At 39.0% G+C, this 50,684-nt stretch overlaps 2 protein-coding genes across 4 annotated transcripts; both read left to right on the forward strand.

Annotated features, from left to right (window-relative positions):
* The first annotated feature begins 10,625 nt into the window (after nucleotides 1–10,625).
* Nucleotides 10,626–20,064, forward strand: pskh1 (protein serine kinase H1). The gene is made up of 4 exons (XM_086163200.1): nucleotides 10,626–10,980; nucleotides 11,859–12,595; nucleotides 14,083–15,006; nucleotides 19,606–20,064. Exons 2-4 carry the CDS (start codon nucleotides 12,527–12,529, stop codon nucleotides 19,921–19,923), a joined length of 1,311 nt encoding a protein of 436 aa, XP_086019326.1. The 5' UTR covers nucleotides 10,626–10,980; nucleotides 11,859–12,526; the 3' UTR covers nucleotides 19,924–20,064.
* Nucleotides 20,065–25,407: 5,343 nt separating this feature from the next.
* On the forward strand, nucleotides 25,408–47,821 carry mbtps1 (membrane-bound transcription factor peptidase, site 1). 3 transcript variants are annotated; one of them, XM_086163511.1, is made up of 25 exons: nucleotides 25,408–25,545; nucleotides 28,683–28,770; nucleotides 29,988–30,575; nucleotides 31,818–32,081; nucleotides 33,214–33,429; nucleotides 33,565–33,675; nucleotides 33,811–33,920; nucleotides 35,004–35,120; nucleotides 35,931–35,998; nucleotides 36,747–36,849; nucleotides 38,035–38,186; nucleotides 39,146–39,232; nucleotides 39,290–39,307; nucleotides 40,857–41,001; nucleotides 41,163–41,351; nucleotides 41,459–41,631; nucleotides 41,732–41,847; nucleotides 41,941–42,097; nucleotides 43,139–43,263; nucleotides 43,385–43,462; nucleotides 43,578–43,718; nucleotides 43,829–43,960; nucleotides 44,396–44,522; nucleotides 45,475–45,605; nucleotides 46,869–47,821. In XM_086163511.1, the coding sequence occupies exons 3-25, from the start codon at nucleotides 30,344–30,346 to the stop codon at nucleotides 47,072–47,074; spliced, it is 3,198 nt and encodes a 1,065-aa protein (XP_086019637.1). In that variant the 5' UTR covers nucleotides 25,408–25,545; nucleotides 28,683–28,770; nucleotides 29,988–30,343; the 3' UTR covers nucleotides 47,075–47,821. The 3 variants fall into 3 exon arrangements, with proteins under 3 accessions (XP_086019637.1, XP_086019636.1, XP_086019635.1); XM_086163510.1 differs by having other exon boundaries at nucleotides 28,683–28,778; nucleotides 39,146–39,307; XM_086163509.1 differs by having other exon boundaries at nucleotides 39,146–39,307.
* Nucleotides 47,822–50,684: the final 2,863 nt, after the last annotated feature.

Here is a 50,684-nt window from a genome sequence, read left to right on the forward strand (position 1 = left end):
AACCATAAGATAGAGTTGTAGACAAACAGTATTTTACATTTTTGGGCCGGAATGTAATCATGTATAATATGGAGTCTTGCTTTATCTCAACTACATCTCCACACGACTCATTTAATGAGCCACCGACATTTCACTGAAAATTCAAAGATACTCGCCATGATTTCTCCAAGCGTGTTACTGCTTTTTGATTGGAGCAAAGTTGAGGGGGGTACATGTTTTAAAGTCTGATCATTATGTGCGCTATAATAACTTCTAAAAATATCATTTGGTTTCTGTAGCTATATACATTTATGTGCAGGATAACTGTAAATATCGTTTTCGAGTTGATTCTCTTGCCCGAAATGGGTGGACACTGCATGCATGCAAGATTAAGGATAGGTAAAACAATAAAAACATGTTTATATGCACATGTCCGTGTATGTGTGTGTGTGCGTGCGTGTGTGCGTGTGTGTGTGTGTGTGTGTGTGTCTGTGTGTGTATGTGTGTGTGTATGTGTGTCTGTGTGTGTGTGTGTGTGTTTGTGTGTGTGTGTGTGTGTGTGTGTGTGAATGTCTGAAGATTAGAGTGTTAAAAAGCAGGAGCACATGTGTGGAAAAGGAAAGAGCAAAGCATGCGTGTGTGTGTGTGTGTTGGGGGGAGATTGGGGGGGAGCCTTGGGGTGCGGTGGGGGTAATGTAAGGTGACTCTGATTAATTTCCCTCAGTAGCTGTGGCTCTAATTCCCTGTTGAGGTGGGAATGGTCCCTGAAAGAGTCCCAATGGAAATCACAGTAGGCAGGCAGGCAGCTTCTATGAGAAACACTGATGAATTATCCATACAGAGAGATGGGGGGGGTGAAGAGAAAGAGTGGGTTGGGGTGAGGGGCGGGGGATAGAGGGGCACTGGGTTATTCCAAAGCAGAGGGGATAAAAAAAAGAAAGAAAATAAGAGGGGGAAAAAAGATGGAAGGTAAGTCTGACGGGGGGGTATTGGGAAAAGAGTGACGAGAGCAACGTGGAGGAAGTGAGGACTACAACATGATTTTTCCCTCCAGGGAAAGTCACCCTTCCCGAAGTCCCCTTAGGCTTTTTGGTTGAGCTGATTTTGTTTGACAAACACAAGTACTCAATTCTATGTGTTTCCTTTTTCGACATTAAGAATTTCAAATTGCTGGATGACTACAAAATATTTTGTGTCAATTGGACTCCCCCATCGCTAACAACTAAGAACCAACAAAATGGGCAGTCATTGATAAAATAACTTTTTAACTATTGCACGAAAATCAAAATAATAGGAATTTTTGAAGCTGGTAGTTTTTTGTGTCATGGCTTATGATCCTACTCACAAGTGATGCTTGGAGTTAGACTGTCAGACGCAGGGCCTTGGGTTGCAAATACGGCAAGACTTTTATTACAATAATCGAGGAAAGTGAAATTTTCTCTGGAGTGAAACGCATTACTATAAAACATTATTGGATGGTTTAGACCTGTATCCTGCCACAATGAGATTTAACAGAATTACAACAACCACCAGTTCACACACCCAGACCCAAGTACAGGGACCAAATTATTAGTTTTAGGGTGCATTCCCATCTAAAAGTCCTGAGATCTGCCCAAATACCCAATTATTTAAATCCACAAGGAGTAAAGTATATTTCCTCTGGACTATCAGAGATCGCCTTGATTCCAATTTCTCCAGACTTCACTGATTTAATTAACCACAATTCATTACAATATGAAAGTAATGTTGTAGTTCTTCAGAGTGCCAATTAAAAACCCCAAAAGAGCCGATTATGAATAAGTAAAACAAATATTTCATTAAAGTGGTACTTAAATTATATAGATGAGAAAAATATTTAACCACGTTTAGATACAAAAATCTGAAGAAACGCACACTATGGACTCAATAAGACTGGACATAATGTGCAATTATTCTGATCTATATTAGCTACTGGTTAAAATGCCAGTGATGAATAACCCAAAGGTGTACTTTTCTATTAGTTTTCCGCTTTCCGCTTATTATTATTATTATATATATTATGCTTAAATTATTATATATTTAATTTATCATTATCATCTTTTTGTCCAATTGTTCATTCACATAAAATTAAAAAAGCTCCATAGATTCAGTTTTAAACATGGACATTCAGTGTTACCTTTTTGGTTGTAATACAACATTTTACTTATGAACGTTATTCTTCTCGACTGAATTGCCTCTGAAAGCCACTTGACTGGTAGGTGAAGCAAGAAACCAAACAAAACCATTTACCACAAGATCATTTATTGATTTTCCAGGACTTCAGTGTTATGTTTCTACATTATTTCCTCCGACACCAAAGTCGGGAATTTTAATAATCTGTCCATTAACCTCCACCTGTTTTAGAACCTGTCTCAGAATAAGAATGCAGTGTTGTTCTGTGTGTCTACAAATTCCAGAGTTCACCAACAAACATAGACCATCTGCTGTATATTTCATTAAAGCACAAGGTCCAATGCATGTATTTTTCAGACTCTTTCAAATGCAACCCACACTTAACACACAGGATGTTTGTCTGTATCAAATGTGAATATTTCCAGGTGACTCATTTAGCTGGTGGATGAAATCTGAGAAATTTTTTGATAATTGTCTCGGTCATTTAACAGCAATTAAGCACGTTTCACAGACCCGCCGAGTGAATCATTTCCACCGAAATGTATTTGACTGAATGAGAGCTGTTTGTGGTTTACGATCTTTCCACGTGACCTACAGGCCCCTGGTTTACATCGAAGCACACTTTTTCTTCACTGCACTTGCAAGTTACATTGGCTATAACCCATCATGACAGGACACATTATGGATGTGTGATGGCTATATTATGGGAGTGTTAACCGCACAGCTCCTTCAGAAGGTAGTCACTGCCTAGAGGTTTCACACATTATGCAAATTACACCCCAGATTATTATATCACGATCATTTGGCCTGTAATGAACACATGAGGTGCTATTAATGTCTAAGGACCAGTAGTTATTAAAGGAGGGTACAGATCTTTACCAAAATAGGACCTGGGGTATATTACCCAAAAGTATATTTGCCAGTCCTCTTTTATAAAAAGAAGCTTGTAATTCTTGTCATTTAAGTGTGTGAGGGTTCATCTCTGTACATCTGGGAGAAATACTTCACCAACAAATGAGTACACACTAATTTATTGTGCATGGTGGCCATGTCAGTGGATTTCTTTGCGGTCAAATCCTCGACCGCGAAGAAATCCTTCTCTCCAGAACTGTGGATGAGGGTATGTCTCCAAAGCCATGTTATTTCTTTTCTTCCTCCTTGTTCAGCCTCAGCCACTCGACTGGTCTTCCAAGGAATCTTCATTATTTCACATCCCATATATCTTACTACGCGAGGAAGAGCCTGCGATAAAAACAGTCTGTGGAGAATCATGTTGGATACTGGGTCAAATGTTAAACTGGTACAGGATTTTGCTATCAGGAATACACAGACTTCATTTCACCAGTATTTGCCGATCCCTGGTTTGCCATAATAAACCTCTGAGCCAGTGTTTCGCGCAAGCTGTTTTAAAGGCAGAGCAATTTATTTGTATTTATGTCTTGTCATGTGCTCCAGTCAGAAGCCTCACAACTCTATCAGCAAAGATTAGTATTTGCATTTTCACTGCGTATGTTTTGATGCACTGCTGCTGTAGAATGTTGTGCGTAACCTTGACAACTCTGGTAAGCATCTGTCTTGAAATAAGTTTTTAAAACCTACATATTCCACAAACCCTATATATTTTTTTTTTCATTTTATTTATTTTTTTCCATTTCTGGGCTTGTCCTCTGAGTCTGTCTACAGGTTTATACATAACTGGATTCCCAGAGACCATCTTCTTTATATCAGATTTAAGAATAAATTCAAGTTCCTGCTTTGACTTGCTTTTTATACATGCTGTATTCCAGTTGCTGAATTATTTGGTACAATTATAATCAAGAAATGTGAAAATCTGCATGAGCATCCATGTACAGTTTGAGAATGCAGAATACTGTCCTGGGTGTGTTTTAGGAGGCATCACACATCAGAGAATCCAAGTGTTTACACACTTGTTCACAGAGTACCAAACATTTGCAGTTAGTACAACACCAAGGAGACAAGTCTGAAGGGAAAGCAGTCAGGGTGCTGACTCAACCACAGTTATTGCAATCTGTCACACTGCCCCCACTCCCTGAACACCCCTGCAGGAAGTATTTACGCTTCTGGCACAGGGGCAACCTCCAGGTTCGCTGCACCGTACCGTGACACCCCACCCACACCTCGGGCCAAACCCTCTCAAATCACCCTCAAGGGGTCCCAGACATACCTTCAATGCCTCCATCCCATTCTTTTGCAAAGACAGAGGGGAGTAGCTTCAGTAGTTATAAATCCGCATGTGCTGATGTATCTCACCAATTATCATTTCCAATCATAAATATATTTTCAAATCTCAAAGCAATTTCTATTTTGCTCAGTCTTAACTTATTTGTGTGTGGTGTCTAGCTCATTTGTCACTTTGCAATTTTGAGCTGATGCCTTTTTGTAATTTTGGAAACGTCATGATGATTTTCCACGTAATTGCCACGGTAGTTTATGGAAACACGTGATTACAAAGTGATGACTTGAGGAAACGGTTTAATTCCTTAATACAATACAGAACCAATCAAGAATTCCACTTAACAAGGTTTTACCATAAAGAATTAGCCAAAGAGTAAGAATGACAGAAAAGCGAGGGGGCCGTGCTCGAGGGGGCCCTCGATCTGTGCTCGACCAAATTAACAGCTTTCTGCCACAGCATCTGTCCCCTAAAAAGGAAGCCAATTAATTGCCTTCCACTGAGAGAGCACTGCCAAAAGTTCTTTGCTTTTACAGGCCGTAGTCTGGATCTTCGAAATCCTTGTTATATGTCCCTCCGTGCCCCTTCCCACCCTCCCTCCCTCGCTCGCCTACTCGCAAGGCCATAATCGCATGGTCACGTCCCTCGTCATCTTTTCGCATATTTGCCGCTATAATACAAGCTCTCCATACATCAGAAGACTGAAAAGATTTGGAAATGACTCATGGAAACTATTATCTTACACCTGCTCACATCTAAAGACAGGTTTTTAAAGTTTTTATTTGCTGCCTAGTCTCAAACTTAGATTTTACAGACTGAATTTTACAGGGTCGGTATTTACAAGTCTACAACTAATATTTTTCAGCAATTTTTTCCCACCATGCAATGTTTTCACAGATGATTTGCAGAGCCTCTGCTATTTCAGTCCATCACTTTTTCCTTCTCCTTTCAGTCGTCATACATCGGAAAGTTGACATCGTACAAGCTGGGCTGTTCTGCCCACATTTGTTCCTCTTCCTTGACACTCCACTTTGTTTTGGACAGCCTTCACCATTCCCATTCATCCATACCGGCAACAAATGGGGTCTCTGCCGCCGGTACCGACTTTGGTAATTGTTTGTCTTCCAGGTTTATAGTTTTGTTAGAGCTCATGGTTGTTGATTGTGTTATGTCACCGTAAAGACTAAAAGACTGGAAAATAATATCAAACATTTTTCATATTATCTTAAGTCCAAGACTACGAAAAGACTGATCTAAAACCGCTCCGATTACCACCTTATTCTCAACGATCGTGATGACTGGAGCGCGCTGCAACTCTAGTAAAACTCCTGAAATTTCCTTCCGATTTTCATGTTTTCAGTCTGCGACCATGAAAATCTTTCGGTGTGAGTCATTTCTGCATTAGAAACCAATGCATTGGACACATATCAGTTGAGGTGAAATTAAACCTCTGCTTTCTGTGTGACACTTGTAAATCCTGTGTCTTTTTACCAAAATTGAAAGATTCCTTGTAATATTATCTTGATATCCCTGTGGAAAAAAACAAACAAAAAGAAAATGAAATTGTTAACATTCTCCTTTCAATGAGGCAAATATGTTTTGTGATATTTTTATCTCCCGCGGTGTCAGTGTAGTATTCACACAATATTCCTTCAGGGAATTTAGCTCAGGTGGTGATCAATAGTGAGTTTTCTATGACCTAAATGTAATGATCTCATGCAGCACGCTCTTCTGCCTCTCGCTCCTTCTGTGTCTCTGTTTCAGTCGACCAGGGGGAGTCCCCAGCGAGAGACGGGGAGGGAGGGGGGCACAAAAACAGCAATATCCTCTGACAAGGATCATATTTGAGACAGGATGTCATTTTCTAGAGTTCCCCCACTGTAGTACAGCTGCACCGGAGTACCTGTCAACAGTGCACCGGCACACACACACTCAGACACGGACACAAACTGGAAACTTACCAACGTGCACAGTGCAACGTGCACAAAAGCGTGCACACACATACACGCACGTACACAAATGAGGTGGAACCATTGCAGGGATATTAATGGAGCTGCAGACAGACAGTCAATTGGGCTTTTAATAGAGCAGCCCCTCTTCCTCTGTTTGGATAAATAATACAGCAGTCAGCAAATCCAGATCTAATAGATGATATTGACCTTTGAGGGTGAGAAAGGGCAGATAGCGAGTGAGCAACGGGTGAACAAAAGCGGGAGCCGGGGAAAGAAGTGGCGGCACAGAGGAGGGGAAAAATACGAGCCCAGAGTCTTGTGAGTGCATTGCGACACAGAGGGATACACACAAATGTCAATAGGAGCCGAGAGCTCAGACAAAGCATCTTAATCAGAGAGCTCCAAAGCAGTGATCAATCACAAAGATGATGATGTAGCTGCGAGAAGAGGAGGCCCTGACCTCGGCTGCACTGCAGATGGAGCTGGCCAGGACTGGCCTTCAAACTCTATCTCAATCAGTTCTATCCATCTGAATATTCGTCAAATACCCTCCGTACCGTATATTTGGTCCTTTTCTCCCGTACCTCTCTGTGTCTCCCTACATTTCTGTCTGGTACCCACCATCAGCCATCCCTTGTCAGCCTCTATTTGCACTAATTCTTACAAAAAACAATCGGAAAGATCATTATTGTCATTATAAAATGACAATAAATAAAATGTGGTTTCTCTATCACTCTTAAACATTACTTCCCTCAATTCCTCACTTTGAATTTATTTATTCATTCATTATCTTGACCACCTATCCTGCACACAGAGGTGCAAGAGCCTAACCCCGTCGTTGGACGTGAGCCGGGGGGTTCAACCTGGACCAGCCGCTAGCCGATCGCAGGGCCACAGAGACAAACAACCATTCATTCACTCATTCACACATCTGGGCAAGTCAGGGTTTAATGTTGGCCTACTTCATGTTTTTTTTTTTTGGACTGTGGGAGGAAAACCACGCAGCCACGAGCAGAACTTGCAGGCACTGCAAAGAAAGGCCCCCCTGTCGGGATCGAACTAGAATACCTGGAAACACTAACCGCTGCTCCACGTTGCTGCTCCACGATGCTGCTCCACTTTGAATGTTTTGCTTCAAAAATTGTCTTGTGTAAGCAAGACTTGATTGAAGTGTGTCCTTTACACTTCAACACTTCATTCAAGGCCATATATTCTTTATTGAATTTTCTTTATCCACTAAAAAGTTGAATGTGAAGTGTTTACTGTCATATGTACAGTCTGGAAACATGTTTCCTTGTACAAAGAAATTCTTATTTTGCTGTCCACAGGGAAGCCAGATAGGTAGCACAAAAAAAAAAACAATAAATAAAATAGTATTGGAACGAGATGTAAACAGAGAAATGTAAACAGTATTAACAAGATGTACAAGTTCAATTCAAGATTCAAAGTGTTTATTTTCTTGTCCACTGTCAAGAAACATGTTTCCCTGTACAAAGATATTCTTATTTTGCTGTTGAGAGTGAAGCCAAACAGGTAGTAATAAATAATATTAAACACGCTGTTGCAGCCGCATGTAAACATTGCACAGAAATGCAAACAGTATGAACAAATGCATTTTTTTACGAGTTTATACCGGACATGAAGATTGGGATTTTAAGTAAGAGTGAGACAAATATAACTATTTACATTTCTGTGTGAACAGCGCCCCCCCGTGGACAGATGCATATTACACCATTGCTGCGCGCCAACGTGCTGGAGATGAACTTTTTGAACATTGACAGAAATAGATCCCGATGTGTGAAACCGCACGCAAACGTGCGTGTTTCATAAATCGTGTCTGATAAAAAGAAGTCAACGAGCGGTGGAGAGTAATTTAAAGACTTTAGAGAATGTAAAAAGGCTTTGCAGTATTTGGGTTGCATAAAATGTAATGTTGCAGAATTATGTAGTTTAGTCGATCCCAAGCGGTGTGGTATTACAGCTCTGAATGAGAGAATAAATTGAACTTCGGTTTGGGTTTTTTTTAAAGCTTTAGATCATTTATATTTCACTCGGATGGATGCAGAGAGCTGAGGGGGTGAACGATGTAACATCAGTGATTCTCTCAGATGTTGTTACTTGGGGCCCTAATCAAATCAAACGGGGGGGTCAGATGGGAGTCATCCGAAACTACCCTAACCTGCTTTTTTAAAGAGAGCTGGAAGCTTCGCCTCCCAGACTCGCTAGTACTTTTCCAGGAGAGAAGTCAGCACTTTGGCGGAGGGACTTCGTTCGGTATCCAGGAAGTGACGGCGACGACTTAACGGGGTCGAAACAACCCGAGGGAGGTCGTCACGTCTTTACAAAAGAAGTTGGGTGGAAGAGAAGCGCAGTCAAGTTCACGTCAGGCACCACGATACATACCGGAAGTTACGGGATGAGCCTTCAAAATAAGACTGAACAGGGAACATCTATCTATCTGGTAAATACAATGTGAAATTACCATGATTATATGGAAGGTATAAAACGTGTCAAACAGTATTGTTCAGTGAATTTAGAGTTGAAGAGTCCTCTGGATAGAAAAGTCAGGGCACTTGGGTCAAAAATGTCTTCCTCCTTCCTCATTTGCCTTTTCCCCCAATATGTACAAATGTATTGTAGGGAGTCATGAATGTTGGGATTTATGTTGATGCTTGTTTTCTGTGTGATTTTTGGGTTACTGGGAATTTTGTGGGTGTGGTTTGGGGTGCAATGGATTTTTTTTTTTTTTTATCTGGAATTGAGTGGGAACAGTTAGTTGTACTGCAGGCTTGTGTGGCGTGACTGTGGCAAACAACAGCTATTGCTCATTAAACAGACTTTTTACCTCCACCTGGGTGTTTCCCTCACTACAATGCTACAGTATTTGGACATAATATTTATCCAAATCGAGGATGTATAGATGAACATGAAGTGAATTGATGGGAGAAACTATGATACAGAAAATAGGGTGAGATGGAAGAGGTTAATTCACTGTGGTGACCCCAGAGGGGTACAGCAGAAAGGAAAATAAGAACATTTCTAGAATACAATGGAGTTCCATATGGAACAAATGAAGATTCAACAGATATCCATAATGCACAATTTTGGCCTACATATCGATGAATTGCTATTTTGTGCTGTACGGATAGCTGTTCCATCTGGCTCCATTCCAGTGCCCACCACCTTTGGATACAGGCCAGGTTTATTAAAATCTATTTGTGTGGCTTCCCCTCTCCCCCAAAAAATCCACAAATAAGGAATTGTTATTTCAATCAATAGATATGCTCATGTCAGACATAGGACAGCATGAAAAAAAAATAGAAAAGCTGGAGGGCAATATGAAGCATGTAAACTGACAAGCTGCTTTGGACATTGATAACATATGGAATAAAACATTTTAAATAAAAAGGCATTGTGCATATGTATTTTGAAGTTATTTAATTATTTTATTAATGCATGCTATTACAAAATGGTACAGTGTAAATATTCTTGTGCGAACTTCAACTTAAATGGAAGTTAAAATTCGATCATACCCAAAACCTAAGCCTGTCATCGATCTCCAAAGTTTTCTGCTGTTTCCTCATTGTGTGAGGGAACTGCACAACATCTGGTTGTAAACCCTGTTGCAGAGGATGGCAAAAAGTTAAATATATTTTATTGGCAACGCTGTCTATCATTACGGGTGATGGTATTCTTTTCCTGCCTCTCTCACTTTTGCCATCCAGCTCCCATGCACTCAAATGACAGCCTGTTTATCAGCCATCTGTGGGATTGCGTGTGAATGATTGTTTCATAGGGGAGGAGCCCGGACACACTGCTCAGTTTCTTTAGTCTTTTATGGAGAGCAGGTAACTGTCAGCAAGTTCCTATTTGAGGATCTCATGTACTGTTTTCGGGATATTGAGTGAAAAACAAATTATTTTAAAATAAAGGCAGAGTATGGTAAATAATGGAGTACCGTGTTCTATGTTTCATTTTGTCATTTTCTGTCTGATTTAATACCATCATCTTTTTATTTTTTTTTATTTCAACTTTATTACGAAAAAAAAACCCTGTTGTAAGCACGGCAGGCAGGTAAGTCAAGAAAAGCTTTAATTCAGTATTTTATTTTTCCATGTAAAATTACAATAAACGTCATAACACTTGTTTAGATGGGGAATATCAATGTAAGTTATTCTGTATTATTACATTTTTTCTCGAGCTGTATGATGACTGTTTTGCACAGTCGTGAGAAAAGAGGACAACGAGCTTTTTCAATTAAAAAATAAATACATAATTCCCAAGTATGTTTTATTTTGAAATTATCAAGCGGAAGTTCTGTGTTGCTCTCGACATTCTGCGCCTCCTTCTGACTGTGTGAAGGAAGGTGGTCCCGGTCGAAAAACACCGTCCAGAAAAACAACCAACGGGGCAACCGTGCACGATTTGGCACAGAACCTTTCAAACTCCATAACGTCCACAAAGACAACCACGACTCGTCGTATTTGACTCGATTTTTTTTTTTATTGAAAGAAGAAGAGATGTGTTTGACGTGCTCGGGCTTGGGAATAAAGTTAGGAAACTCCGCGGTGAAAATGGAGAGCCCAGCTGAGTGAGTGTGGGGTGAGGAGGCTGGATTTGGCAGTGCTGGGAGTCCTGCCCTGCTGCTAGCAAGAATGTTAGCAAGCTCAAACACTTTGCTTTTTACGGATAAATAACAATGAGGTGAGAGTCAAAGTCATTTTTACTTTTCTATCGGGATTCAAACTTTTTATTATCATTATCTGTAGCGACACTGTAAGAGAGACATTTGTTGTGTGTGTGTTTTTTTTTTACCTGAGGAACTAACAGGCAGATGAAGGGCCTGCCCATTTTTTTTTAAACCTATACTTTTTCTTATTCAAGATCCGCAGGGGTCTCAATTTCTCTGCGTCATGCTAAATAGTTTGAATGTTTGAATTAAAACGACGAAATCACTGTCTGAAGTTAGTTGTACAATTTGCTGTGCTTGCTGAAGCAGATATGTCTAAAAGTGGCTGTATGTTCTAAAATCAAATTCCTACAAGCATCAATAATAAACCTTTTCCATAATATGCTTACCATCCAGTGAGTGTGTAGGAAAGATGTACAATTTCTGCACAAAATATCTTTCTTATGTCACCTGTACATTTCTACTTACAAATCATGTTCATTGTTCCTGTTTATAGTCGATTACACCTTAAGCACATATTCATCTGTAGAATATCTCCGTAGTACCTTAGCTGTAAATTGCCTGTAAATTATTGACATTATATACTATGCATTTACTGTAAATTCATTTATTATATCTGCATCTGCTGCTATTTTGCACTTCTGGTTAGATGCTGAACCGTGTTTCGTTGTATTTGTATAATATCAACACAGCTGAATCTATCTATTATCCATATATTTCAGAATATCACTGTCATGGGGCTTACATTGTGGATAAACATATTAAAACTATGGTGGTCTGTCGCTGTCACTTTCCCAAAAGCCAGTGTCAGTGTTTACTGGAATGCCTGTCAGTCTACAGTCAGTCACGGGGCTGTGTTTGGTCAACCTAACCATTGTGTTCTATATTTCAGGGCTCCTGTCTGTGATTCTCCGGCATGTCTTCTCCAGGGGAGCTGCTTCATCTTTTGCAAGACTACAACTGCCTTTGCTGCTTTCCCAGATGGATCAAAGCATAGTTGATGAACTTTTTTGCTGAAAACTCCGCTTGAATCTTGAAGTTAACTTTGACTTTCCCCATCACTACAGATCGATTTTATCAAGGCTGGATGCCCTTGTTTCTTCCCCCAGTCGATCATTTTAGCCTCCATGATAACTCCACAAGTGATTTTTGTCTTGGAACATTGGGATGGGCTCATATATAATCCTCAAGGGCCATAAAATGCCCCCTGGCTTCAGACAAGGATATTTGGCTTTGGCAAGACCTACTTGAATAGTTCCATAAAAGTTTATACGAACGCCCTGTGATACCATACTCCTGAGTGGAACTGAAACACACAACAACAAATGGCTGTCATAAACTCCTGGACATTCCAAAGTGGACATAAGTGAACGTGAATGTTTATTCCAGGTGATTGGGACGTGAGTGGGTTCAACTAGCTCCATTCATGAGCCCTGCGTCTGCGTGGGAACACGGCCTGGATGTTGGTTTCCCCGAGCGTGTTGAGTCAGCTGTTGAGGTGATGAGGCAGGGCTCCTGGTGGCCGGTGAGGCTGGCTGGGCAGTGGCCTAACGTGATGTGATGGGGTGCAGGAACAGCAAGGTCCTCCCTGAGCCTCCAGGGGATGTTCAGTTAGACTTGGTCAAAAAGGTCAGTAAAAACAATGTTAGAACTACTATACTGTAGTATTGGTAAAGTGTAACTCAGAGTAAAATCATCATTTTTGTTATCATTATTGCTATTATTATTGACCCAATCAGTTCTTAAACATGACAGCAACATTTATTTCACTATCAAGATTGCCGGTAAGTTGTGCAATGGGACAAGAAGTAACTTCAAAAATCATCAAACCTAGTGTGTGTGCATGTGTGCACATAGGAGGCATTGAACTTGTGATCTTAATGTCCCGTGGTCTTGTAATGACAATCCAACATCTCATTGATAAATCTGGCCATAGAAACTGATTTAGAAATGACAATGCTATCATAAATGTAATGAGCTGCCTCATAGCCAGTCAGATCTGCTTTCTTGGTGCAAACTTTTTATGTTCAGCATTTAAACTGTTACTTTGGATTGCCTAACAGCTTACATTAGACCCAATTCACAGTGAAAATATCACTTCAAGGCCAGCATATCATTTTTGTTATTTTTGGTATTTCTAATCCCTTTTGGCAAGTTTATCACTTGCAAATGACAGTGGTGAATGCGCAAAAGTTTACTTTGTGCATCTCAGAGGTTGTTCCCACTTAGTACAATGTAATGCTATGAGGCAATAGAAAATTGTCAATAGTTTTTATTTCCCTATATTGTTTCTGTCTATATTCTCCACCATACAAAGACCAGTCATGTTACAAACATGATGGATCTACTGAGACAAGTTGAAGATCTGCTCTTAAAGGGGGCCACCCCTGTTGTTTGGCCATTATACAGTTATGTGTAAAATATGCTGTTTTTTCATTGATCTGACATAAAATAAGCCATATTGTATAATTTAACTTTCTAGGGTCAAGCAATTGCCCTTAATCATGATATATTCTGTCAATATAGAATAGACATAATTAAGACATAATGGCTTGTATCATTGTTGAACTGCAGTTAATAGAAAATTGGCATTCATAAAATGTAATAAATAGTGTTCACTCTGAGTTTTGTTAGGCACGAGGCCAGAACATCACACAACCTAAGATTCTGGCAGGCAACACGAGAGAGGCAAAGTGTAAACTGCTGACATCAATCTCAAAGATGAGATTGCTGCGCTCGCTCTTGCATAGTAAACACATACAATGCCAATATCTGGCTACGTGTGGTAGGGGTAGGTTTTGTAATAACCTGCCCTAAAAAAAGTTTTTGTCTATAACATCACATAAACCTATGTGAGCTTCTACATATAAATCAATAGATATGGTTATTTCATTGTTATTTTTAATTTTTTTTTTACACATTGTCATGTGATGCGCTGACCAGGTACTGACATCAAGCTAAGCCTAATAATCAACTTGATTTAACTATTATTATAGACATAAAGTCAACCTTGAAAATATTTTTTTTCAGCTCATTTCACTTTGTGTTTCTCCTGTACATTTCTGTAGCTTGCTGGGGAACAAATGCGTAACCAACTGTGTTTATGTATTTTTCAGGTCGATCCCCCCCAGCCCCCTCAAACAGATGTGTATAAACACTTCATTCGAGGGGATGGCAGTGGGAACAAGACAAGTGGGGCAGGTGGAGGAAGAGGGGACAAAACAGGCTCTACCTCCCCATGTCAGGCCCAGGCACAAGCTGCCACTCCCACTGCCTCTGCCCAGAGCCCCAAGGACCCCTCTGAACTGTCAGACCCCCAGCGAAAGAAAGTTGCAAAATATCGAGCCAAATTTGACCCTCGGGTCACAGCTAAGTATGATATCAAAGCCCTGATTGGCCGTGGAAGTTTTAGCAGAGTTGTTCGCGTGGAACACAAGAGTACTCGGCAACCGTACGCCATCAAAATGATCGAGACCCGGTATCGGGAAGGGAGGGAGGTGTGCGAGTCGGAGTTGTGTGTCCTGCGACGTGTTCGTCATACCAATATAATCCAGCTGATGGAGGTTTTTGAGACCGCAGAACGTGTCTACATGGTGATGGAGCTGGCCACCGGAGGTGAGCTCTTTGATCGGATCATAGCTCGTGGTTCCTTCACGGAGCGGGATGCCACACGTGTCCTGCAGATGGTGCTTGATGGTGTCAAATATCTCCACACTTTGGGGATCACTCACCGAGACCTCAAGCCAGAAAACCTGCTGTACTATCACCCCGGCGCGGATTCCAAGATCATCATCACTGACTTTGGATTGGCCAGCAGCAGGAAAAAAGGAGATGAGTGTCTGATGAAGACCACCTGTGGCACACCAGAATATATCGCTCCTGAGATTCTTGTGAGGAAGCCCTATACAAATGCTGTTGATATGTGGGCACTGGGGGTGATTTCATACATCCTGCTGAGTGGAACCATGCCCTTCGAGGATGACAATCGCATGAGGCTATACCGGCAGATCCTCAAAGGGAAGTACAGCTTCTCTGGAGAGGTAAGAAGCTTCATCTGTTTCAACTAGGCTCTGGCTCCAAGTCTCTCTCTCACTCTGTCTCTCTTTCTCATAGACACACACACACACACACACACACACACACACACACACACACACACACACACACACACACACACACACACAATTGCTCCCCAGCAGACTTAACCCAAATTTAAAATAAATTCCTCACTCTGCATGAGACATTATAAACACATTTCCAAGACTTTAAGCTTCTGAGGCAAAATGTCTCACCAATGGTGAACACATACTTTGGAACATGTTTGCAAAATTCCTCATCTTTAACTTTGTACATATACTTTAACTACGACATATACGTCAATATCAATATGTTAGCATTTATTTGATCTTTCCAAGTCAGTATACTCTCCTTAACTGAGTGTTTGTGTGCACAAGAATGTATTCCCTATCTGTGAAACTTGCTGAGTCTTTTGTTTCATTGTTTCAAAGTGTGGGATGTTTAGGTTGCCAGCAAGCTTTACAAAGGGGCCCTTGGTCAATGTTTGCCCCACATGGAGCCAGTCCAGTGTAAATAATAGCTGAGTACTTGTTTCATATTTAGTGAGATGTAGTTCAATGATCATATTTATCTGGGGAAGCAATAAGATTTCATCTTTAAAATGTGTAGCAGGTAAGATATGAATAGCTGTGAAACAATTACATGAGTAAATCACTTCCTAAAAACAGTGTTTTAGGTGAAGTCTGAATGTAGTGTACTGTAGCAGAACTGCTGTGTGAATAGTCGGTATGCAAAGCCATTCCAAGAAATTAGTCAAGCTTTTCAGTAAGAATTAACCATTTTGTCTTTATTGTGTTGTAAAAACTGGGCGAGTAAACATTGTTGTGTTCTTCTGTATCAGTCTGGGTCTTCCTGCACCTCACGAAAACTAATAAAATCTCCTTTTTACGAATTGCTCAGTTTCAACTAGTGCCGCTTGTGCCAATGGAGACCCAGCTTTTTAAATGATCTCCTCTCATTAATTTAGCCAAATAGCATTGAATTGCTCTGTACAAAGTTTGCATCACAGCAAAAAGGTCTGCACTGAATAACTGGAGAAATGTGTAATTGGAACCATTTCAGAGATGAAAAGACCTAAAGCTTTTTTTCTGTGTTCAAATGTTTTTCTGGTCTCTTATCCCCTCTCAAGATCCCATCTTACCATCTTACCCAAACTGATACCCTTTCCCAGATCGCTCTGCCCAAATAAGTGTGCAAGACAGGAGTGCAAGATATTAGAAAATTCCATGTTTATTGTAATCTGCAGTTAAGACTGGTATATTTGTACAGGAAAATTCATACTTTTCACACTACTCTGGATGCCTGAGTATGGTGAATATCAGGATTCCACTAATCATTTTAAAGAGCTGGGTTTAGACCTTCTCTACATGTTAAGTGCCATGAAACAACTCTTTTGGGAATTTGCGCTATATAAAGAAATCTGACTTGACTGACTTTGACTTGATAGCAATAATATAGACAGGACAACAAAAAAACTATCCAGACATTCAGGAAACACCCAATAATACACACACACACACCCACACACACACACACACACACACAGAAAATCGACCACTGTAAAGTGCCCCTGTCATGTAAAGAGCTTTCATGTGAGTCTATATGAGTCAGTGGGGCCAGGATGGCTGTAGCAGAGACTGTGAGATGGTGGTCATTTAAAAATGTATACAACAATGTAACTTATATCAGCTTCGTGCCTTACAAAAAGGAATCTGTGTGTGTGTGTGTGTGTGTGTGCGTGCGTGCGTGCGCAGTATATGTATGCACGTGTGCATATATACCATATATATAAAATCAGTTGCCAAACTGAGCCCCCTACTGCTGCTGTCTTTGGTTTCATGTTGCGATTCTGACTTTTAGCAACCAAGACAGGCAGATCATTTTCAGGTTGTGGTGCAACTATTGGCCCGCTTTGTTTGTTTGATAAGTTGATGAAGGTCAAACTTTCACCAGAGCACATAATCCAGTTCAGTCTCTCCAAGAACCCCTTTAATCAGATTAAAATATGAAATGACAGACATTTTTATTAGATTACTAATGGAAAATGAGAACCTTCTGATTTTTTTTCTATCAGACACTTGTGCTCATTTTGACTTTACGATGTCTAGCCTAAAACTTTCTATACAGCAATGCTTGTAGTAGCCACACACTAATCATGCTACCTGAAATAACATGCTATTGCTAGCTGAGCAGTACCGCCATCAACAATTGGCTGTCCTATAAGTAGGAAATGCAATAATTGGACTTTGGTAACTAACATCAAAATGTGTTTACTTGTATTCATTTTTTTAAAGTATATCGCCAAACATTTCAGACACCTTAAAAATGATTTCTCAAACATTACTGTTTGCCATTGTGTTTTTTCTTGATTAACTGTAGTGATGTGCTTTGTATTCATGTTTTCATGAGAGCTGCTGATTATTCAAGCCAACTTGATTATAATGCATCTAAAGTTGGACCTTAACCCAGCACATTCAAGCATAAATTTCCTCTGGCATTTGAGCTTTTAGATTGTGTAAACTGTCACTTGGCATAGCTTGATGTGCATCTCTGTTAAAATGTTAATACATATTGCACTTACAGTGCAATATGTAGGGCCCATGTGCACTAGTGGTCCCTTAATTGCATGTCCTGTTAAGTTCAGTTTTCTCATTTTGTATTTCACACTGTGATCTCACTGTGATCTTTGGCAACTTCTTCTCTTGACTGAACTCTTTGTCAGAGTCGCAGTTATTTCAGTAAATGTGAAGTTTACTATTTCTTAGCCTCATCTACAAAAATTGTCTGACAGTTTTTGAAGTACATAGAAAACCTTAACTTAATGAAATGAATGTTACATTGACAGCTAGCTTTTAGTTTATTAAGCTGAAGCATAACAGGGTCAAGGCTTCACACTAATATAAAAGCCCAGACCATTTGCATTAGCTAAACTGTTAAATATCCTGGGAGCATACTTGGAATTATAAGCAAAAAACATAAAGAAGCAAATGCATCATGTAACAGAAAATATTTTTTAAGCATATTTCAACGTAAGCTCATTTGATCATTCCGGTTAGCAGCAACACCACACACAACATTTTGTTAGAGACCAATTGCCTCTGGAGTTATTTCCTATCTCATAGAACCATGACAAATGTGCTGGTTGACCGTTGGCTGGAGTCTTTGCAGTATGTTCATATGAAGTATTTGTGCTAGATACAGATGATGTAAGGCAAACACACTGTCAGCTTTTATTTGATTGAGCAAAATGGATCTCAACATAGGTGATACTAACAGAAAAAATATATATATTCATGTTTCTGACAACATCTAAAGAAATTAATAATTATACTGTAGAATAATCGAAATATCTGTCATTTTTTTCGTAACTGGAGTAATACTTAAAAGTGCAAGTTTAACAATGCGTTATCCTTTTTGTCATACTGCTGCCCTCTTGTGTTAAGTGTACAAAAGTGTTCTGATGAAAGAATGTTTTGAAAATTTAAGAACTAAAAGTATATGGCCAACATTCTTTAATTTCTTATACTTTGTGCATGCATACACTGTTACATTAACCACACACTTAAATTTGGTTTTATATTCAATTAGTTAACTGTTTCCATATTTTTAAGGTCATTTGACGGCTAAAATAAAATTTAGAGTATTCAATATCTCATCAAACCACTTTGAAGGGCATCTGTCAGGATATATCATTTATGTTGTCAGTGGCCTACATGACTCTTATCTTTTTGTCTCATCAATTTTGTGAAGAAACGCTATGTTGGTTGCTTCCTCTGTCAAGTCAGACAAGAAGCTATTTGGCTGGTGTGACTGCCTTGATATAATTTTTTTATACTTGATTAATCCCTCGTGGGGAAATTTGTTCTTTGCAATTGATCAGTCATGGATGAACCATGAGCAGTAGGCTGCTGCCCATCAGCGCCAGGGGAGCGATTAGGGGTTCAGTGTCTTGCTCAACAACACTTTGACACACTTGGAGGAGCCGGGAATCGAACCAGTAATATTTGGCTCCAAAGATGATTACTCTTCCTCCTGCACCATAAGATGATGCACATATAGTTTGTAGTTCAAATAGCAGTGTCTTTAATAAAAAAAAATCAAAAAAGGACCAGCTATTAACAATTTATAAGAGATGTCTTTTCACAGACATTATAACAAAAAGCTTACCAGTCATGTTAAAAGAGCTTGAAAAAAGACGTGAAGCAGCTTATAATTCTTTCTGGTTATGCTTATTCATTTTGTGATGATGGGCTTAAAATCGTAAAACCACTTGAGAGCTCAAAAAAGAGGAAAAAAATAAGTTGCAGGAATTAGCAGTCAAAGGATTATCCTTGAAATCATAACATCTTAAAATCTTAACGAAAAGAAATTGACAATAATACTGCAATACTATGTATTAGTTATATTGTATTAGTGCTAGAGTAAGTCAATAGATCTGTATGAGAAACACAAGTATCTGGAAACTGAAGGAACAGCATGAAATCTTGTAAGACATACATATTTTAATTTTCCCAACTAATGTGTTTGCATGTCTTTTGTCTCACATCTGGTCTTCTCTGCAGCCGTGGCCCAGTGTATCCAATCTTGCCAAAGACTTTGTGGAGCGAATTCTTACCGTGGATCCTAGTGAGCGCCTGACAGCTGGCCAGGCTCTCAAGCACCCCTGGATTGTTAGTATGGCTGCTTCGTCCTCCATGAAGAACTTGCAACGCTGTATATCTCAGAACCTGCTGAAACGGGCATCATCTCGGTGTCACAGCACTAAGTCGGCCCAGTCCACTCGCTCCAGCCGCTCGACCAAGTCCAACAAGGCCCGGCGTGTGCGAGAGAAGGAGCTACGCGAGTTGAACCGCCGCTATCAGCAGCAGTATAATGGCTGAGACAGGGACAGCAGCAATTATAGTGCTCTTTAGACTTTGGGAGAAAAAGTGCCACAACAACTACGACCATTTGAAGCTGCCACTTGTGTGACAAGCCAAAAAGGACATAATGTCTTTAAAAAAAAAAGAAAGAAACAGGAACATATCTGGGCAACCTGTTTCATTAGAACTTAAAAAAAAAAAAAAAAAAACTACCAACAGGAATGACTAAAGTATAACTTGGTAATGATCCCTGACCTATAAGGACCATGAAAACTATGAAGTTGTCTTCTGATGAGCACAGACAGTAAAGGTGTTGTACTGAAATGACATCATCTCCATCCGTTCCTTCACTTTCTCTTTGGCAGGATGGGGTCTTCCACTCATTTCCTTTTGTTCTTTCAATCCCTGTGTCGCTACATGTTTATTTATTATTGTTGACATGATTATTAGTCTCCATTCAAGTGGTCACTGGATACTGACCTTCCATGAGGACCTGTTGAACAGAGTTCTGGGTACTGAAGTTTCTCACTCATTCCTGATTGAAAATTGCTGTGAATTTATTATTGTAGTAATAGCACAGACTTTTTTTTAAATGGTCATGATGGAAACACACTGCAACATCACCACACCCTTTAAGGCCAAAATGAAGGGTTTTATAATCATCAAGTCTAAGCTTACCTAATCTTGCCATAATTGCTCTGTTAATATTGTTCTAACACTGCCAAAAATTGTGAACTTGTTTGTGTCAATGTTAGATCTCAAATGTAGAAGACCAGGAGATTTTAAAGTCTGAGACTGTGGGCTTCCCCTAGACAGAACTTGGAATAAAGTTTATTATCAAGATTGTTATTTGATCCCAGAGAAACATAATATTTTAGCCAAGGTAGTCTAATATTATTGTTTTACTTCAGACTATAATAATTAGGTAAAAAGATCTGTCCTGAGGCATTTATAATTTTTTTAACTCTAGGAATCTGGGAAAAACTAAAAATTTTCCCATGTCATTGTCTCTGGATCGTATCTTTAAACCACATCACATTCATTTAGGCATCTGTATTTGTTTTTTTTTTGTTTGTTTTTTTTGGAAATTTCATATAAACCTCTCACTTCTATTCACTAACCCTCCCCACACATGTGTAGTTCCCTGGGAAAGCCCACTTCCCACTTTGAAAATCTCTGTATAGACCCACTATAAAGGATTTGACGAGAGTAAGTGCCTTTCCTAAACCATACCAGTATTATAGACTTATAGTGGTTAAAATAGTCTTCACAACACCTTTTGGATATTTAGTATTTTTTGTGTGGTGTCCAGGGTACATACTTATACTGCAGCAATGAAAGGAAACACCTTTGTTACAGATAAAGAGCTGCTGCTTGCACCTGCCCTTCATGAATTCAGAGTTTTCTTAGTTGCAATACAAGGGATGTATTTAACAGATCAAGGCTCATCAAAATTGAAACAGGTCCTGGTTTATTAGTGAATAAACCAGGTCAGAACAAGTTTGGAAGAAAGGGAACACGATGCTGGTGGTAATATCCGAGGACAGAGCACTTGGCACAGGAGTAGTCTTAATTCCTTCTATTACCACTTTGAACCAGTCTAATAGGCACAAACCTCTTTAAGGAGCTCACACATGCTTTATGATGCATTCATGAATAGCTGGTGCAATCTAATCCAAAGTCATTTTCCCCATAAGCCTCTGTTCCACTGACCTCTTCAGCCCAGTGGGGATTCTAATAGATTTTTTCCCCTTTTAGTCTTTTTAGCATTCAGTCATAACATATATTCTTTTCATCCTCAGACTTAACAAATTTTTGCAACAACCAGCTGTTAAATTGATTTTGTTTCTCAGTCTATTTCTGTATGCATATTAAGTTTCGCTCCCCATGTTTTTCCCTTCATCACTTGGGCCTCCTATGTTGTGGCCCTGTAGAGCAAGAAAGCTGGAAGATTACAGTATTATGTTTTTTCTTACTCTTTTATCATACCTGTAACTGGAATAGGGAGCAAGAAATATTTTCAGAAAGGGGACAAACAAGTTGAACAGAGACTTTGGGAGGGTTGATGCTGCTGTTCTGAGGTTTTGCTACCCTTGTGATCAAAATAATTGCTACCACCGAAGATTGAGCAACAGATGGAGCTTAATCAACTGTCCGCTATTATTTTGAATGATAAGATTTTAAATCTAGATTATGCTCCAATGCAGTCATTCACTAAAGGATGCTTCAAATGAGGGAGGTGTCGCCTGTCCCTTTTACATGCACTTAAATTTCAGAGAGCTGTAGTTCATCAAATCCACAATACTTACTAAACTTTTATTTACTTCCAAATGTTGATGTGCACTCATAAAGCTGTCTTTCTCAGTCAGTATCGTATCGTCCAGGTCCCTCCATGTGTAGTTTGTCCAAATCCAAGTAAAAAGATATTGTGACTACTGAACAAGTTACAGCTGAACAGTGCATTAATGTCATTTCAGTATTTTGAAATTAGACTTGACTATTGAGTTTGTTTCTGTAATATTGTGGTCCAGTTAACTTGATGAACAGTTAAATTTCTGTAAAGCATATTTTCTGAACGTATTTAGCTTTTGCAGACTGACATAATCAATCATGTTATTCATAAATATTTGGGATGCACTGTTTTTTCAAATTAACACATTGAATGATTACATCATTTTTTTTTTTTGCATATCCTGTTTTTATTTATTCCCCCATTATTCACCACTTGAAGAAATGTTTCTAAAAATAAATTAATTGTAAGCTTTCTAATTTGAGTAAAAATAGATTTTTATGCATTTATGAGGCAACTTCTCAGCTAAAACCATTTTATTTTGACAGATCAATATCTGCTTTTGTCATTTACCCATGTTTTTCTATAGGCCAAGTTTATCACACAATGTGTGATCTGTTAAAGTACATAACTGATGTTGTGTTCTTAACGACACCTGGTGGTGATTGAGTGTTTGGTTTTAACCAAGCCAAATTAACCTACCTAGTTTAGTGCCTTGGACTGCCATTAGCATAAGGGATAAAAATATTATAAATTGTATATCCTCAGGCCAATGGCAGCGAACAGTGGAAATATTGGCCATTTCTGATGCTGTGTATAGCAAATCAGTCAGTGCATCCCTAGCATTATAATTCACCATTTGATAAAAATATATAATATGAGATTGTTATGTAGCCCAACAGTATGACACCACAAAGAATATAAGAAGCACAGGAACTTTACTATTTTTTTTGTTGTTTTTGTTTTGTTTTTTTAACCCTGTAATCTGGCAAAGCACTTCCTGTACAAAGTTGAATCTTAGTTTTTCTTGTTTTTATAAATACCATGTTCCTGTATATCAGACTGGTTTTCCGTGTATTGTGTCCCTTTTTGAATACTTCTCGACCTATAGCATGATCTGTTCTTCCTTAAATGAGCAGTTTGCTGTGATTTTCTCCAGAGTATTGCTGTTGTTGTGAACTTTTTACTGGAAACCTAACCGAGCCATGTCAACTGACCTCATTTTTTCTTTTTTGCCTTCTTTTCATCTTTTGCCCTGCACAGGATTGTCTTATCATATTTCTGATGCTACTCTTTCCATTTCTTTTAATGTAAGTCAAATTTTGATATCTTTTAAAAATCCTCTCTGGTCCTTAGTTTCACTGCTGTTATCTGTTTTGATGTCTTGCCTCTTGATGGGAGTAAAAGTCTTATATATCAGAGATTGACATTGGAACTGATATTGGTTCACTCAATTCTGCACTTGGGTACTTCTTGGTTCCCTATTTAGTAGTGAGCACTGACTGTCATCAGAGAGACATGCCATCCAAAATGTGTCCTTTTTAATAGCAAAACTTCCATGTATGCTTGAAAGGCTCTTATTTCCAAAGTATAGCGACTTTTAGCAGCTATCTATTGAGCCCAAGGGTGTAATATGAGGGTCTAATGTTGTAGAATATCATGTTGCAGTGTCCTTACATTGAAATGTCTTAGAATGTAGCATCTATGTGAAACAAAATGATGACTTGTCTTAAAATCTCAGATCGTGGAATCACAGTTACAATTTAATCATTTGGACATGGAATTGCCGTGGTTGAAATAGTCAGCTACATCATTGAGTTCCTATTGTATGTCATATTCAGTGAATAACCAAATCAGCTCTTTAGCAGTTTGCAGAATGTCCGCACATTTATAAGTGTTTTCTTTTTGATATTTTATGTATCTGTGTGATTTGATATAATTGTTGCCCTAAATGAAGTAGCCAACTGAACAGTTACCCAAAACAGTCATTCATCTTTTTTTATTGTGTCTAAATGAATGATAACACTTTAAATCTTCTACCATTAACTTTTTATTGATTTAAAGGGTGTGTTGTATGTGAAAATAAAAAAATGAAACCTGACTCCCGACATTTCGATTTTGTTTCCATTTTCTGACATCAACTCAGAGGTGCCATCCCGATTTAAGACTGTTTCAGACTGTTTAGTTGAGTTTAACCTTTGTTACGAATGAAAGTGCAGAAAAAAGGGGGTTAGTTATACAGTTATTATTTATACTGTTGACACCTAAAATCTGAGATTAAAACACCTGTAGACTCTGTTGGAAATATATTAGATCCAAACCTTTTTTTTTCTTTTCAAATAGTTTTTGGTACCAGTTGCACAATCCAGTCATTTCACTCAATCAGCTGGGAAAGACAATGCTCTTTTTAAGGTCTATTTGGTGTGCAGTTAAACAAAAAAAAAAAAAAAAAAGCAATACAATGACCAAACTACTGAAGCAATTAATTGCTTTATTAAGTGTGATATAATTTTTCTTTCAGTTGAGTGTTTTTCTTAGGCAGCTGTTTAAGATAAGATAGACTTTACTGATCCAACAATGGGGAAATTCAATTGTCACAGTAGCATTATAGGATAGAAAAGTGTGCTTGTAATAATAATAGAAAGAATATGAAAATAAAGGATATAGATATGAATAAGCATGTTTAAAATAAGTATGCATATACAGTATGTTATAGGACCATTATGTTAACTAAATGTTAAATGTCACAAGAAGGTAAAATCAGCTGTAGACCATTCCAAATCATGAACAAATCATTTTAAAAACTTCAAACGGGGCAACATGAACCGTAACATGGAGTGAGAAGTTTATATTCAAAAAGTTCCTTAAGGTTGTGATAAGGTCTCCATCATGTCACGCCATGCCATCCTACAGCGCAACAGCGCCGACTGCTGGGAAAATGCGGCATGACAAGATAGGCTGGACTGAATTGGTCACTGGAGGCCCCTTGGGTTGCCAGTTTCACATTGCAGAGAGGGAAAATTATAGACGGCTATTTGCAAAAATGACCTATAACTCTAGATTTAAAAAAAAAATCAGGAAATATATGTCATATGTTTGCCGTACCGTTTCGTGAAATGCTAAGCAAGATTCAACATCCACGAAAGCTTAGGGGGATCATTTAACGCAACCTGGCAACCCATCATAACCAGACGTCAGTGGTCTGCGGCTGTAGGTTTGTGAGTTTGCTTTGCTACTCGCTTTTGTTCGATAGGCAATAAACGAGCCATCGCGCAGCTAACACTGCGTAAACGTGCGGAAAATTAATATTAAAAGTTCTACAGACAAACACAAAGAGGGATTTCGACACGGTGAGTAGTGCTGAGAAAGCAAGCTAATCCCCACAGCGTGTATTTACTGTAAAAAAAAAAAAAAGGAAAACGTCTTTGCTAGCTAGCTAAGGTTCTACATGTGATAGGGTGCTGGGTCCCAGCTCGTCTCCTTATTTACAGGACCGGATCCAGATGGTGGCTATTCTGTCTTTAGAAAACACCCCTCAGTTGTAAAACAACGACATATACACTGCAGAGGGAAAATTACATAATTCTCTCTCTGGACACAATGTGATGTCTCGTTAGCGCAAGCTTTCAGCACGTTTGTTGATGCTTGCTGTGATTAAATATGGCGTTACCCATAAAGGCAATATTTGCATTTGATTATATGTAAGTGTTTTAATAACAGCCATCGGCATAATTGTGGAAACCTATACTTCAATACACTTTATATCCACGTAAAAACAGTGAGCAGCAGTTGAGCAGACAAACCATCGATCCAGTCCGAAATGTGATTGAGGACAATGCATTCACTCACGTTTCAACGTGTTTATAGCGTGTTTGTTGAGCACGTCGAACAGGAGTATATGAACCAAGGTCCCGAAGTCTCCTCTCCTTGCCTTGTTCGACTTTCCGGGTGCAGATGTGAACTGAGGGGGGCGAACAGCAGTTCGTTACCTGTCACAGCCCCTCACATCTGCACCGACTTTTAGGTAAAAGCCCTCCATCATAAAACCCAAGCAAATATATCAAATAACAGGTCAAAGAATGGTCTCCATCTGTGAAGTCCAATCATACTATTGTAAATCTCATTATAGCCTCCAATTACAGTGGATGGGGGGGTCCTTTCTGCCTACTAATCTATAGATGCCCTGAGGTTTTATGTAATGTGTGTGGTTTGGTATTTTGTTGACACAAGTGGTCCCTGTCTGTGACTTTTACTGCCCTGCCCAAACCAGTAGGCCTATTTTTACAGCCCAGATCAAAACCAGTAGTTGTTAACTGTATTGTCTCAAACAGGATCCCGCCCTGAGCCGGATCTAATGTTTGAGCCCCCTCGAGAAAGTTGAGACCAGCCATAGGCTTTAATTACATGGAATACACAGGTATTATTTGTGTGGGCCCATATCTGCAGTTTTCATCAGCTACATTACAAAGACGTAGACAGTATAGTAGTGTGGTCCTTCACACTTCTCAATCATCAGTAGTGGGTGTATTTGGTTAGTTTTACATCTGTTTGTGAATGCCTTGTCCGTATCTCAGGGGCTATGGCTTATTTTGAGCTTTTTCACATGTGTAATGTTCTACCCTGATTTGTCAACTGAAATATTATATACTGTGTTCTTATACAAGGTGCTTACTTGCTTAAACTAATTTGTCAAAACTGTGATAACTTTGATGTTAGATATTTTGATGTCCAGAAAATAAGTGGAAATGCAGTAGAATTTCTAGATTAAAAAAAAAATCTTCCTCTGGTTTTAAGACATACAGAACTATTCCAAACACTAAAACCGGAATACTAGATTTTTGTAGAAACCATCAGAATAATTACAGGTATTTATTTGACAAGTTCAAGGTGACAGTTGCTTGATGCAAGACATCACTGTGAAGTCCATTCTTGTGTGCAATTGAGAGGCAAGAGTACTTCCCACACCTTTGTTTGCTGGATATTGTACCAGGATCAGCTGCCAGGTATGGTTCTCAACAAGAAATCATATTTGTCTTGAGCAGTGAAACTTTAGACTTAGATCAATAAAAGTGGCATCAACCTGACTGTGCAATTTTGACAATATGAAGTCTTTGTCAGGTAAGCCAGACATATTGGGCTCATAATATAATGGTTTTGGTGTGAACTGTAGAGATTTGCACCCTGTCCTGGCCGCAGAAATTATTGTAACCCTTTATGTGTAACCTAAATCATTGTGTTTTCCACATTTTGCCCAGGTAATGTGGACATTTGAAAAGCACTGTTCTGTCTGCATCTACCAGTGCTCCATCAAAAGAGAAAGTTCAAGAATTAAATACAAAAATTGATGACTATTTCAGTGTAATTTAGTCGCTAGTTCAATGTAATATATATGAGCATCGTGTACATCAGTCACATATACTATAGATCATACCAGACTGAATCCCAGAAATGCTGGAGAGAAAAAGAAAAAGATACTTTGACCGGAGCTCTTTGTGCACGCAAAAGAATTGAACTTGAAATAATGGAATCTGGTTTTCTCTCAGGGAGAACCCAAACTGATGAATAATAAACAACATCAGTGGACACTTTTTCGCCACCCTTTGAAGGACAGGCATCCAATGCTAATCAGCTTTAAAAAAATTGGAGCTAATCCAAATGAAGTACTTTGATTATTGAAACAGGTTTACATAATGTAGCATTGTGATACTGATTGACTGATGAAACAGAATAGTTATGCACTGGTTTAAATGAGTTGTATACACACACTGATACTGTTTGCTTCACTTCGTTACATTGGAATGTTGCATACACTTGCATACACTGATGTGGGATGTTACGATGCCAACTGGACTTTCTCAAAGATATTTCCTCTGCAAGAGGCCTTTTTGTGTTCTCCTGCCAGAATAACATTTATCAACAAGTACTGGGACTTTGTGGGATAAGAATTTTGGATGAATGACTCAATGTTGCATAGTATGACGGCCTTTCAAAAGTCAGGATAGTACTGTATATGCTGGAGGTACATGCCGAAGCACACTGCTTGCTATACAACTATAGACTCAGTTTTTGAACAGGAGGTGCATGTGCTGCATGCAGTAATAAAGCTTTGCAGTCTGTGGAGCAACTTGTCCCTAGTGCACATAAAAATTACCTAGTGGGAAATGTAAAGGCTGATTGAATTGGACATTTGAGCAAAGCGATACATAACTTACAATTTTATGGGGAAAACAGTGTATGCGTCACTTAACTTGAATACATATATAATCTGTGCCCCTATTGTGTGGCATAACAGAGCACAACATACTTCGCAGGAAGGGAGGTCACCTTATGTAACCTGGGCTGGACGCTCAGTCAGCTGGAGCAAGCTCTCAGCTGGGTTGAATTTTCCAAGTGAATGTGCTTGTATGGTCCCGTGTTGTGTGTATATGTCTCTGTGTCTTGCTGTGATTATGTGTAGCAGTGGGTCTGATATGTGTTTTATTACCAGGTTTTTCAAGCCTTGGGCCAAAAGGAAATGATCCTGCGCCTTTCCAGAAAATCCTGTTTGATGCAGCCCAGGAGGATATAGGACTCAGGTGCTTGTGTGTGTATTTATATGTGTGTTGGCGGGGGGGGTCGTCATATTACACAGTTTTGGGTCAGTCAAAGCACCATACTTTCTTCTGTTTGCTGCTTTCATGCTTTTCTGATGTGCATTTGCTATGTGTTTCCTTTGCACGGTCATGTGCTAGACCAAAGCAGAACCCTCAGTCACCATTACAGGACATAAGCAACATTATCTGATCAAGTAACATGTAGTGTTTTTATGCAACGAGTGCTTCTTTGCTCTTTGTTGGCACTCTCTTATGTGCAACTTTGCTGGCTGTGTCATCCTGACAAATAAGGTAAAGTTTTATCTTGGTGTACATACTTTATCTTGTAACAGGTTATTTTGCTGGGGGAGCACAAAGTGTCCATGAGTTGCTAAAATAGGAAGGATTGGTTAATACCCCTCTCCATATCACTCCCCATCCAATACCTCCCTTCCTCCCTCTTGGCACAGTAGATAAAACAGTCCTCTGTCAGAGCACGGTTAGAAATTGGCACAAGCTTTGTCATTCGTTTTTCTAAACCTTAGTGTTGTAAATGTCACAGCAAATGTGATGTTTTTCCTAGTGTACGCTCTCTTTATGAAACGTGAACCAATTTGAAATAAGACCGAGGAAAAACTGAATTGGCGATATGTATTATGATGGGCATGCTTGCTCTAAAGTCTTGTGTGGCCTGCTTCTGCACAGCTAAAAAATGTAAATGGCAGGGTAATCTACTTGGAATAATTTTTTCAGGTCACAATCAGAAAAAACATTATTTGTCCTCAAGGGGCAATTGGGAGAAAAAATATGGCTTCTGCCTTTTTAGTCTTGAAGTTTAAGTGTAATTTAAATATAATTTGCATTTAAATATCATTTAATTTCTTTCAAATCTAATATTCATTATCAATGTAAGTGTAATCAATGTAATTATTTAGAGTTTTTTTTTCCATAACTTGAAATGTGACAATCCTAATAATGAGAAGAATTGTTATGGATTTGTAGATTTCATGAAAAGGTGATGTTAAATTTTGAAATATTACATTGATTGAGCATATCCCTCTCATCGATTTAGGCAGGTGGACAGTATTTTAAAGCTGTCATAGCAAAGATGATATATTGTATGTAAGTTACTGTTCAATATTCCGGTAAACTGCAATTGTGCCATGCCATCATTTCACTTATTAATGTATGTTTCTCTTATCTTTTTGGACTGATAACAGCTGAAAGGACTGCACTGGACTTGTAGAAAGACTTTCATTGTTTCTCCGTCACTGCCTCCCAACGACCTTCCATCGATCTGCCTCTCGAACTGTTTGACCCTTTTCTACACTCAACATGGAGGTTTTGTTCCCACTCTGGCAGTGTCATTGACCTTCACCTTGAACCACCACCATGGAGAGAAAACGCAGAAAGAAATTAATCTAGCTGCTGAGAACTTTTGCAGTATGGACTCTTTTTTTGAGCTCTGGACCTGATATGCTCTTTTCCAACCGCTGAACTCATCCAGCTTTTTAGCTGCTCGTTTTAAATTGGAAACGGCACGCTTGCTGCTTGAGTGTCAAAGGGTCCGAGGAAGATGATGATTTGTGCTACTTCAAGTTTCAAAATGGTCCTGTTTCCTTTCTGGACGTCCATCCTATTGGGGCTGTTTGCAGGCTCTTTGCCCATTGCGGGGATGGAGCCATCTCAAGGAGCCAAATCTAGCTCCAGTCATACCCTCAATTCCGAGCCCTTGCCCACATTAGCCAGCTCTAACTGCTCTCAGCTCACCCTCAAACTCGAGTTCTCTTCTAAGGTGGTAGAACACGGTAAGTAATGTGTTAGAAATTATGCACATCCCCTTAATCTCAATAGGTGTCAGAGCTAAATGCTTCATCGCTTCTCCCAGCTTTACATAAGCCCCCATTTTGTGTTGGATGTGATCCAATCTCCATTACTTCCTCCAAAAGCATTACATCATTTTCTCACACATCAAAAAAACAACCATGGCTCAAAAATATGATGATTAATGTAGTAGAGACATTTTTGTAGCAAAAAAGAAGACATATGGACATCACACTTAGTATGTATTCAATTATTTTTGGGACAAGAAAGGTTCCCATCCCATGATAATTGAAATACATGTCTTTAGCATGTAGCATACATGTTAGTTAATCCAATGTTAAATATTCCAGTATGAATTTGTGCCACAAAGTTTTGGAAGGTATCTTGTCCTTTATCAAATTTAATAGTATGCACTCTCCTGTACAAAATTTCATCAATTTACAAACTCAGTTTGTAGAAATAATAGCACGGTTAATTGAGAGACTGCAATTAAATGAAAGCAATTTTTTGAGAAATAGCATATTGAAGTCCAACCCACATCTGGTTTCAGATGTTAATTCACAGTAACCATTTGTTTGGCTCATTCTAGTTACACCCTTGTTTCAGCCAATACATCAGCACAACCGCACCCCACTTGTGAAATGGCAGTTATCACAGCCATTGGTAGAAGTATGGCAATAGGTATTCCCTCTGATAGTTTATGGTCATATCACATTATCTCAGAATTATGTGTTGTTAGACACATTCTTGCATCAGTACAAACACATTTGCAACCTTGTAAAGTGGAAAACAGGATGTCGTATTCAGGATATTTCGGAGCCTGCATATCAGGCTCTGGACTTATACCATCCTTTCACTTATGAATTAGGTTTTGTGTTTAAGGATTTCTCCATACTAATGTCAAAGCACTGAAAAGTAGATAATGCTCATCATCTATCTTTCATTCACTGGGGTCTCCCCAAAGATTCATCTCATATCCCTGTCAGTTAAAGCATTTTACGTATTAAGCTTTGACCACTTCTTCTTGCTTGAGGAGAACAATATCAGAAAATGTGTGTGGTATCATAGTAGGGCCTTTGTAGTTAAAATGATTTAAATAAAAAAAAAAAAACATATATATATCATATTTTAGAGCAGGGTGCTTCAAGTTTATTAAAACATGGCTCAGCACAATGCCCTAAAGTCAAGTCCCAAAGCTGTCATGTTTGTCCTCTTTGTGTCTCCAGAGTACATAGTAGCATTTACAGGTTATTTCTCAGCCAAGGCCCGCAGCCTCTATATCAGCAGTGCGCTAAGGAACACCGGGGATGAAGCGTTGGAGTGGCATATTGTTCCTAGAGAAAACCCGGCCTCCGACTTCCCCAGTGACTTTGAGCTGGTCCACCTGCGTCAAGCTTCAGCTAGCAGCCTGCTGACATTAGAAGATCACCCCTACATCAAGAGGGTTACGCCGCAGCGAAAAGTGTTCCGCTCACTGAAATACATTCCATGTAAGTGACCTGATGGTTTTGAAGGGTTCAACAATTATACAGTAGAGGTCCTACAGAAGAATTATCAGCATCAGGTCTATGTCAGACCGTTTGTAATATGTGAAGTTAAGATAGTTTGTGCTATTTCTAAAGTAATTTCTTGGATCGGGCCTGGCCAACCTGTGGCTCCCAAGCCACAAGCGGCTCTTACGTTCATGTCGATTCTTGTATTTGTGTGTTTTTTTTTTTGCTGTGCGCGGAGAACACTGGAGCGGCACGTGATTGCACAAGTAAAAAAACACACAAACACAAAAGTCGACATGAACGTAAGAGCCCCATGTGGCTCAGGAGCCACAGGTTGGCCAGGCCTGTCTTGGATACTCTTCAGGAAATTGACAGTTACAGGAAACATATTACAATTTATTGAAAAGATCCAAACTTCTTAAGTATAGTGGTATAAATGGATATATTGACCAATGACTTGGCTACTTTACCAAGAAAGCCCTTTTGTTTGTTGAGTCAAATGATACATTTCTCTTCCACTGTGCTTTGTTAGCAAAGGATTGCATACCCTCTTGTGAAGTGCAGGCCAACTTGGAGGGGTTTATTCTGTATGGTGCGAGTGCTGTAGGGGGATGGGAGGGACAGAGAATGTCTGTGTTGACTCACCCTTGGAGGGAGAAGGTGAGTCAGTGTGGTGGGACTTGCCTGGATAGGGGGTACACCCCGTGCCTTGCACTGAATGAAAGCCGTCAGTGTGCGCCTAGCCTACATACACATAGGTAATATCAGCAAAGGTAGCCATGTGTTGCATGTGCAGCCAAAATTTCTTGGGCCTATTGAAGCGGAGCCTGTAGAAATAAATCTGACATGATAAGGCGTTGACATGTTAGATATCTGAAAATCAGGAGTGTTAACATATTAACAACAAAACTCATGATCACCTGGACAGATTACCTGACAAGTGGGCGGTGTGCCTATTTTTAAGCTTATATTGACAGAAATTAATTATTTGGTGGTTTTCTTCTAGGAATAAGCTCATTACTCTGAAGCATCCGATTAAGACATTTTCAGGCCTTGATTTTAGCCTGCATTGACAGGAGCATTGTGCTTTCCTTTTCTTTTACCCACTACTTGTGTTTCGGCTTTCTAGCAACCGAACCTACTGCACCCTGCAACAGCACACGTGGAACACAAAAATGGCAGTCATGGCAATCATCCCGGCCATTTCGACGAACTAGCCTGTCACTGGGCTCAGGCTTCTGGCATGCGACCGGTCGCCACTCTAGCCGACGTCTGCTGCGAGCCATCCCCCGCCATGTAGCCCAGATTTTGCAGGCTGATGTGCTTTGGCAGATGGGACACACTGGTATGATCTGATATGTCATAATTATCTGGAATACTCATTTGGTTTAAAACTGTTTTTTTTTTCTACCAAATCAGAGATGCTGGAGTTATCAGTGACCTCTTTAACTGAACATATGGTCTTAATTCATTGTTGCAGGTTCTGGTGTCAAGGTGGCAGTGTTTGATACAGGACTAAGTGAGAAGCATCCACATTTCAAGAATGTAAAAGAAAGGACTAACTGGACCAATGAGAAGACACTGGATGACGGTGAGAGGGAAAATATGCTGCAGTTGCTGACCCTGAAAAATCAACTTTGGCTATTTTTGTAGCTTATACCATTGTCAAAATTGCCAGAAAGAGAGTTTTTGTGCGTGTGTGTGTTATTATATGAACACATTACAGGACTGGGCCATGGAACGTTTGTAGCAGGAGTGATAGCCAGTATGAGGGAGTGCCAGGGCTTTGCCCCTGACTCAGAGCTACACATCTTCAGAGTCTTCACCAACAACCAGGTACATACAACAACCTTACTATGCTTCAGTCACACCAGTTATCTCAGGATAGGGAAAAAAAAATCAACATTTAATTACTTTAAACACATTACCCTTAACAACCAAGGGATGATCGGCCTTGATTCATAGTACAGCATTGTTTCAACCCTGTGACGCTTCAGCTGAAATGGATCTGTGGGTTGCTCTCAAAGAATTAGGGAAAGACTACAGTGGACTTGTCATTGCCACGTAATTTTAATAATTGCCATTGTAATCAGAAGCAACTCATATGTGCATAAATAGCCGTGCCATTAAATTGACAGAAAAAATACTTCATAGTATTTTAAAAATTCTCAAAATTAGTATTGAGCATTAGACAGTGTAATGGATCAATTCAATAGGTTTCCATGAGCCTGTAGTTAAAAAGATTAAAGTGCATGCAGTCCAACAGATATCGGATAAATGGCCGTATACTGAAGGAGAATGCTGTTTCTGCCTTCAGATGTCAGCTGGTAAACACTACATCCGTTTTGCAGCTTCATACAGCTTAATACAGCAACTTAACACATGTTGGCTATATGTGCAGCACACATATAGCAAGTGTAGCAGGATGGAGGAGAAAAAAAATAATATCCTGGACTCCTTTGAACACAGCATGTCATAGAAATGTCCAGACACACACTGAGAGATTGAAATTATACTTACAACACAAACACCTGATGGCCTGATTAGATAAGCTGATGACATATTGTATTCCAAAGGTCAGCGTGACATCTTAGCTTTTTGCAAAAATATTTTTCTGCTTATTATTCAACCTTATCCCTGACACACTGTCAGGAAATAATGATGGCCTCCATTTCTTCAGAAAATTGCCCTCTTTATGTTAATTCCCTTTAACATCTGCTCCATGTTTTTCCTATTTGATATTATGAATCTGGATCAATTTGTTTGTGATGAACAACCTAAATGGTCAGTGTAGGATTAAAACGACTGTCTTAGGCATTTAAAATGAATGTTACAAGAATATCTTGACCACATGCTAACTTGGTCAAATTGTGGCAAAGGTATTATAGTGTGACAATGTTGTCTCTCCTCATCACCCAGGTATCATACACTTCCTGGTTTCTGGATGCTTTCAACTATGCCATCTTGAAAAAGATAGATGTTCTCAACCTAAGCATTGGTGGGCCTGATTTCATGGACCATCCCTTTGTTGACAAGGTGACTCACTCAAACTTAATTGTAGAAGCTTGATTATCAGTTAATTTGACCTTCATTGACTGATGAAATCTTGGAGATGGTTCTTTATCACTTTTTATATACATACCTCTCATGAGATATGTATCAGTTATTTTGTTTAATCCCATTTTTATTTATTTTATATCTGACCTGCTTATTCCAACTTTTAAGGTTTTTTAAAATCTAGAGCTTACTTAACATTTACGTAACTTCCTTATCACTGTTGCAGGTTAAAGGTTCTCCCAAGTATCACTAAAGCAAATCCCCAAAGCTCCCAAGTTTGTAATCAAATAAACAAGAAAATCCAGCTGAGAATGAATTACAGTGTCTGCTTAATACATTCAAAACAGCAGGAAGCAGGTGCACAAGATCATTTTAACAGCTTGCCTAAAAAAAAACACTTTGAATGAAAATTTGCCATTTTCATTCTCCAGCTGAGCAATTTTGCACTCCCTACTTATTATGATTAATAAGGAGTGTGAAGAGGTCAAAGCAGTGAAAATGGCCACATGCTGAATTGTTGTATTTAATGGCCAATTTAATGGTGTCTTTATCAAACACCGGATAGAGAAAAATTTTTGAACTAATTTAGAGGGGTTATTGTGAAACATGCTCCAAAAGATGGTAAAATGGATGGGTGGATGGATGGGTCGATGGATAGATAGATGAATGAATTAATGAATGCAATTATTTTATTTTCTATGTTTTCTCTTTAACCCTATTCAGTATCCAGGATGAAAAAGTTTCCCAGAAAAAGTAAATAGAAGCCTTACTCATGTGCTTGATTGACAGGTGTGGGAGCTCACTGCCAACAGAGTGATAATGGTCTCTGCTATCGGCAACGATGGACCTCTTTATGGGTATGCTACATCCTCTAAACAATTTTTCCTCTTCATCCAAACTCAAATGAATAAGTGGCACAGTAGACAACTTTTTTCCTTCCCCTTATGCTACAATGATTTGGCATTTTAGCTTAAGTGCACACATGCATTTGCTCCTTTTGGGGAATTATCATAATAGTATTAATGTCTTAATTGCACAAGAATGCCTCACAATCTTCATTCACTTTGGCTTCTATTATCCAGCACCATTTGACCCTTTGAAGAGTTGCTCATACATGGTGTCTGGGGAAAGTTTGCCTCAAAGGGTTTCTGCCAAAATTACTTTATAGCTGAAAGCACAAAAATGTCTTCTTGTCAGGAAAAATCTAGGATTCAAATCCTACAGGAGGCCTTGAGCTCTGGGTTATTCTGTATTTTTGACTTGTTGGCCTATTTTTTTGTTACCCTTCAGTTAGGTCTAAGCTAAAACTTCCTGGGTTAACTTTCAACAGCAGACTTCAGTGAAAATAAAAAAAAGAAATATCCATTGTGGCTTGGGGTTTAAAATGGAATCTTTTATAATGTTGACCTTGTATTGCAATTTTATTTTTAGTTTTTGAAGTCTTTGAGGCAACCTTCCCCTGTATTTCTCAATAAGCGCTCATTATAGGAATAATTCAGCACAGAGAGACTTATTAGTATTCTCTCGACAACCTCCCGGGACGAAAGTTTTGTGCATGTGTATTGGCCAGTCACAGCTTATAACAAGTTGGCACCTCTCTTTCAGCACTCTGAATAACCCGGCTGACCAGATGGATGTGATTGGAGTGGGAGGGATCGACTTTGAGGACAACATTGCCAGGTTTTCTTCCAGAGGCATGACCACATGGGTGAGTTTGTCTAGGATTACATATTTTGTCCCACCCACAATCTCCCGACACACATGCACTCACACGTAGGTCATCATTCTCTGTGCCAAAATCAAACCCCTAGACCTGAACTCTGCATTTGGAGTTAGTGAAGCAAACTGTAAACTCCTGATCCCTCATCCGTATCCCATCAGAGAGATAGTGTGTGAGCAAGCACAGGCCCACGAACATGCACACACACATGACACACACAAATCCATCACAAACACACACATTTTTATTTTTTATCAGTCGCAGACCAAAGGAGACATCTGCCATGGGATCTGATTAAGGCTTCTCTCTCTGATCCAGTCAGTCTTTCCCTACTCAGCAGCTGTTATTTCATCCATGACGAGGCCAGAAGGAACAAGCAGCACCTACTCAGGTCTCTGATGTAACTGCAACAAAAATGTTTAAGGCAGCAGCCATTTCAGAGTAGTTTCATTTAACTCATTTTTGTTTTCTCTTCCTTCAGATGTTTTTCTCTCTCTGTTATCAAGTGTTTTACTTCATTTGTTTGACTAATTTCTATCTTTGTACGTTGATGTTGTGTGTCTGTGAAGTAACAAACCCATATCGTCACATGTTTTTAGCAAAAATGGAGAATGAGTTGGATTATGTACCATGGTTTGGGTATATGCATGTACGCTTTCACAAAGTGAAGGACCGTAAAATAGCAGTGTGCATTTAACAGTCAGCAGTACTTTAAGAGAAAATGTATTCAGACAAAGGTAAAGTATGCAATGATGTCTAAATTGTGTTACTGTTCAAAGCCATTTTCATTTCTACTGCAGTTGTATTAATGCATTTTGTGATAAAGAAATGCTTTTTCAATCAAACAACCCAATCCCAGTGCTGGAAAATAGAAAAATTAGTTTTGGTTAGCTTTTGTCTTGGATAGGTTTTGACATAAATCTGCACAAAATACCTTAATATTTCAATGGAATCGTATAAAATCAATTGAAAAAATTTTCTCATTCTTTATTTAAGGCCAGTGCACTGACAGTTTGTAGCTCACCCCGCTAGCTGTGTTGAGGCAAGAAAAGGAAAAAAAAAATAACATAAGATTTGTTATTTGAATGACTTGATCAAAATGTTATTCACTATTTTCAGTCAAGCTTTTTATCCCATCTGTCTGTGTTTTGTATGCAACGGAAAACTCTACAGGAGTTGCCAGGGGGCTATGGCAGGGTTAAGCCAGACATTGTCACATATGGCTCTGGTGTGCGAGGGTCAGGAATGAAAGAGGGATGCCGGTCCCTATCTGGCACCAGTGTGGCCTCTCCTGTGGTGGCTGGAGCTGTCACACTTTTGGCCAGGTGAGTATCATACACTGACCTCAGTTGTGGGTTAGCTCACATAGTTCATTCATTGAAATTGGCATTGGCAATATGTCACTGTTAAGTTGGTCCAAGACATTTACCAACGTGGCCTTATGTAGCCTTAGCAATAGTATAGTGCATGTCGTGTATAGTATTTATTTCAAGCAATACCCACAGAAAATCCTGTCAAGTAATATGTTTTGGTTATTGTGAAAAAATATAGAAGTCTTTGCATCAAACATGTATAATACAGCGGGCAACTCAAACACCCAGCTCCGAATCGTGCTTGGTTTGAAATGCTTTGACCTACGAGGAGTAAGAAAGTACGGTGAATAGACAAAAACTGATCATTGATAACAGCACTGTTAAAGAAAAAACATAAAAAAACAAATGATATAATTACTGTATATTATTTTATATATAATTATATATGCTATAGATGCTGTTATTATTATATATAATTATAAACTATATATACATGAGATAAGATTTATCCACCTGTCTTTCAGGTTTCTTCATGACATTTAATCAGAGATTTTTTATTCAGAGACTACAACTTGGGCTAATGATGTATCCATATTTTGTGTTACCAGTTATTTGATTTGTATTTGCATTTGCACTTAAAAAATGTGTGTCTGGAGTAGTAATAATATTAATAATAAAAAATATTGTCAAGAAATATTGATGCTTGGTAGAATCTCTCTTGTTGCATAGCTTTAAATTAGGGTGTGTGTTACTTAACAAATGACTCATGTTGCCTTGTTGAACATTGTACCACCCTGTTGTTGACTACATTCCTTCTTCCCTAGAGATTACCCTCACAAAAATATACTGTAACAGCCCATCCCTCTAGTTTCCTCTTGCCTTGTCCTAAATTAAAAACTGGGGAAATAGATGCAAACACATACACACAGGAAAATCCATACTAACCCAACATGTCATCTTTTGTCCACTAGCACTGTCCTGAATCGTGAATTGGTGAACCCAGCCTCCATGAAGCAAGCTCTGATTGCTTCAGCCCGTAGGCTGCCAGGGGTCAACATGTTTGAGCAAGGCCATGGGAAACTAGACCTGATCAGAGCATACCAGATTCTCAACAGCTACAGACCTCAGGCCAGGTAGGGCCTGGAGCAGTGCAGTACAATGCACACACAAGCATATTATCTTGCAATGCTGTACAGCCTTGAATTTATGAATGCAAAAACACAGTCCAGTACACAGGAGGAGCTGAATTTGTCCCTGAAAAATAAACTTCACGAGTAGAAAAAATGTCCTTCTTTGCTTTTCACCTCCAGGCTTTTTTTGTGTTGTCTATATGGATTTTGATAGGACAGTATTAATGTCATAGAATGCACACAGGGAGTTTTTTTTTCTTTGTGGAATGAAATTTAAAAAGTGCCATTTTTTTCAGTAGGCGTTTTTGCCTGCAAATTCCTATGCTCATCGACAAGATTATAAAACGGTGCTGCAAAGATGAGTTCTTGGAGTGATGCTTTGTTTATCAACAAAAACACACAAGATCAACCTGATGCTTCTCCAGCTTTTAATTTTGAAAGTGTTTGACTACTATACAACAGAGGCACAGCATGAGGACAAACGTCAGTCTTTCACAAAGACATTAATATAGCTCTTTGATAACATCCCACTGCCATTATGGTGACGATTTGGATTCAAACAGGATTCAAACAGTCACACTTGACTCACAGGTTACCATTTTCTGCTTCATGTCTGTTGACAATAGCAAAGGTTCAGCAACAAAAGTCAGCTTTTAAAGCACCTCAAAGCATAACATTCTTGAATATGACCAAAAAAGAATATTACATCTTTCTTTTAAAACATTATTGAAACCCAGAGCAGCACTGGGAAGGTGAAAACTTTTTTTTTTTTTTTCACAAAAGGCTGCCCTGATTAGAGCTAAAATTAGGGTAAAAACACACCTTCTCAAGGGTAGCTGAAGTCTACATTCATTTTTACTATTTATAGTTTAATTTTATTTAACCCAGCTAGAAGCGTAATCTATAAATTTGGTATGTATGTATGTACAGAACATCTTTACATCGATTGTATAAAAACATGAGAAGTCTTTTCTTGAATTTCAAGCCAGTGTACTTTTTAGACATTAATATAGGCTTATGATGCAGGTACGAACTTTGACAAGACAAGACATATTCTGGGATATTAAAACAGACAATTGTCATGGAAAATAATAAACACAGTTTCAATGTTGAGTCACAATAATGGACCCGACTATATTTATAGCTTGAAACCCAATTTAGTTTTGCAATTTAAATCATGGATCAGTATAGAGATGAGAGCGGGGTTGAATTTTTATATCAGCAGTTTGATTTCAGAAGCGGGGCGTTTTTACATATTATATCACCCTCCCAGCTTTCTCCCTGCCTCTTTATTTTGAGCTGTCAAGTGGAATGAGGCTAGGGCAATGATGCCTTCTTTTCAATGTCCTGCTCAACCTATGAGGAAAAAATTGTTTTCTGAAAAATATCTTTTACACAATTGTTAGTAACTTTACTCATGGTTTATATTGGGCACAGCACTGAAGGGTTTTTCTTGATAATAGTTTGTTTCTTTAATCTTTTGCAAAAAAATCCCAAATTGACAATGGTGTAGTGAAACACCTTATGCTAACCATTCCTTATCTGCTGCCAGTCTTTCTCCTAGTTACATTGACCTGACAGAGTGTCCATACATGTGGCCTTACTGCTCTCAGCCAATCTATTACGGAGGAATGCCTACCATCGTAAATGTGACTATTCTCAATGGCATGGGCGTCACTGGAAGGATTGTTGACAAGGTGAACACACCAGACAGATAACATATTTGACATTTATTACAAAATGAGTTTCTCATATTGTAAGAAAACAATTTGAGGAGATTTGTTTTCCCATCATGTGTTGTTGCTCTGTGACTCTCGATTACCTCTACAAATTTTGACTATTTCTTTCTCTGGTTCAGCCCATCTGGCAGCCATACCTTCCACAGAACGGAGACCACATTGACGTAGCTGTCTCTTATTCCCCGGTGCTTTGGCCATGGGCGGGCTATCTAGCTGTATCAATCTCTGTGGCCAAGAAAGCAGCATCATGGGAAGGGATAGCTCAGGGTCATGTGATGGTTACTGTAGCATCGCCAGCAGAGAATGATGTGAGTACATGTTTGTCGATGTATGGCTGATGTGACTGGAGCACTTTCCATTTTTGACATGGAGATGAACAAGTGTTCCCATACATTTTTTTTTAAACTCTTTGCAGTCCGAGGTGGGTGGGGAGCTAACCTCCACAGTTAAACTGCCCATCAAGGTGAAAATTGTACCTACTCCCCCACGCAGCAAGAGGGTACTGTGGGACCAGTATCACAACTTGCGCTATCCGCCAGGCTATTTCCCTCGAGATAACCTCCGAATGAAAAATGACCCTCTAGACTGGTACATGATATCTGAATTTATCCTCAGAAAGCATTCTTGTTGAAGTTTCGTGGACCCAAGATAAGAATATTGCAATGTTGTGTCTATATTCATTTTACAGGAATGGGGATCACATTCACACTAATTTCAGAGATATGTACCAGCACCTTAGAAGTATGGGATATTTTGTTGAGGTTCTGGGAGCACCCATCACCTGCTTTGATGCCAGCCAATATGGTAAGAATATAAAGACAATAAACCACGCATCCGAAGAACTTTCAAGAAGAAAGGCAGACAAAGAGCATCTTTTTTTCCTTTGTGTCCCCATAGGCACGTTGCTCATGGTGGACAGTGAGGAAGAGTACTTCCCTGAAGAGATCACCAAACTGAGGAGAGACATAGACAATGGGCTTTCCGTCATTATCTTCAGTGATTGGTACAATACTTCAGTAATGAGGAAGGTCAAATTTTATGACGAAAACACCAGGTACCTTCTTAAAGAGTTTACTGTTACTGACCTTTATACTGTAGTAATGCTGGCTAATGTTGAGCAAAGAGGATGTTCCATGTAACAAAAAGAGAGTGAACCCTTATCACCCGTAATCAACAAAGCATTTCACAGTCCAAACAGTGACATACATCTGCATCCCCTGTAGGGTTGACTGAGAGAGATGAGCTGATAACAGTGTAATCACTATCTCTCATAATATGGAATACCTCTCACAAAAATAAAATTGAGGAACACAGTGTTCCCACTGAGTCCCTCTAATACTACAGAAATGAAAACCTCACCCTCTGCAATTTATGAAATATGGGTTAATAAGCAGTGTTTTTGTCATGTCTACTTTTGCTGGAATATATTATAGAATCTGAGAAGATGTTATATCGTACATGAACTCAAATATTTTTCCCACAGTGATTTTGCATCTTTCTCCTTGCCTGTATTTATGAGGCTGATTTATGTATACTACGCTGTTGTATGAGACTTCTAAAATACACCTGCATTTTCTTGTTGCGTAAATAACCGCCAGAGTTCTGTTTATGCCCCTTCCCTTTAGGTAGGATAGAGACATAATTTTTCACTCGCTTTATTACTATCATAGCTCCACCATTCACATTTTACCTAAAATTTCATTGGCTATAAATCCTCAGTATAGTTATATATAGTCTCCAGCGCATTTGATATTATACTAAGTATTTCCATTTTCATTTTATGACAATGTCTCATTTGAGAGCTGTTTAGAAAAAAAATGAAACAGGAACCCATTCCATTTTTTGACCATTATGACAAACACAAAAGATCTGGAACTGTTTTGAGCCATTTTAAAATTTCATTTATTGCTTTACCTAATGTGTTCCATTGCCTTCCTTAATCAATATGTTTGTGCTTTCAGTGGGGAGAAAAGCAGTGACATAGATTTTTTTTTAGCTTGCCTTTTCCATCAAGAGTAATAGTGTCACGACACCCAAAACCATATTTTAAAAATGACAAGTCTAATGTTTTTGTATTTTATCTTTTAACTTGCAGGCAGTGGTGGATGCCAGACACAGGAGGTGCTAATGTACCAGCTCTGAATGACCTGATCTCAGTGTGGGGGATGGCGTTCAGTGACGGATTGTATGAGGGAGACTTCACTTTGGCTGATCATGACAGTAAGGGACACACACAGATTGCTTTCTGACAGTGTTATACCCCTGGCCAGCTTTTGGTTTGGTCTTACTGGTTTGGACCTTTTTTAAGAAGATTTTAAAAAGTTGTCTCATTTTCTGTTAGTGTACTATGCCTCAGGCTGCAGCATTGCTCGTTTCCCAGAAGATGGAATAGTGATTGCCAAGAGCCTAAAAGACCAAGGTACTGGCACCCTTATTAAAGCTTTAAACTCAACTCAATGTAGTAGCATGCTGATGCCAAGCCATTCTAGCTGACAGGTAATATTTGAATCTGAATTCAATGTCTGTTATTACAGGTCTGGAAGTGTTAAAGCAGGAAACTGCAGTAGTAGAGGGAATTCCCATCCTCGGATTGTACCAAACACCGTCTGACGGGGGAGGACGTATCGCTCTGTATGGGGACTCTAATTGTATAGATGACAGCCACAGACAGAAGGGTAACTTCCAGTTTAAATATGCAATTTATGTGTGCATGGCCTGGACTTTTTTTTCCACCCCAAAAAGCTCTGAGCAAAGTCAGTCATGTGTTTTTTTGCTGATATTATAGATTGCTTCTGGCTGCTAGATGCCCTTCTTCAGTATACGTCCTATAGTATGACCCCTCCCAGCCTTAGCCACTCTCACAGCAGGGTACCGCCTCCAACGGGGACAGAGCGCTCACTGCCACAAAGATTGGAAGGTGAGAGAAAACACAAAATCCTATGATCCAGTTGATATAATTTTACATTTGTCTATCTTTGTCGCCTATCATGTTATTTAGATATTTTAGGATAAGACAAATTGCACTGACTGTATCTAGGGAAAAACAGCATTACTAAAAAGTAGTCTTAGTTTATGAAGCATCAATCATAATTGGCAATTAGCTGATTTTTTTCAAATGTACAAATGTACTTTCATTTTACTTGGAATAGTTCATAAGTCTATTAATTATACTTTATAAATCTCTTGAAACATTGACAAGTACTAGCATGAAATGTTGAGTCCATTATTTTTATGACTCCAGAACAAAACATATAAGTGTAATCTGAAGCTTTCGAGGTATTAGCAAAAATGAATTTATCTGTAATTATCTTTAATTTTTGAGCTTGCTTTTTGCTGTTGTGCTCTGTCACAGGGAATCATCTATATCGGTACTCAAAGGTCCTTGAGGCTCACCTCGGAGACCCAAAGCCAAGGCCCCTACCAGCCTGCCCCCATCTCTCTTGGGCAAAGCCTCAGCCAGTCAATGAAACAGCACCCAGGTAGGCTTGAAATAATGCAGTTCCTTATTATTGTGAAGTTAGACAAACCAAAATATTCTCCTTCTGAAGAGTATTGTTGAGTGCTTGAGTCAGTTGGCCTTATCTGACTCCCAGATGGAGCTTGCAGTCAGTAAAAAGTAAGCTGTCTTTCACATACAGTGATTTACTCAATATCTGTTACATCAAAATAAAAAATGACAAACACAATGCATTTATTGTAAATTTTGTCTAGCAGTGCAGGCATCCTCCCTGCAGCATTTCAGACCAGTCAGCAGCAAACCCTGGCAGCAAAGAAGAAATTGTGATGTATTGTAACAAGAAAGGAAAGATACCCTTTACTGAATTCCAGTCCCTGACCAAACTTATTCTAGTGAAAATATAAACCCTACCTTTAGCTTTTACGCTGCCCAGTTCCTCAGTGTGATTGGTGTCATCCATTAAAATCTGTGTTTATGTGAAATGTACATTACAAAGGAAATAAAGGAAACAAATGTCCTCACCTTTGTTATTGTAGACAGTAATATGCACAATGTGTTATTACCTGTGATCAGGTACTAATATGTCTTGCAAATATGCAAATATGTCTTGCAGCTCATCCGTCATGGATGGCTTTTTGTAACGGGTGACTCAGAGTTGTCAACCCCTAAAAACTGAGGGTGTTGCTACCCTGACAAATACAACACTAACTTGTTCATCACTCTCTTAATTTGACCTATATGATAGATGACGTGTCCTCTGTAGGACACTAATGCGGTGACGCCAAGATGCTTGGAAATATTTGATGCTCTCTGTGGCTATTGACATGTTTATCGCTGTCTCCTTGCAACAAAGTTTTTATTTTCCAAACTGTAAGGAGAGAGAATCGATGAAAGTGCAAACCAATGTCCTCAAATAAAATGGAAGAAGACTCACCACCCAACCTACGTGTCTCCCCTCCCTCCTGTGCTTTCAGTAATCTATGGAAACACCAGAAGCTTCTCTCTGTGGATCTCGACAAGGTGGCACTACCTAATGTAAGGGCTTACCGTCCCCAAGTCAGACCTCTCTCACCTGGGGAGAGCGGGGCCTGGGACATCCCTGGAGGTAAGAAAGAATTACAAATTTCATTTCAAAGTAGTTTAAAGACTTGAATTTTTTTGTGTTTTGGTACTTTCTTATCTTCACCGGCTAACTTTGGTGTTCATTTATTGTAATTAAACAGCTTTGATATCAGGAAGAGTACAGCTAACTTTGGCCAAAGAATTCTCTTGGAGTGGAATTGTTTGTTTCTATTGTTTGAAGATGATTGTTACTAAGCCATCTGACAGCCAGGGATGCCAGGAAAAGCTGTTATGAGTTCTTCCACAGCTTGAAATGCCAGCATAGGTCTGACTGCGGTTGTCCTCATGACAGCACATGCAGAATGGAGCAATTCTATTCTGAGTGCAATATACCGAGGAGGACAAATTGTGAACCTGAATCACTCTTATCTTCTCACCTGTAAAGTAATCAAATTTATTACCACTGCTATTATAAATAGAAAAGAACCCTGGAAGACAGCCCTACACTATGCTGTAAAACATAGTGAAATACAGATTAAAGAAATTTACAACACTGAGGGTAAAATAATAGATGGTAAAATAATATCAGCTTTGGAGGAAATACTGATTAATTATTCTCCCTCTTTCCTCAAAGTAGAGTCCAGGCCAACTGTAGGAGTTTTGATATTATCCAAAAAAGAACATTCTATTTATATTGTCGTTTAGTTCTAGTTGTGTTTTTTTCACCCTCACCGTTCCTTGATGTTGCCCATTGTCATCCCTGATGATGATGTTGTTCTTGTTGTTGTTGTCAGCTTTCTACTTACCTTCTGTCTATTTATTCATGGGTTTTGTTTTTTTCTTGCTATCTCCTGTTTTCTGCCTTTCTATTTACATTTAAATTCGTATTTATTTCCTTTTTTTATATTCTGTTACACTGCTGTGACAAAGGAATTTCCCCTATGGGGCTCAATAAAGTTTATTTTATCTTGAAATGAAGTCAGTAAATCACTAAGGTCAAATTTTCATAGGTTTTCAGCATAAACTGAAACCCTGGGAAAAACATATATAACACAAATATAAATTTAACAGTTTTGTAATATACACCCTACCACTGTGCATATTTCATCATTGATGTATGAAAATTAACCATACGATTATTTGTGCCTTCAAGATACTGAAGTGTAAGAAATAGCTATCTTGTGCATGTTTTTTTTTTTTTACATCAGTATGTTTCAATATATATAAACCAAAGCAAGGTATAAGTTTCTTGTTTTGAGAGATTGTTTCTCAGAAAGACTCGTGACCTCTGCCCCACATCCCACAGGTATAATGCCTGGTCGCTACAACCAAGAAGTTGGCCAGACGATTCCTGTGTTCGCCTTCTTGGGAGCAATGGTCGTCCTGTCTTTTTTCGTGGTGCAGCTCACCAAGGCTAAGAGCAAACCCAAACGCAGGAAACCCAGAATAAAGCGGCCCACTTACCTCCAGCAACAGCAGCAAACGACAAGTGGAAGGAACCCCACAGTTTGAGCAGAAGTGTAAGTTGGACCAACTGTTAGAAAATGGAGTTTCCTGCCAAGCCCGAGAATCTGAAAAGCAATTTCAGGTTTGTGGAATATCCGTGTCTGATGAACTGTCAAGACTCTTGGACCTTCTCAAAGTCACCGTGATGGACATGAGCTTATCGTGACCCCAGGTGTCAATTGGATACTGTTTGTGCCTCTTGTCTCTTTAGGGCAGTCTGTGGGTGTTTGTGTGTTATTGGACTCCTGGACAGTATTAGACAGTGTTACACACACATTAAAAACACACACATTAAACACCTTGCTCCAAAAAAACAAAAACAAAAAGGTTATTCCTAACAGCCATGTTGTTAATATTGCCCAGTTGTCAGATCTTCTCTGAGTCTCCTTGACCAAACTGATATGTGTTTTACTTTTATATTTATTAAAAATTGTTCGTACCCATAAACGCGCGCGCGCGCACACACACACACACACACACACACACACACACACACACACACACACACAAGCCACTTCTAGAATGAAAGTGGTTACAGAAACTCTAAACATTCAGTACATACTGTACATGGAGGAGCACTGGATGATCATATTGTTTGTCCCTGGACTCTTCGATGGCTTTTCTGTTTTTATATTTTATACAGTGAACTCTGGTCAGACTTTCTGATTATCTCCTTCATGACCTCATTGTCAAGAATGCAGAGACAGACTTGTTCAGATATATCTCCTCAATTAAAAAAAAAGCATAATCAAAGGGATCTGGTTGGTTATTCCTGGTTGGTTTCTGGGACTGCTAGTCCAGCTTCTTCTCAAGGAAAAAAAAATTGTAGCACTGACATGGAATATGGTGCTGATATTTTTGATCCTTAGAAATTGAAATGACTTTTAATTACTCGAGCTATTTTTCCATCAAATGAATTCTATTTTGAGTGTTGTGGGGAAAAATTTCTCTTTGATGAAATACATAGATTGTTGCAACAATTAAAATAAGTCAAAGCAGTAATATGATCTGAGGTATAACCATCAAGTAGTCACCGGTCTTACAAACATACATTCTCAAGTTTTATACCATTGTTGGTGTTTGCCTTCTGTTGTTCTTCATACATCCGTGTGAGGGCGCCAGATCAGGAGTTTTGAATTGTACTAATACTTTCAATTTATTTTCACAATTACTACATTCTCACAAGTCATGAAAGTTGACGCATTGTGTGTGGGCACAACTTAATGCAGTCTACATCTAAAGATGTTTGTCGGAACCCTGGCTTTTTTTATTTTTTTATTTTACTATTGCAAGGATCGCAAACTCACTCTTAATTACATTTGGGTCCCAATTTACTGCAATAGTTGCACTTTGCGCATTAAGTAACTATACTGGCCCAGCACCTGTTGCATAAAAAAACATAAATATAACATGGTATCATCATGTGATGCTGACATCACATAAAATAAAACGGAAAAAACGCAAAGACCAACAAAAACAGTAACCAGAACTGAAAGTCATGACATCAATAAAAAGGATTGATTATTTTTTTATGTTGTTTTAAACATTTGACACTGCTTAAATTAAGAAATGTAAGTGTAACAATTGAATGTAATATTAAAAGACACTTAAGCTCAGAGGACTTCAAGAGTATATTATAAAATGGACATTTCTTTTATAAGGCAAGCGCTTATTTTTGCAATTGTCCCCCCTTGTGTTTCTCTTTTGCATAAAGTAAAGTATATTGTGCTATTTCAGCATTCTTATGGTATTCATCACTGTCAGGTTTAGAACTTCTTCCAACTTTGTAAGGAGCAGCAGTGTCATAGAAACCTGCTAAGCCCTTCTTCGCAGCCTTTGAAAATGAAAGTAGTGAAAAGAGTAGTTTAATTCTGCTGCTTCTAAAAAATTCATGTTGCTTCTTCCCTTGTTAGACAACTGAGAAAACTGATTTCAGAGTGAATGGACTAATGGTGTTGCACTTGTGAGCTTAGTATTGAAGTATTGGCTCTATTCACTGATGCAGGTTGATTTCATCAGAGGTGATGTGCGTCGCTGTGCATAGGGGGCTGAGCCTTGGCTCCTTTTCTGAGCCTAATAGGCCAGATCAGCCTGTGAATCTGTCACCCGTCCCGTTGGATGAAGGCCCATTCGGAGCACTAATCTCCCTAGGAACCTTGGGAAACTGGGAAATGACCCTGTAGCCAGATATCTGCGCTAACAAGATTTGGGAAAGCCGGTGGTGAGTGGAGGTCACATGCCCTCTTTCTCTCCCCGGTTCCCAGATGCAAGAACTTGCCTGTCAGGCCAATCACTTAGGTTGCTCACATCCTGGATAGGCAGTTGAAAGAGACACCGTGGCGACTCTGAGTTGAACCCTCAGACCCCCTTTGATTCCTCCATCATCATATGTCCTGCCAGCCTGTACTTCACTCCGTCAGCATCCGTGTCAGGATGAGAAGCTCCCTGAATCTATTTCCTCTTGTGTCACCTGTTCACACATTCAAACACTTTCATCTCGCTCCATGAAGGTAGGTAAACAAAAGGTCATGTGACAAGGGTAGAGCGACGCTGACTGACTTCAGATTTTGCTTGGCATAATCTAGAAGCAAGACCAGTATCAGTAAAAAAAGCAATTTTATATTTCTTATTTGATCCACATTTGATGCAAATACATTTAGGATTTAAATACAAAATAGATTTCAGGATATCTGTTTCTGCAAACAAACCCTTTTAAACCTCTACATATCTTGTTATACAACATATTATTAAAAATGGATTTGTTGATTGTTTTCATTTCCTTTGTCAGCACACAGCATTAAAGAAAGTACTGCTTTGGGGAACAGCAAATGTTTCAGATGCATTTGAATGAATGAACAAAAGAAGTCATCCAACAGGGGGTCACATCCATACACTCATCTTTTTGTGTCTCATTAATATTCAAAGACCATGTGTAAGATGCATATACCGTTTTCCCAAGTGTTCCCTTGAATCACAAATACAAATTTAAATTGGTGACCTATTGTTGCATGTAACTTTCCTTCAGAAAAACAGAAAGACATCCTAATTTTCCCAACAGCACTAATTTGTTTTATTCTTATCTGCGAGATTCTGCAGTAAAATGATATCTGTGATGGTCTTTTATCCCCGTTGTTTGGGTTGTTTTGAGTCTTCTAAGATGTGCTTCCAAACAATTCACAATGCAGTTATTTTGCATGGCAAAACAAATTTAAATGCTGAGAAACAGTTAAAACAAGTTTTTGTATCATGTACCCCCGCCACACACAGACACACTGCAGACACACATTTGGTTTTTACAAAGATTTGCATAATTTGCTAATTCAAGCAAAGAAAATGTGTGTGTATATATATATATATATATATATATATATACACACATTTTCTTATATATATATATATATATAAGCCTCATATATATATATATGAGGCTTGGAGGTCACAGTTAAGTCGGATCAAGTGTAAGGTGTAGACAGCAATGGCCACAGTTCAGGGTAAAGGTTAAGACCGAAGGGTAAAACTAGCAATCCAAGTAAACGCCCACCCATCTGTCTTGCTCCACAGGTCATACCTCTCCTCCAAGATTAACCTACACATGTTAAACCCTGTTTAATATGAC

The sequence above is a fragment of the Fistularia commersonii genome, chromosome 17 (genome assembly GCF_037954325.1).
Source record: "Fistularia commersonii isolate RoL2024-O1a breed Wild chromosome 17, RoL_Fcom_v1.0, whole genome shotgun sequence".
NCBI classification, from domain to species: Eukaryota; Metazoa; Chordata; class Actinopteri; order Syngnathiformes; family Fistulariidae; genus Fistularia; species Fistularia commersonii.

Coding starts and splice junctions, on each gene's coding strand:
- pskh1 (XM_086163200.1), top strand. CDS start 12,527: ATGGGGTGCAGGAACAGCAAGGTCCTCCCTGAGCCTCCAGGGGATGTT. Junction 12,596..14,082: donor AGTTAGACTTGGTCAAAAAG/GTCAGTAAAAAC, acceptor TGTATTTTTCAG/GTCGATCCCCCCCAGCCCCC. Junction 15,007..19,605: donor AGTACAGCTTCTCTGGAGAG/GTAAGAAGCTTC, acceptor TCTTCTCTGCAG/CCGTGGCCCAGTGTATCCAA.
- mbtps1 (XM_086163510.1), top strand. CDS start 30,344: ATGATGATTTGTGCTACTTCAAGTTTCAAAATGGTCCTGTTTCCTTTC. Junction 42,098..43,138: donor TTTTATGACGAAAACACCAG/GTACCTTCTTAA, acceptor TTTAACTTGCAG/GCAGTGGTGGATGCCAGACA. Junction 43,264..43,384: donor CACTTTGGCTGATCATGACA/GTAAGGGACACA, acceptor ATTTTCTGTTAG/TGTACTATGCCTCAGGCTGC.